General features: G+C 44.3%; 1 protein-coding gene and 1 long non-coding RNA gene across 4 annotated transcripts; one reads left to right on the top strand and one right to left on the bottom strand.

The window, feature by feature from the left end:
- Positions 1-34968: 34968 nt before the first annotated feature.
- IRX5 (iroquois homeobox 5) lies at positions 34969-38739 on the bottom strand. The gene is made up of 3 exons (XM_059857119.1): positions 38282-38739; positions 36646-37051; positions 34969-36402 (listed from the first exon to the last, which is right to left on the bottom strand). Exons 1-3 carry the CDS (start codon positions 38528-38530, stop codon positions 35636-35638), a joined length of 1422 nt encoding a protein of 473 aa, XP_059713102.1. The 5' UTR covers positions 38531-38739; the 3' UTR covers positions 34969-35635.
- A 788-nt stretch (positions 38740-39527) lies between these two features.
- Positions 39528-59530, top strand: LOC132332631 (uncharacterized). 3 transcript variants are annotated; one of them, XR_009487962.1, is made up of 7 exons: positions 39528-39870; positions 41202-41257; positions 41727-41870; positions 45467-45569; positions 46306-46470; positions 46677-46808; positions 54053-59530. It is a non-coding gene; the product is annotated as an uncharacterized LOC132332631 (long non-coding RNA). The 3 variants fall into 3 exon arrangements; XR_009487964.1 differs by lacking the exon at positions 39528-39870 and adding an exon at positions 40514-40599; XR_009487963.1 differs by lacking the exon at positions 39528-39870 and adding an exon at positions 40753-40960.
- The last annotated feature ends 11611 nt before the right edge of the window (positions 59531-71141 follow it).

Genomic DNA, 71141 nt, shown 5'->3' with positions numbered 1-71141 from the left:
CCAATCAAGGTAAATGTCCCACAACTTCTATTACAGCATGGAGACAAACTTAAATCAAACTTACTCTGTTGTAACACCTGTAGGACAGAAGAATTCTCACTCTTAACCACTGCTTATACCTTGGTCTGCCAACTGGACAAAAGAACAAAATGGCTTGGTTCATGCCATAGCTGTTGCTCATTGATTTCCATAAGTGCTTTGGGAAGACAAAAACCTCAAAGTCTCCAAAAGAGAAAAATTAACTTTTTACTTTTTTCATCTGTGCAACACCTTTATAGTAAATCACCTCTCTGCTTAGGATCGGGGCATTTCTGTTTCCTTACTGCTTCTGTGACTTACTGTGTTCACGCTCTGGTTTTGTGAGGTGCAATTGTGGTATTAAAAAGAGGGACCTTCTGTCAGGCACTTCTATTTAGGTGATGATAAACAGATTAAAGTCAAACTTGCAAAGGAAAGTAGACTAGCAATTAAACCATCAACAATCACGTACTGCAGATTTTGTTAAATCCCCTAGGTTTTAACCAGGTGGAGCCCAATCACTTTAAGAAAGCTGATGAGGTTGTGGTTTTACGGGTGCAGCAATGGCAATGTTCCACCCTCTGTGCAAAATGTTTACAGTCTCTATCTCTGGTTCTTCTCTAGTTTCAGCTGCTTATACTCATTGTGTGAGTTTATTAGTCACTTGTAATTTCTTCATTGATTTTTGTTAAACCGTTCCCTGGCTTATGATCTTGGCAACCTATTTCTGTTGGTTAAACAAGCTTGCTTGTCAAGCAGGTTTTCCCAATGTCACAGTTCCAGTATTAACTCTCCTTATTGAGTAATGCTACTTCTTATCCAGGATGAGATCAGACTTTGTAACAAGTGGATCAAAGCCATCCAGTTTAGATCCAAAACTGGAGCTGAATCCAAATTTTCTTGAAATTTGAGGATGTTTAATTTGAGTTCTTGTTTGACCCTGCAGTGGGGAAAGGTTCAAGCAGAAAAGTTCAATTAGATTTGTATTATCTCATTAATTAAAGGCATTTTTAGTCACGCATTTTGATGCTGGGTCCATCTTTTATAACCAATGGTCAAATATGATGAGCTGCTAAAGTGTCCAGTAAGGAAGTTTAACACCTGCTGAGATGGGCAGCACAAGACTTCCCCAAAAATAGTCTGTTGTACTTAAACAATGTAACTTGTGCTGGCAGCTGGAGAAACCTGGTCACTTAATAGATGGAAACCTAAGAAGCAGCAAAAGGCCAAACTGTTTTTTTATCAGAGTACTTTGATTCATATTAAATGCTACACATTTCTGAACACTCTGCTTGGATTTCTACCCAAATACCAAAGGGCTGTTACAGACGTATCCATAACAAAGGCAGAATTACTGAAACCTCATGTGAGAAATGCTGTTCTTAACGTATCCTTCAGCTGAGTTTTGCAAATGAACTGCTGCTGATTTGTTCAGATATGGCCCAAATGTTCATATTGATTTTGTGGGCTGTTCACCCAAACATCTCAACTGTGGCAAAGGTTTGACCCATCAGCCCCCCCCTTCGATGCTTAGACCTGGATGTTATGGTGTGCAGTGATGCTGATAATATTGCATTTCCCAGGAGCTTTTAATGCTACAGTGATGAAGATACAGCATGATACATGAGTTTCAAATCCAAAAATTTATATGTTCTACAGTATTTCAAAATAAATTCCTTAGAATGCTTTTGTAATAACATACTCAAAATCTTATCTTTCAGTTGTAAGCAAAGAATTGTACCATTATAAGTTGTTCTCTTTTCCCTTTTCCTTTTCCTTTTCCTTTTCCTTTTCCTTTTCCTTTTCCTTTTCCTTTTCCTTTTCCTTTTCCTTTTCCTTTTCCTTTTCCTTTTCCTTTTCCTTTTCCTTTTCCTTTTCCTTTTCCTTTTCCTTTCCTTTCCTTTCCTTTCCTTTCCTCCTTTCCTTTTCTATCCTTTTCTTTTCTTTGTAGCTGTTTCTCTAGATAAACACACATTTGCACCAGCAAATATTTAATATGTTTCAGCCAAAAAGAAACAAAATGTAATAACTGTGTAATAACTAGGATCATCTTGGAAAGAGCCATGAATTGTGTAATTGTGGCTTTGTAGTTTATGCAATCTGGGAAACCTGATACAAACCTTTCAAGTGTTCTGAAGTTAGTGCAATGCCAGTTTAAATGAACTTTGGTCCTGTTCTCCATGCTGATGAAAAAGGAAACATCAATAGTGTCTTCATGAAGTATTTTTAAAATATTTATCTGACATGAAAATTTTTGAATTAAAATGCTTTTGCAAACTAGTAATTTCCTTGTTTCTGTCTGTAAATCACATTAAAAGCAGCTATATACATGATTCCTCCTCTAATACAGAATTGTTGTAGGGATCTGTGATCCTTTATAGCCCATACTACATTACCATCATGAACCCATCACTACTTCTTTATTGCTTCTATATTATGAAGGGTTTTGTACTGAAAAACTTTGACAATGTTGGCCTAAATGAAAGGGGGTTAGGAAATAAATATGGCTTGCTAATAGTGCAGCCAGTGTTTTTAGAGGCTTCTAGGTTTCACATTGACACATCTGGTCATTATAGTTCGGCTTTTATATTTGAAGGGACATGAAAAGGAGAATCAATGCTATGTATTTGCCAATTATTTGACTTTTAGCCTTAAATGAAAAGGGAATTTTCTAGCATGTGCATTTAGTTACCTCTAGCATGTACCTCGTCCGTGTCACTTAAACTTTTTTCTCCTCTGTAACTAGATCCAATGACACTTTATCTATTGTAGAGAGATATCATGAAGATCCATTTCATGTTGTAAAGATGTTCCATCAAAAGGTAATTTCCAGGGCTCGATACCATCAATACCTCCTATTGATTTCAGTGGGCTATGCAGTGAAAGTAATCCAATAATAAAAGCATTCAATAGTAATGTGAGGTGCAAATGTCAAATTTACCAGAAATATTCCTGGGTTTCCATCTCCAGTGGTTTAGTTTCACCTTTATCAAGGTGTAAGGATGATTTGGCTTCATTCACAACGAGCTATGCCAAACACAAGTAAGGTGAGCATTAGGAGTAGGAATTTTCCACTCTTTTCTGTCTTTCTGGATACTTTTAAAATTATTTAACTGTGTTCACCATTGCTAGTGCCACTTAAATCAAAATGAAGAAAATTATGCACTGATGTGAAATATTTTGCTGATATAATACTGATGTGCAGTATTTAGCTAATTTGTCATCTCCAAGAAGGGCCATAAATTCCAGCAACTACAGCTACACATATGGGTGACTTGGGATCTGTCTGTGTTTTTCATGCTGAGATCATTGCAGAGGTATTAGAAGTAAATATAAATACAGTAAAATGGATAATCTTATTTTACTGTGTCTCTAAAAAAAATAAATTTGGGTTAACATAAAGAGCCCTTCATTCTGTGAGCATGTACCATGTGATTCCAGGACAGTTTATGGTCCAACCATTTTTTCTGCAGAATAATCTCTTGATCCCTGAACTTTCACACGATAGCTTTGCAGTGGCATGTCCAAAAGAACTGGGTGAGTCTCCCTGAAGGTGATGGAGATGTTGTCCTTGAAGCCTTTGTACAAAATACCTGACACCTTTCAGTGCCAATGAGAGAACCTGTCTTGGTTTTCCCAGCGTGTTGTAACAACTCTCACTCTGCTGAGCCCTGCTCTGGCTGCAGCAGGAAGCTCTAAACCAAACCTTCAAACGTGTGTTTATGCTCAGTGCCAGATTTCAAGCACAGGAGAGAATCCCAGTGCCAATGTATTACTAATTGTCCCTCCTGGCATTGTCTGTTCAACTTCTTGGAACTGCCAACCGTACCGATCACTGTAAATACTAATCTTCTTATACTTGAGGTATCAGGTTTTCTTTGATGTTACCAAACATGTTGACTCTTATCTTGGTTGAATGCACAATCCAGACACAGTTATCATTAATAATGTTGTGTCTGCTGCTTCATTATGGAGAAAATAGCAAGATGCTTCCTTTCAGAATGATAGCTTTTCAGCACTTCAATAACGATCAAGCCTATTTGATTTACACCTTATTTAATGTTCAAAACGAGACACATTTACATCTCTGAATTTAAAAAGGAAGCTAGGCCCTCATCCTGGTTATGTGTGTGTATGTTAGCTCAACATTCACAAGCCCCTTCCAGTAAACAATATACACAAATAAATATGTGCAGGACTGAGGTCCTGTGTTTCATTTGATTGCATGGCTGTCCTGAAGGCAAGGATTTTTCTAATATATATAGTCAGCTTTCAACTCACAAAGGGTCTGAATCTGTTAGCTTTAACTGGCACAGGCAGATCCATTTCATTCTCTATTCATGTGATATTTTGCCAAGTCATTAGCTTAAGTAGAACAATTCATCCAAGGAAAGGCTTTTAGGCAGAATCCGAAGAGTTAAAAAAATTACATGCACTAAATTTCATTATATAGAAGATTAAATGTCATTCACTAAATTCCACACTCTTGTAAACATAAGGCCTGATCTTCACCTGCAGTAAATTGGCATAGAGCTATTGACTTCACCAGTGCCACTGCAATTAATATCAGCTGAGCACAAGTCAGTTTTCTATACAGTGACATTTTAGTCTCTTCATGACTCATTAACTTGACCACATACTCCCTGTGAACCTGATCTAAAACCTGTATCTCAATTACTTGATCATCCTAAAGAATGGCTAATTAACAATGGCAGGCTTTAAAAAAAAGGGGAAAAAAAGAAGGGGAGATATATTTTTATGTTTTCCATTTGGCAGAGTATTATGCTATGAATAATATAATATGCATTTCAAGATCTTGTTAATTTTGATGTGATAATAAATGGGAATTCCTAGTGGAATTTTTTGTCCAGAAATATGAATGGTATTAGCTCAACAGTTATATGATTAAGCAATAAGACGTGCTGAGGCAGGCAGTACTCAGGGATGATTGACTGCTTTAATTGATTGACATCCAGAGGTAAAGCCAAGGGCACCAATTTACAGATCAGGTCAATTATCTCCTGGTAATGCCCACTTGGTATGTCTTATTGCTATGCTAATATTAACTGTTATTGAAACATTTTAATGAGTTTTTAATTTAAAAGTGGTAAATTTAAAAAGGGTGAGCATTAAATTATTCAACTTGAAATAATAGGAACAGAAATATTCTGCTTTGCTAATGATGATGTAAAAGTTTTGTTGTGCATACCAATACTCCTAGAGATCATTTTAGTTCATGTCCCAGGGAAGGCAAATTCTGTTCGGCATTTAATGAAATCCTTCAATGTGGCAGCACACAAAACACCCAGGAATCACCTGAGCAGCTCCCAGGGCCTGGGAAATAAACACGGACTTCCACATCTGCATATTAGTCAGAAAGTCATAGCAGGGAGAGGATGCCTCCTGTGACAATTGAAGGTCTTATGGAGGCAAGGGAAGGTACTCGGTGTGACCCCAAAATAGACACCTCTAAAAGGGAGGGAGCTGAGTACAGGACTGAGTAGGTGTCTCACAGAGGGGGGACGTGTCCCTGGCAAGGGACACACCCAGCTCTGACAGTCCCCACCCAGTGACCCCCTGCTTTCTCCACCTGCTTTAGAAGCACAGGCACAAAGCGCTGCAGGGGAACCCGGCTCTTGTCAAGGGTTCCCTCACTCCTGTAATTTAGCCCAAACTCTGTCAAGGAAGATTTAATTTCAAAGAGCTCTGTGTTTTTTACAGAGCAAGGGGTGTGAGTCCCCTGGCTCACTTCCCCACCTGCGAGCCCCCGTGGCCTGTGGCTGTTCCAGGTTCCCCAGAGAGCCAGCAAGGGGGAGCATGGGGAGATGGGATGTGTTGGTCTCAAGGATGTGCACAGCTGCTCTCAGGGCCGGGTTGGAGACAGCGAGAAACCTGTAAAAATTACCAGGGGGAAATAATCTGGATGCAGTTGCCATGTGAGCTTGCAATGGCAACCAGGATGGTCCAGGTTATAAGGTTCTACATGAACAACCAATTAACACCTCTAGAGCATAGCCTCTGTTAGAGAAGCAAGACACTTAGCCAGTCACTGGAAAATAAAGGAAGCAGATGGGTTAGGCTGGTACTGAAATATGCTATAAATTTTCTGTGTTTAAGACATGCAGTAGAACAGGTACATGGCCTGTAGCTGAAGGACAGGAATTGTCTTTCCTTCATGTAGCCTCAAAGTAAAGCTCCAGTGTGGTCATGAAATCTTGTCCAAGAAAAAAGTCAAACTGATCTAGGAGCTCCTTCAAGAACAGTATGAAGTGCACAAGTGCAGAGCTCCTGTGCAAACAAAAGGGAGGAAGGATAGTAAAAATACAGTTTAACAAATCACAAATGTGTCACTTCAGACACTGGGAAAAGGAGGGAAAATAGCCTTAAGATCAAAGATTTATGATTTGTAAGTGGATTGGGATGCAGTTAGACAGACCAATGCAGCAAATGCAATGCAGCTGGGACATCAGTGGCCTAACAAATTTCCTTGTAGCTCCTGTAAGAAGCTAGAGTAGTCACAGGGCTTCTGGGAATGAAGATCATGTCACTGGGCTACAGCAAGGCAAATATGGTGTCTTTCTCCAGAGGCCTAGGCATGGAGTGTTTTAGGAAGGCTTTTGACATCATCCCATGTGCTATTTGCATCTGAAATCTAGGGAATTGGTTGAAAAAATGTTGACAAGCTATAGTTGCTAGTAAAAAAGCATTAGGGGGCGTTTGTGGAAGCCTGTTGCATGCCCTGTACTTCTCAGTATTTTCATTAGCTGCATGGAGCATGTAGGCTGCATTATCTCCCACACTGGGGGTGTTTAAGACAATGTGAGACAAATCTGTCATGTGGGACACAACAGTTCATCCAGCCTACGGGCAGAAGCATGAACCAGGTGACCTCCACAGTCCTTCCAGTACCATCCTTCTTTGCCTTGCATCAAAATATTTTAACTAATATGACAGAATTTCAACCAGAATGGCCAAGACAGAGGAAAATATTATTTTCTGCCAATCCTGGTTTGTAGACTATAACCTTTAGCAGAGGTGGGGGGAGAGCAAAGGATGGAGTAACATCTTAAATCACCATTGTAAGACTCAACAGAGCTCATGTGTCAGCAAGCCTTGACAGGAGACTGCTGAAAAAAATCCCCAAACAGGACTATCAGGTCTGCAGACTAGGTGGGTTCTTTCTTGTCTTTTCCCCTCCCCCACTTCTCCCTCCATTTACTCTCTCTATCAGCCTCTATTTAAGGGAAGACAAACTCAGTTATGCTCTAGTTCAAAGGAAACTTTCCAACTTACAAAGTTTCATTGAGTACCAAATGATGCCAAGCAAGCTTTCCTGTCTCTGGCTGACATAACACCATACCACGGCAGTCCCTGGGAGCAGCACAAACACCAGTTATCAATCTCCCAGGCAAAGCAAATTTAAATGAAAGATTGAGGGGAACGTGCATGATGACAGACGAGCTTTGCACGCCCCTCTTGGGTGCTGCAGGTTGCTCAGTCATACTAAAAGTGTAGATGTAACATGAGATGTAAATAGCTTTTACATTATCAGTGTTTGGGGTCAGTACCTCAGACTGTCCATAAAAAGAATGGTTTTGTAGACGTGGTGTGGAAGGCAGGAGACTTGGTTTGACAATCACCTTTCTGCACTTTGGTTTCCCTGAGTGAGGTGGTGAACATTTCCCTGCCTTTGTGAGTACTCTGAACTGAACAGATGGAAATAATTGTTTGAGCGCTAAGGATTTAATGCTACAAGGGTTAAAAAATGCTACTGGTAGCCTTATCCAAGGCTTGACATATATATTTATACAATGTACAAAAAGGATCCATAGCTACCAAAGAGCTGAATTAAGCACCTAGCACTATGCTGAGTGTGGATTGTATGAATAAAAGCTCGAAATAGTTTCAATTCTTGATGTGTGTTTTCAAAATACCCTTCCTTAATGCTCTTGAGTTTGGAATAACTTTTATGGGCAAGAGACCAAGAGTGATGTGAAGATGAATTTTACGCCCCTCTTAATCCATGCCATGAAGTTATTCAAAAGTCAGTGAAAGATCAGTTCCAGTTCAAGCCACACTGATGCCCTAATCTGCATGCTGTCATCAGGCAATAGTGACTTTGGAACTTGCCATATGGGAGCCTGGCAGATGTTGCACAAATGGCCTTTTCCTTCCTGCTTCCTGGATTTGCATCAGTCATAGGCTCTGTCAAGGAAGCATGCAGGAGCAGGATCATATCAACCCTGCAGCAATTGCTCTGACATCGCTCCATTTTGCCCACTCGTGGGTCTCTGCCATGTTTGTTATTTTCCATAATTCAGCCACTTACCAGAAATTACATTGCACTGTTGCCCCCACTGTTTCTGTTTTTAGTGGCAAGAGTTCACTGACAACAACTATTGCCAGTGGCTTTGGGAACAGGTAATTTTTCACAACCAACAAAATCCCACCTGGTGGATAGTTAAGACAAGATTCATCAAACCATACAGTATTTTGCCTTTTCTCACTGCTCATTGAAGGGGAAATGACTGAATGGTTCCAGGATCCCATGATCAAGCCAGCCAGATGCCACAGCACTGTGCAGGAAGCCATGGTCAGCATAAAACTGAGCATGAGCTCATAAACCCTGCCTAGACTGTTCTGCATTAGCACAGCTACAGAGTGTTTGTATTAGATGGGGTGGCATGAGGATGAGCAGAGCAGATACACATCCACCTGGAGACAAACACACAGAGTTTGCTGAGATCCCTTTTTTTGGCTCTTTGTTTCTCTCATTGTCAAGGATGTTTCCTAGAGGTGCAGCACTTTTTTACAAAGTCAATCACTTTTGCTCACTAAACTTACAGCTTTTGTGTTTCATCTCCTGCATGGCAATAGACTTTCCATTTTGCCATGCTTCTAAGTTAGGGTGTCATCTTTGTTGCTGCTTTTTCTTTACATACAAACAGGCTTCAAATAGCATAAATTCAGCCACTAATGCTGTGTAACTGAGATCCCCGAAATGTCATTATGAGAACCAGGAAAGAGCTGCTGGAGTATTTAAAGGAACATACCATCTTCCCCAATCTCCACTTTCAAATTTGCAACTGCAGGAGGTGTTATTAGATGCAAATCTATACTGAAATGCATAAATATTCTGAACTAGGTATCGTCTTTTAATAATCATAAATAAAGTAATAAATGAAATAAATGCATGATGAAACAGAGCTTTAGTTAAACCCTTTAAATTTCTCTAACTTAAGTATTTTGGACTGTCTGGGGCCTTGATCCTGTGGTAATTGCTTCCCTGATGCCAATTGAACTCCTCTCTGGGTGGATTTTGTTACAATATCAGGTGCTTCTGCAGAACAAATAATGGTCTATTAGAGCAATAAACAGATCTGGGTGAAGTTACATTCCATTTCAAAGTATTTATTTTCCAGATATGAAGAAATGTAGAAATGCATCCTTGTGATGTGTATATTAGAAATGGAATAGTATAGTGCAGTATTCATGAAATACATATATATATATATATCAAAACCATATCAATCAGATAAATAGAGGGTCATGTCACTTCTTTTTAACGGGGAGAAGAACACTGTGTCCTACAAGAAAACATGCACTGATGATTTGTGCTAAATCTCGTCCTTTGGTAATGAACTGATATATTTAATTTTCCTTGATCACTGAGGAGTTTGCCTTTCAAATCACTAGAGCTGCAAGAAGAAGGAGAAAATACACATCATGCATGTATAGGCAATTTGTGCCAAACTATTCCAAGTCAATATAGGTTGTCAGCAAACAGGGCTATTTGCTGTGTGCTGGTATCTGCTGTATGTCGCATATTATCTGTAACAACTCTGCAATTCGTTCTTTCACTCGTGTTCTCTCTCTTTCATCACATTAGATTATGTAGAGCCACTTCAAGGTAAATTTTTAAAACTGCGTGGGAGATGCATGTTGGAGAAAAGCTAAGAAGCAAATATCTTGAATGTTTTTAAGCACAACTCCATCTGTCACCTATTTTGACAACTTACCTGCACATGTCAGCTCTGTCTCATGCTGCTGTGTTGAGTCATATTGTGCTGCCTCAGAATAAGATGCCAGGGCTGCCTTAAAAATGCCATATGCTTAGTAATTATAAAATAGGGTTTTGTGCTTAAAGAATTAAAGGAAATTTAAGGAGGGATTATTTCTGTTCAGCCCCATCCCATCCCTGCTGTGTGTGTGGTGTTACACTGTCATGAACCTGCTCAGTGGCACCACACACTTGGGGAAGCTCAAGGTCAAGAGACTCATTTGCATCGTGAGTGCAACACCTCTTGCTGAAGTGCTGTTCCACATTGTCCCCACTGATCTGTCTTATTGCCAAACTGCTCCTTCCAGATTGTGCAGGGTAACAAGTCAGCCAAGAATGCTCAGAGATGACAGTGGTATAAAATATTAATATGGCCTTATAGGAAACAATCTATAGGCTCTTACAGCACCTGTGATTTTGTTTTGCAGTTTACTGTATTAAAAGAGCAACTTGCGAGCCAGCCACTTACAAAAAGCATGTTACCTGTAGGCTTCCTGATCATTTACAGCCACAAATTATTCTTTAAGGCTTTTCTGTCACTGTGTATAGGGGAGGAGCAGAGGAGAGAGAAGTACTAGAACCAAAGTGAAGGCAGACTGAAAATACAAGAGTCAACCTGCCAGCTACACAAAATAACCCACCAGAAGGAAATCTTCCCTCCTGCTCTCTTTTCCTTTATGGCTACTACTCAGTGCTTCTATTTACACATAGAGGTGCATGCCTCTATGAGAAATGGAAAGCAGAGTGAGGTCCTTTAGAAAGTCAGTGGAGGAGGGAGAGCCTCCCTGTCCCAGCCACCAGGTAGCTCCAGCGGGTCTGGGGGAGTTTTGGAGTGGGAGTACAGGGGAACTTCAGTAATTTCCCAGGATGAGATGCACACTCAGTGGTGTTTTACAGAATATGTAATTAATTAGTCACTGAGGGTGGTGAGTGCTGATGCCAGCAGGGATGATCTCTGCAGGGATTGCATTCAATCTGTGCTGCACAGGCCCCCATTCTACAACTGGTTGTAATGAACAGAAGGAGTCTCTCTGACTCCACTCAGCTGTTGATCAGGCCATGCCCATGTCCAAATGCCAGAGCTGTCTGGCCAACTTGCCTGCTCACATTCTTGAGGGAAGTGTGATACGTGAGCCTTGTCGTGGAATTTGGAGCCTGAATGCTCGTTAAGAGCGGGAGCGCTGGCCCTGTGCACGGCTCCTGGTGTTCAGAGCACTGAGCACACTGACATGCAATGCTTGGAAGCTGTGCAGAGAGCAAGTGCAGATCCTGGAAAATGGTAGGAAAGGGGAAGCTTAGGAGTTTCGATTAGTATCATCCCTGTCATGAAATGCACAGACCTCCTAAGGGTTACTCACAGAGAAGATGAAACTGCTTTAATTAGCTCTGCAGTATGGATGGGCAAGGAGGAGGGAGTGCTGGAGCACTGAGCTTTCTATTTGGGCCTGTAACACAAAAGCCCAGGCACTCCTGGCATTTAGGGATTTCCCCATCCTCTGGAGGCCTGGTGGACCTGAGAACAGGCTGTACAGTGCACAGGCATTGTGTAACTCTTGCAGTTAGCAACCTCTGCAGGAGGTGTAGGCTAAGCCTGGCACACATTGTGAGATTAGCTGGTGTCAGCACAGTCTTTTGGCAAAACAAAATATAAGCATCAAATCACATGTATTCAGCCAGCTTGTACCTGTCCTGCCAAGCTTGTGTGAGCTGCTAATAGGTTTGGGGACACCAAGTGGCAATGGAAATAAACTGACTTCTTATCCAGTTATCTTTGCAGAGACAAAACAGGTTTGCTTTAAACCAGCTCTGTACTTCTGTAAGATCATTTTGGAAATCCAATGTATACACATTTCTGGGGTGGCTTCTGCTATGTTAGTTTGGGTGGATTTTTCTGGCCTACATCTTTCCTGAAAGCTGTCCAGACAGTCCATGGTGTAAGAGGCAGCTCCTGAGCTGAAGAGTATCAGGCATGTGAGACAGCACACAGGCCTTTGAATAATGAGCTAAGGAGACAATTATCTTTGGGAATGGTACATCTGATTGTATGGGGAAGATTCCTCCACTTCACAGCAAGAAATGAAATCCTTGAGAGAGGAGTTGCAAAAGGCAATTGAACATGTGGCTTCCACCCAATTTCCTTAGCATTTCCCCCTCTTTCTGAAGAACAGCACTGAAGAGATTTTGCATGGTGGAACTTGGGAGTTGGAACAGTGCTTGTGTAGCTCACTAGCAGATCATTGGCCTAGGAGGGTGAAGAGACAGCCTGAACCAGATAAGATTTAAAATTTATTCCTTTGTTTATTCTTTCATTTACTCCAAGATTTATTCATTAAGGCAGATTTCTTGTTTGTACATGGGCTTTGGATGGCAGAAAGTGACAAGGAAGCTGCTACTGTCAATCTTTTTCTCTTTAAATATTGTTCTAGCTCCAGTACACCTCAGCCATGGGTACAGAGTGCTCACCCAAGTTTTGGGTTTTTTCCCATAAGCTCTCTAGATTTTTCTACACAGCTAAAGTTTTTGTTTCCATGCCTAGGCCTTGTGAGCCATGGAGGATGGGGTCTGTAAGGTAGAGGCCCATGAAATATACTTCAGCTTCAGCCTAGAAGGAGACACTGTCATTTCTTTCCTGGAGTGAAACTGCACCAGGCCAGACATGGTTGGACTCATGGCCACACCCCAGAAGGGGACACCTCAGGTGCAGCAGCCATCCCAGCACAGTCCCAGCAGCTTTGGTTTGTGCATTCTGGCACAACCTGCTCAGCTGTTGAAGGTTTAGCACTGGGAGTATGGTGGGTGCAGGCCAGCCCTTCTCGCTGAGTGCACCTAGACCACCTGGCACTCCCACCTGATAAAACCCTCCCTGTCTTCTCCTGATAGCACTAGAAGAGTGGAAGGATCCCAAAGTTTATCTTGGGATCAAGCACCAGATATTATAAAGGTCATTAATGTTTTCCAAGTAACGTTCTGTTTGCTTCTCAAAGCCTCTGCCAAGTTTCTTAGAGGTGTGTTCACAAAATGCCCTGGATGTCTCATGCAATATAAAAGGTAGCAGGTTTCTAAAGCAGTTTGTGATACATCAGTAGCATCTCAGAAGAGGATGTTCTTATGACTTGGAGTTGTTCAGGTCAGCTTCCTCAGCAACTGAATGCTTACACTTGGAATAAAATAAAATTAAAAATAAAATCCATATTGTTTGCACTTTAGCAGTTTTTCGGATTTAAGAGTGTTACGTTAACCAAAGCAAAGCCCAGCTATAAATTTAAGTTTCACAATCTATCCCCACTGAATGTTATTTTTATGATATAGTGACCTTATGATGTGTAGCACTCTTGGCTGGTGTTCTGCTAGCATTCAGTTCAACCAGTTTAGAAATTCAGAGGAGGATGCAGGATTACTTGCAGAATGGATGCTCTGAAAGACATTGTTCCAGTAACAGCTCGTCAAGTAAGAAAAACAGGTCAGTTAGGGATGGCAAAGATACTGTTTTCTTTCATTTTAAGATAGGTACCCAGGCTTGATACATTTTCCAAATTACCATATGTAAACAGACTTATGAGTGTTCAGTGACCCATACATTCATTCTTTTTCATTTCTGCTCTAAGGACAATGAGAGATCTTTGTTTATCTACCCAAAGCTATATATCTCTTTGTTTCTAATCAGTGTGTGCACACATGGCCTTTAGCTGCTGTCCTGTGCATGCTCCCTCACCCCCTCCCAAAGTTCTTGTCACCTCTAGCATTTTGTCTTCTGCCTTGACCTCTTTCAGTTGGAGCAAGGCAGGTTATTTTAACAATGCCAGTACTAGATCCTTATTAATGTGGTTCCTTGTGCTTGAAATGAGGTGAGGAGCAATTATGTGAGCAGCTGAGCAAGCAGATGAGAAGGGATAGCAACTTGCAGCAGAGGGAAGTGGTGAGCAGATGGAGGATGGGGTGAGCAGCTTTTCAGGTCGGGTACCTGTAATCAGACAGGCTTGGTGAACACATCCTGATTGTTAGCTGCTTCCTGGCAACAAGGAAAAGAGAGAGGTGCATTAGGTCTTCAAGGCATGGCAGTTTTCTATCCACAAAGATCCTGGGAATTCACTTTTCAATTTAGTAATTTTGTTATTACTGCAATTGAATCTGCTTATGCTAAATATTTATTTATGTACAGCCTAGTTGCCTGAGACATTATTTTTTGAGCTCCTTTAAAATTATTCCTGCCTCTCTTATGCTGAGATTTCAGAAGTGAGTACTGTGTCCTTTGGGAACACTCCTGCCAGTGGAGCATGCAGGGAGGGTTTTGACGTGCTTGGTCACTAAGGGTGTTCTTTAAATAAAGCTCCAGGTTGCATTAGGCTTCCATCATTCTAGATGTTTTGCAAACCATTCTAATTAATTACTTACTACCATATTATCAGAAATAACCTACTGAATTTCAACTGCAAATTACCTCTTTCTGTGTATTTTGTAGAAAAGGAACCAAGGACCATGTTTTGTAGTAGCAGTCTTAGGGACTTTATTTGTCCATGTCAATCAACTCTGCAAGATGTATTTTTCAATAAGAGCATCTGTCTTTAGAGAAAAAAAACCAAAACCAGTAGGATCCAAGCCTAAATAATTAAGGCCAGAGCCCTAGCTGGTGTGAACAGGAATATAGAAATCATGGGATACAGAGCAGATGTTACCAGCTCAACATCAGCTTTTTTTATATTACAGCTGTGATGGAAACACTGACCGTATGTTACAAGTAACAATTAGACTTTTCATGTATTGTAGTTGGTTTACTCTTTCTTTTTTTTTTTTTCCCCTTTTCTACCCCCTTCCCCCCTTTTCTTTTCTTGCTCTGTTGAATTATTTTATTGGAGTTCAAGATCTGGACAAGTCAGGCATTCCTGATAAACCTCTGTTACCAGCACAGCACTTAGTCATAAAACTTCAGAACAAAGGGAATGAAAAACATATTTCACAATATTTATTTCCTTCAAGTCTTTGAATAGACCAATATTCTTCCTAAAGTTCTTTGCAAGCACTCAGGTATAATTTGGGTGAGTTAAGTATAGAGACAAAAGGGTAGGTTTCAGCTACATGAAAGAGGTTTATATTGTCATTTCAAAATGGAAAGTAGAGTATGCATAAAAAATATGTCTTGCAATTTAAAGACTGTGTTTTGGCTAAACCATTTCTGGACTGCTCAAAATATTGGCTGACAGCACAGAGAAGGAAGGAGGTGACTTCAGCAAATGCAAAGTCTCTCTTACATGATATCTAAAATGAAATATAATAGGTACTTTCAGTACATAATAAGTCTCTCAGGATAAGCTCCTGCTCAGTTGCCACTTAACCTTTCAACCCAATCAAGGAAAAGTTAGGTTAAAGTAGTAGATTCATTTGAGTGAGAAGTTTTAGCCTTAAACTGGGTGACTGAGTTTAGGGCAAAGCCCAGGAGACAAATCTGAGAATCAGTGGCACATTTTTGGGGGGTTGGCTCCCAGGATGTTGGCAGAGGGTGTTCTTACTGTGCCCACTTGCCCAAAGCTACAAAGGGAAGCCCACAGGAGGACAGCACACCCTCCATGGGCATATCTGAAGAGCAGAGCCTCCATGCCAGGGTATTTTCTGTATGCAGAGAGAAACAGGGATGACAGGCAAAACATGGGTTAAAGGGGAAACTAGACTGAATAAATGAGAGATGAGATTGAACTGGAGCAGTCATAGAAAAGAGCATCTTTTCCAGACACAGGGATGAATGCTTAAACTTTAAGATAGGATTCCTTGCAATTGGCTTGAGCTCAGCATGGAAAATAGATTTAGTAAGTTAAAGAGGAATAGAGACACGGTATGTTGAGAAGAAATAGATCCAATTTTTGACATAAGGCCATCTTTACCATTGATTCCCACTGCACAGAGGTGAGCTCCACAAGGTGCATAGGGTCCTGCTTGATCAGTTTAGCTGCTCTGCAGAGCAAAGCTACCAGAGAGATCTGAGCATGGCCATCTGTGCAAGGCACTGCTTTCAGCTTTTCTGGCTCTCTAAAAGTAGAGATGGGGAGACAAAGGTAGGGTAAAGAGACTTGCTCAGAACAGCAGGATGCTGTGCATGCATTCTGAGCATTAAATCAGAGGGGTTTGGTCTTCCTGTGACAGGACTTGTGGGGATGCTATACCAGGAATGTGGTGAGGAGTAGACTCTGTGACTGATTTTATGGTGTTGAATGACAATAAATTCACACACTATGGACTGAGCTGGAGTGCTCTGACCTGCAGTATTCAGTGGTGATTCTTGCAGCTGCAAGGTCGAGTGCCTCCTGAGCACTTGGGTTTTCTCTCATGGACACAACAACACAGCTACCTGATGGCCAAGTCTTGGCCCCAAAATCCCTGGCTGCTTCTCTTTGCTTTTGTGCAGACCAGTTCTAGGATGCAGCTGGGCATGTGTGGGAACGAGATTAAATTTTGCTGATAGTTTTATCCCACAAATTGTGTCTGTTTCCTACCTGATGCACTTTGAGACTAGGATAAACCATCTTAATAAAATCAGTTATGTAGATTCTCTGCACTTAGTTTGCTTCATGTGGGCTTTGGAAGTGGAGACTATTACATTAAGAGCAGTTTCCTTGATGCACAGTTAAAATCAGCCACTTTCATAGTTTGCTGTTGCCTGTGTGAATATGAGTTGGCATAATTAGCTGTAAGAGCCAGAAAAGAACTGCCTATGTGTGACAGATATTTTTTTCCCTTCTAACTCAACAGATAAGAGAGGCATAACTGTGGAGACTGTAGGAGGCTTCACATCCCTCCTGCTCCTCAGGACTTGGTCTGCAGTTGCCAGTAAGCACGAGTGAAAGTAGATTGCAACTGATTCATCACCTTCATGAGTGCTAGCAAACAAGTAGAAGTTGATAAAATAATGAATCTTCACTTGGCAAAAAGGAAAGGAAAAGATTAATGAAATTTGTTGGCTGGAATTGGAGACTCGCCTGCTCCTACTGACCTAAAGGTGACAGCCGTATGGTGGAAGGAGCATGAAGCTTTTAGGAAACAGAGTTCTTGGAGCAGAACTGTTTCTTCCAGGAGGGCAGTGGAGTATTTATATTTCAGAAAGGACTGAAGGTGATTGAGGAACTTTCTCAGCCCAGGCCACTCATCCTACTCTGGGTTGTATTGAAGCATCTTCTCCACAGGGCAGACCTTTACAAAAGTTTCAGAGTGTCAGGGAGATATCTCTGGTCCTTCAACCAGAGCTGCTTTTCCTTCACCCCTGAGAAGTGTAGGCAGCATTTGCTTCCTGCTGAGGTGTCCCCAAGGGCTGTATCCCTGTCCTGAGCTGGGGACAGCCATGCTGGGGATGAGGAGGCCTCCCACACCCCTGCCCTCCCTCCAGGCATGCAGGAATCTCTCTCTCATTCATTCATTCATTCATTCATTCATTCATTCATTCATTCATTCATTCATTCATTCAATCCACCTTATAAAAGTAGGTTGGTGTGGGAGGCTGGGATCACACCAAGCCTGACAGAATTATCAGGTTCTGAAGGAGAAGTGAAGTTCACAGAGTGATACCCTGCCACACTCACAGCACCCAGCAGTGCCCATCTCAAGATGTATCATTCTGCAGGAACATCCTAGCAACTGAGGCAAATAGAACATAAAACACGAGAACAAAGAGTGCATGTTAGAATTACCCTGAAGCATGCCTGAATTAATTATGCCTCTTAATTTTTTGGATAAAAATCAGGTGCTTATTTCATTATTTATAGCGCAAAATCAAAACATTACTCTTTTATTTATGATGATGATGATTCTGCCCAGATTGTGTTGGTTTTCCTGCTATCAACAGCAGCTCTGGAAAGCTTGACATCTTTTCATGCTTTTGGAGAGCCAGGAATGGAGTGAATTTTCCTTAGACTTAAACAAAAATTTAAAATAAAAATAAAAAAACCAACCAAAGAATTTGAGTTTTGTATGACTGGAGGAAAAGAGTATTTTAACCTTTAATCTAATGTGTGAAATAAGTTGTAATTACAATGTGGACTCCACACATACCAGAAGTGCAAACTATTTACACATTAATCTTGAAAACACTTCTGTGAGACAAATATGTTGGCTACTCTGCTAACCAGTTACAGGAAATTTAGATTTATCAAAATGAGTACTTACCCTACAACCAAAAGAGGAGGTATGGGCTGTCATTTGAATTTCCTGAGATGATAAATATACATTTAAAATACATGTTTTGCCATCCAAATATTATCTAGAGAATTAAAATTAGTATGGAAAGGTAGTGTATTCTCCAAGCACTTACCCAGGAGCTTGTGCACACTCTCAACTTCAGAACAGCTCATTTCATTTCACAGTTAGTTCCCTTCTGCAAATAAAATGCAGTCTGGCAAACTGTAACATGAAACATTTCTGTAATCTGCATGTAACATAGAACAAAGAAATTTTTTAAAATGAGAAATCTATCCCACAATTATATCCCTTTGGCTTTTCTATCAGTAGAACTGTCCTGAAATTAAATTGTGCTGCTTTAAATCTGAAATATTGTAGTGATGGATGAATCATGCCCCCAGTTTAATGATATGAGCCAATGAAAACTGAAAGGAGTTGCTCCTTTCCAAAGCTGGTTTAATGTTTCACAGCCTCCTCCTATTTAACCAGAATGTTTGCATTTTTTATTATTTTAACCCATCTCTGAGTCCTCAATAATAATAACAATCCTTGCATACACATTAAGATGAGCTGCAGGAAGTGTAGCATGGGGCTGCAGAGTAATTGTGTTTATTACTGTAAATACAATTGATTGCCATATGAGCATGAGCTTCACATATAGGGTCTGTTACACTGGGAAGAAATGTTTTAAGTGAATTCCAATGTCACCTAAGTTGATAGTTAAAGGTACGAAACTCAGCACAGATAAATGGAAATGCTTGTTTTACACAACACATGATTTAACTGTGGGCCTGTCTGCCACAGCAAATTGTTCAGACAGATTTAGGATTCAGATTTAGATGTTTATATTGAAATAAGAAGTACTTAATGTTATATATAATACAACACATAGTGAAAAGGATATTGAACCACGTGTTCTAGGATGTAAATCAGTCTCTAACTGCTGGGGAGCAGGATATGAAAGCAAGCTGCTTACATCTGCCCAGTAATGAGCTTTTGCATATCTCCTGATATTAAGTACTGATCAGCATCAGGCAAGAGCTGCTGCTTTGGTTCAGACACTGAACCAATTGTTTCCAAAGGTGCTTTCTTATACTCTTCCGAGCAGGAAGATGTTGCACCCCAATTCTTTAGTCCAGGCTCAGAAGAGCAAGGCAGAAAGATCTTCAAACATACAGCATCATACCATTTTTCCTCCAAAGGTCCCATTTAACTTTCCTTACAGACAGGCAGGATTCAAGAACAGTCTGACTACTTCTTTTGTGAATTTAAGATTTGAAACTGGTCTGCAGAGCATGTTTACATCACTCTGATTTATGGAGGCATGGAGTTGCAGGCCAACACCTTTGAGAGAGAGGGGGTAGGCTGGTGAAAAAGCTTTTGACCCAGTACTGTGTCATGCCTATGGAGCACAGATACTAAACAAAAAAATCCTATGATAGGTATGACAGAAAAAGTGTTTAATTTGAGCACCACTGAAGAAAATTCTTGATTATTACCAGTTGCTACTCAGTGGTTTATATCATGGAGAGCTCTGATGGCACACAAACTGCATGTGCTCCCTTTGTTTAAACCACAGGAGATAATGCTCCTCTGGGCTACACCTAGTAAATTAATTCAGCTCACAGGGCCAGAGTAGAGCTAATCAGAATAGATGCTCTGGTATTGTGCACTTCAAGTGTCTGTCATGCTGGCTGCACTGTCCTCTAAAAATGACTTGGCCTTCACAGACTTGCTGTTTTACACAGTGGTCATCACCACTCCACTGTCAATTGCCTGAGGCAGCTTTCCTTTTTTTCCCACATCTTTTAGCATTTTTCATTTTCAAGTGTTTTGCCTCCCTCTGCAAAGTCATTAAGACATTTTATGAATCTCTGGTACAATAACTAGCCTGAAAATGATATTTTGAGTGGATTTGATAATTCATATGGACTATGAAGTCATAGCTTAAAAGTGATGTTAGGTGGTAGAGCCAGGAAGTGATTGGAATTTCTCTTCCTGAAAAGATGCCTCATTTTGAAATAATGAGAAATGTAACTATCTTGTAATTATATTTACCATTATCCAAGTACTCTATAATATTAACTGGTGGCCCCAATGTGCTTGGGAGGTGTGACCTCTTTTTCTGTTTGATTAAGTCACATAGCAAACACTTAGAGCTGCTTTTCTTCTGCTACTACGAAATACCTCTAAGAGTGCCATGGAAGATGCCATGGCAGGTGTAAGCCAATCCCAGAAGTTCCAGAAGTCTTTACCCATATCCCACCAAGCAGGCAATTATTTCAAAGGGGTGGCTGAGCATCCCCATCCTCCTGGAGTCTATGTGGGAGGGGAAAATGCTGCTTTTACCCAGCTGACAATCAGCAGTGGTGCAGTATGAAACAGATACAGCCCCAGCACTCTCAAAGTCACCATCATTCCCACATCACAGTGTCTTTAAGAGTGCAGATGCTGCAAGTCCTAGGAGACAAGTATTCTGGGCTGCTGGTAAAATTGGAAGAAGTTAGGCAAAGCACAGACAGGACATTCCCAAACTGGAAATAAATAGTGCAGTGATTTGCAAAGCATTAGCAGCACTATCCCTGCAGTAGAGGGATAGAGGCTGAACACTCACAAACCCCAGATATATCCTATAATAACAAATACAGAGCTAAAGTAAAAGCAGAGGGAGCAATATGGTTACTATCTGATAATATATCTACCCTCTAGCCACTGCTGAAAGACATTCTAGCCCACACTAGATTTAAGATGGATGAGAGGTTTTCTGTCAAACAGGAAAGGCTTAAAAGAGTAGAGGAACTGAAGGTTTGATCTTTAACACCAGATGGAAAAGAGAAAGATGAAAGAAAAGTTAATCAGAGACTTTTCTTAAGCTCTACTGATTACTGGAAAGCTTTTGACATGGTCTGTAGTATGCAGAAGTGAGTGGTGAGCCTTGATATTAACCAGCTCACCTAACAGTTTTTTTCCCCCTGAGTTTAGCAACTCGGTCAGTAGCCTGCTGGTGACTTACTACAGTTTCCACTGCTAAAACAGACAACTTTCTTTTTTTTCTTCATGACCCTCCCAAATGGCACTGGCAAATTTTTCCTTTAAAAGTCAGTCTCATCCCTCATGAAACCAGCAATGGAAGAAGGTCAGGAAAAGAAGTGATGATCGTCTCCCAAGATGCAGAATCTGTTTTCTGAGCAGGTGCTTTAGGTCAGTTATTTAAAGACTGAGGACCCAAGTGGCTTTTGAGCAGATGATCTCTGTAAAGGTTTAGTGCTTTTGGTCCATTCCAAAGAACTAGTTCCACTCTTGTTCTCCAAGGACAATACTCAATGTACTGGACTGTACAGGAGGAGGCAGCTGCAGGGCTCTGCTCCTCCTGAAGTACTGAGCAGCCCTCAGGCGTGGGCCGTCCTTGGTTAAATTTCCCCCTTGCCTGGAGAAGCACATCAAGTATCTCAGTAGAAGTGGCCAGCACAGAAACTCAGTGCCCTGTGTGGTGGAGTCTGAGGTACCTTTTGAACCAGAATTACCCAGTCTGCTGTCAGGGAGCGATTGCACCCACCAGATCTGTAGCATTCATCCCAGTCTCTCTGCGACCTGAAGTGATAACCCAACAGATCATCTCTCCAGCCAGCCCTGTGACTTACAGCTCCACAGAGCTGCTGTTCATGCTCACAGCTTCCTGCCCAGGAGAAGATGAGAAAGATGTTATCAGCAGTTTGCATATGGGCACCGGATGCACGGAAGACTACGGAATTTGGTTCAAGGTCACACTGTCTGTGTCTCAGAACTGAACCCCTGAAACACAGACCTTTCTACCCCATTCTTATATCTAATGTCTGTGAGTGTGTTTTCCCCTTAGGGTTTAAGCTGGACCATTGGTTCCCAACTTTGAAGCAGTTTCCTGCCTTTCCATGGCATGAATTTTGAACTCGTCCATTGAAAGCATATGGGCTCTTCCTAGCAAGCAAGTGAATCTACAAACTTGGAAAGGCATGTGAACCAGAGTTTGAATCTCAGCCAAACAATTTGTTCTGGCTTTAATCAAGATGTCTTCTTTTAACTTCAAATATCGTTTTTTAAAATCCCATATCAAAACTTCTAGTGTCACACTATGAAATCAATAAATGCTACCAGTCATTCAACTCAGAAGTACTTCAAAGCAGTCTGAGTGATAACCATTATTTTATTTTTAAAAATATTCATCAAAGAGATGTATTTAATATGAAGGCAAAACAAAATTAACAGCAACAAAGAAATGTGTCAGTAACATTTTTAACTTGCAGAATACCACAAATCCTGCTACTAGTTTTGCTTTTAAAGTTTCTCTTTTTCTATTCCTACGTTGACACATTTTAATATTTCCCTTTTTCTCTTCTCATCTTATCCAGTAATTTAGTTGGGTAAAAACTAGTTTTGATGCAGTCATTTGATTAATCATATATTTGATGTTATTTCACACCTTAAAAAAACAGATTTTGAACCTGAATCTCCTACATAAAGTGCAGAGTGAGGAATCAGTCCAGGCTGAACTGTGCAGTTTAATTGTGTGTTGAAGTCTCATCAAGTTCAATGGCTCTGTGTTTAAAGCTAAGTATGTGGCTATGAGCATTCCTGAGTATGGGTCATGGGTTTTTATCTTATTCCATAAATATTTCAATGGAAAAGCAAGGGAAGTGTTCATGAGTAAAGAAGAATTAGTTTAAATGAAAAGTAATGGAAACATTAGTCTATCTTAGTACATTGTGCTAGGAAAATTTCCAAAATGGAGCATAAACAACTTTCTCAGCACCAAATTACCCTGCCTGGGGCTTCTCATGTTTAACAGTTGGTTTCTACTGCCACTAACAGTTTTCCATCCTCTTGTCCTCTTATCCTGTGATAATCACCACCTAGGTCAACTTGAGCCATTCAGAAATGGGACCAAAGGCTAGAGAGTTGCATGGGAAGCTGTTTGGAATGGATTACTGCCAAGGGAATGATACCATGAATAAGGAAATGGAAATTTGAGTGTAGAATTACCTATTTAGTCTTTATCCATGGCTGTGTCTTATGTCTTGGCTTTTTAATTGCAGCTAAGAGTGACTATGGTATACTGTCTTTAAGAGCAGCCTGAACAACTTTTGTCTGTAAGATTTCTTAAAAATGAAACATCTAAGTCTCTGTGAGGGTCATTAAGACCCTGGAAGAAACCCAAAAGGAATGTTGAAAATCTAGATATCTAGATGATTATGGTTTGGAATCATACACTTCATTCCTGGCATAGGACTGGCATAGAGTTAGGGGTGGGGAAGGGTGGACTTTCAGAGCAGTCCTGTTCATCCCTGTCTGTAACTGGTATCCAAGCATCATCTGTGGTTAGAAGGAAAAGGAATTCTACCAAGGATGCTTCAGCAGTGGCTGGTGAGCTCCAGGAGGGCCTGTCCTCTTAGGTCTGGCAAGCAGATTTACCTTCAGTTTTCCAACAAGCCAGCCCTTTGTCTGACTGAACTTTTTTCTAACCAGGAATTCCAACTGCTTTGTAGTTTAATTCATTGCTCAGTACGGCTGTTTTAGGAAATTTATGAACTCTTTGATGCTGTCTTCTCCTTACAGAAAGGATTTAAGAGTGGGACATTGTGTTACGGCGTGTGTGCTTGGCACAACAGCCAGTAAATAGGATGTTTCTTGCTAGCTACATGATTTGTGGTATGTTTTCATCTTCATCATAATTTTTAAGTGTCTCTGTCCTTCTAGTCCATTACACCGCCTTTGCCAGCAGTGTGGAAGCGAGTATGTTGTAGCTATGTTCCAGCTACTTTCCTCACCTAGGCTGGACTGGGAATGAAGGAGCTGGGGGAAGGGGGAGGCTGAGCACAGCATGGGAGGTTGGGGATGCCCCAGTTCTGGGTAAGGTGGAGGAGAACTGAAGTTTGAAGCCTGATCTGCACAGGCAACTGCAACTTTGCGCAGGATGCTGGAGCATTCTGGCCGTGGTGAGGGCAGCATGTTGATGCTGGAGTGTTAGTGCAGGAAGAGCAGATTGTATTGGGAAGGCTTGTCTCTGAGATGGAGTATGGAGACTAGACAGAACAGGAGCCAGCAGGGTGCCTACACGGCCAAGAAGGCCAATGGTTCCTGGCCTGTATCACAAATAGTGTGGCCAGCAGGATCAGGGCAGTGATTCCTCCCCGGTGCTTGGCACTGCTTAGGCTGTCCCTTGAGTGCTGTCCCCCATTCTGGGTTCCTCTTTTTAGGAGGGACATTGAGCTGCTCAAACACATGCAGAGAAGGGCAGCAAGGCTGGTGAGGGGTCTGGCACACAAGTGCTGTGAGGAATGACTGAGGGAGCTGGGGGTGTTCATCCTGGAGAAGAGGAGGCTCAGGGGAGACCTCATCACTCTCTACAGCTCCCTGACAGGAGGGTGCAGCCCGGTGGGGGGCAGCGTCTTCTCCCAGGAAAACAACGACAGAAAAAGAGAACACAGCCTTAAGCTGCTCCAGGGGAGGTTTAGGCTTTAGGACATTAGGAAGAAGTTCTTCATAAAATGAGAGATTGAGCATTGGAATGGGCTGCCCAGGGAATGGCGGAGTCACTGTGCCTGGAGGTGTTTAACAAAAGACTGGATGTGGCACTCAGTGCCATGGTCTGGTTGACAAGGTGATGTTTGGTCATAGGTTGGACTCTATGATCTCAAAGGTCTGTTCCAACCTAGTTGAGTCTGTGATTCTGTGAAGCCCTGGAACAGAACATATCTCAGTGCATTGGTATCTACTAATTTTGATCTAATTTGCAACTGTGTGCATTTAGGATGGCAATGCCAGCATGCAAGGAAGGTCCTCAGCTGTAACTAAGTTACTGTTCATTGGCTAATGTGTTTTCATGAACACTGTTGGTTTGCTTTTCGTACCTGCTAATGTGATATAGTGAAGGCTATTTGGTACTGTGCATGCAAAGCTAAATTAGGCCTGGCAGGCAGCCCAGGAAGCCGTGCCACGTGTCCCAGCTGCTCAGGGCAGTCACCGTGTGCTCCACTTCCCTAACTTTGCTGCTGCACATTTTTCTCCTGCTGCTTCCAAACAACAGAGATCTTGTGGTCAAGAACTTCCTCATGATTTGGCATAGAGTAAACAGATGAAGTTCATGAAGAGGATTTCTTGCAAAGGTGGACTGAGTTTGCAATTCAGTTTTTCCCTTTTTTTCCCTAGTTTCAAAGACAAATGTACCAGACTCCTCCCTCCACAGGTGAAGTCAGCAAATTGGTGGAGACATTACAGAGACTGACTTTCAGGAAAAGGGGGAAAAATTATTTTATTTTTTTCTAATTGTGAGCACCATTACCCCTCACCTCTGAACCAAGAAAGACTTTACGTGGTGTCATAATTTAGCAAATTACTTCCTCAGAGGAAGGTCAAACATTTTACCATTCGATCAATAGGAAGCGACTTACAAATCATGTGTATTGATCATTGTAATCATTCAGAGGAATGTAGGGCAGACACTAAAATCACATGCACTTAGTCTTAATTGCCCACATTAAAGCAATTATGTCCCAAAACTGTCATTGTCTAATGCTATGCACACTACCCAGCATGGTAACTTTTAGCCATACATATTTAATCATAAATCAGCCTCTTAGGTCTCTTGCACTAAAGACTTACAATATTGCTGTAATTATGCAAATATAACTACGTCTTTTTTCATCAATGTGTAAGATCATGTTGCTTTGGGGAGCCAAGTGGAGGAAAATAAACCAATATATTAATGCAGCTGGTATTTAATACGTATATATTTTACGGCTGTGCTATGTGTTCATGACACAAGTACTTAAAGTGACCTTAAATTGCTAATGAACAGAGAGCCTTTGTAAAAGCAGTCACAAGTCAAGGACTTGTAGATAAAACTTGTTGAGAGGCACATTGATGGTAGGCTTGTGTCAGGAGAGTGCTATTTGTTCAAGGATGTTTATAAACATTATTTTCCAGAGGATCATTTCAGCTAAAAGTGTCTCAGACAAATACCAATTGGTAGAATTAAAATAAATTTTCTGATCTTGTTAACATAAGGGGGGGTGCCTTTTTCCTTTTGTCAAGGAAGCCAGTGTGTTTTCTCAGAAAAGTTTTGTTTTGATGAACTAAAGATTGGTCAGGAGTATATTCCTTTTACCATTCCAGAAACTATTTTTAAACAGATCTGAAAAATGAACAATTCTTGGTATGTTACATACCTTGTATTTTGCAAACAAGAATGCTTGAAATCACAGTTCTTATCTAATATGGAACAGCCAAATTTAAGAATTTCTCAGAAAACATGAGCTAAAGTCCCTAAAATTAAGGAGAGCAATTTTCCAGCCTTCCTGGGCTGAGATCTAGACTTGCCTCAGTCAGTTCCCAAGCAGCTTTCCAGAAATTCAATATAATACAGCCCAGAAAAGAACAGGTCATGGAAAGAAAAAAAATACAGAAGAGACTGCATTGTAACACAAGAGAGCAAAAGGAAGGATCATCTACAGCCTGCTTTCACTTCTTGACTCGCCTCTGAAGGAGTGCAGAGCAGGCTGTGCTCTGGCTCTGCATGCAGAGGCACAAAGGAAAGGTGCAGAGAGGGAAGACAGGCTGCTGGGATTGCCAGGTACCTCCACGTTACCATTTCTTGCTCCTCTGAGCCTTATTGGAGCCTGAAACATCACATCATCTTGCAAGTGTTGATCACATCAGCAGTTCTGCAAAATGTTCTTGCACCTTCTCAGTCTTCAGCACGGTGGGCTGCTGACACACAGGCCTGAGGGTACTTCTGAGAAACCTCAAAAGGTAATGAGACATGTTGCCTTTTTGGCAACAGGCTCCAGATAAGGCATGTGCATTTTCACTGGGAGACGTGCAAGGTGCAGATCTCTTGACAAGCTTCAGAGCTGCAGGAATGGGGAACTTAGCATGGAAGCTAAGAGCTAAATTGATTCATTCCGGGGAAGATCTCAGACTCCAAATCTCAGGCAAACTTATTTTAACAAGTTTTTGAAAATGTCAGCAACATTTCTGGGGGTCTCAAGCTCAAAGCAGAAATGTGTAGAGCATAAGATACCCTGTAAGTCACATGTGTATCCAGGTGGGCACTGAATCACAAGCAATTTAGTATGGGCTTTTAAAAGGGAGAAAGTAAATAATTTCTCTCAGAAGCCCATAGCCCCAAAAGAGTGATTCGAGCATTAAACACCGAGCAGAGGAGAAAGCCATTTCAGTGGAGGGAAAAAGGACATAAAATGTATCAGCTCAAAATGGTTGCACCAAATCTGATCAGAGTACCAACCATGTTACATGCTGGCCCTGGATATGGCCAGTTTGGGGGCATCTTCCCTGTGTCTCCATGCTCAGCTGGGTGGTGCGGTGCTGCAGCATGCCTGATTGCTCGGGAATCCCAGCACTTCCCGCACTCGTTCCTTCTTTCAAGTACCAATGAAGTTGTTTGGCTGGATCCTTTATGAAAGTTAAAATTGGTTTATCATTTTCTTTTCGCTTCTCACACCTTATCTAGTTTCTACATTCTTCCCACTTCAGTAGTCAAAGTGATTGAAAGCTGAAAACTGAGCAGATCTGTCCCTGCAGCAACTTTCCTCGCGTTTCTCATTTACGTTTTATCAAACGGGCTCTTTGTCTTTGCAGTCCCCTGATGTTGCCTCTGTTACACGGTGATATTCTTCAGGTCATGGGGGTTAAAAGGGGGCTAAAAAGGAGATCATATTGGACTTGCTTTACACAGACATGTAGCATTAGACCCAACGCCCAATAGAGGAAAGATATACTACTCCTATTTGATGAGCAGCAGGCCAATAAATTCATTAATCATCATTTTATGCCTCATCAAACACTACCCAAGTTCCTCCATGGGAGTTATACAAATTAGCCACTGAAAAGGCAGTAATTTTAGTTTAGCTAGGTAAGTGCTTTTTGATTGCCTTCCTGAACAATGCTTCCCTTGACAAGCTAATAAATCAGCCCTTTCTGAATCAGAAGTGCAGCAAGTGCGAACAATAACTCCACATAGTTTCTCCGCTGATTTCAGCTGGAAGGCCTAAGAGGATGATCTGGGATCAAAGTCTCTTACTTTATTGCAGAGCAAAAGCTTTCTTTATGAAGAAGAGCTACAGAGAAATGAGGGAAGGGGGATTTTTTTAATCAATTAATGAGAGAAAGTCTTGAAACAAAAAGGAGGCCTAAGTCTCGGATTGCAGGGACGCTGGGAGGCCGGCAGGGCAGCCCGGGCAGGAGCCAGCCCTGCCGCAGGTGAGGCTGGAGGCATAAATCGAGGGGCTGCTCCTGTGGAGAGTTACAGATTACCAGGGCGAGTCAGAATACAGACTGTATTTAATCTGCGACCAATTGATTCCTTGAGTGTTTCAGGTATTTGTAGTGTAGGTTTGGATTTGTTGGGTGGCTTTACAGTGGGAAGCCTTGAGGCTGTACCGTCTTATCTTTTTTTCAAATTGCTGCCTTTGACGGTATCATTTTTTTTAACTTGGCCGTAAATCATTTCACTAATCAGCTGTCACCAGCCAACATGCATACATTGGCATTCAGCCGGAGAATTTGTTTTGGAAGGCCTTTAGCAACAAAAACTATGTTTGTATCAATAACCGTCTGTTAATGTCTCATGCATACGGATGTAGAACACGGGGAGGAACAAGGGGAGACGGCAGTAACGGAGAACAATTTTGGTGGAGGGAAGAGGGGAAGAGCATTAATTGCCACGCAGGGCACAGCCTCCCCCCGCCCGCCGAGGCTTGGGCGAGGAGCTACATGCGGTACCTGCGGCCCCGCCGAGCCGGGCTGCGCGGGGCCGGGGCGCGGAGCCCCCCGCCGGTCCGCCGCGGCGGAGTTCGATGCTTCCCTCTCCCCGAGTCTAGACCTGAGGTATTTTAAGTACAGTGTGTCTCTTCTCCTCTTCATTAACTTTCCCTCCACACATCACTGCATGCCTCTGAAAATAACTTGGCAAACTGGGAGCCGTTTATCTCTTTTATCTTGGGACCTGATCCAATTAAATAAGTGCACATTTACATTTGCATCCATCAGCCATGAGCGTGGAGAGGTCTGTGGTTAGCTTTAGGCAAATAAGAGCCAATTTCGGGGCAAAAGAGGTATCAGGACGATGCCGCTCCCTTCCCGTCGCGGACGCAGGGGCGAGCCGAGCCAGGACGGGCTCGGGGCAGGATGCGGCCCCAGCCGGCCCTTGCCGGGCTGCCCGCGCAGCACCGCCACGGCAAAAAGAGCTGGTTATTGCACAAGTGCCTGCATCAACCCGAGCCGGGCTCCCGGCACGCTGCGAGTTCACACATGCTCTAATTATAACAGATGAGTAACGCCGTGCGGAGGACATTTATTTTCTGGTAGTTGGAGGTGAAGGGATCCTCGGCTGAGGAGGCTGGAAGCGCCCGGCGGGGTGCGATCCTGGGGCGTCGCTGAGCACCCCCGCACCAGCCTCCCGTGTTCGGCCCCGCCGAGGTGAACCCGCAGAGATTTCCCTGACACAAAAGTGCAGGAGGAGGCGAGAGGGGCTCGGGCAGCCCCGCCCGCCACGGGCGCCCCTCGCCCGCAGACTGGCCATGAAAATAGCGCGGGTTGCTCTCGTTGAGTACCGGGTATTTAGCGAACGCGGCCGCCCCCCAAAAGAGGGGGGGGGTTGGCGGGATGCAGGTGACCCGGCGGGCCGCGGCCGCACCTCCTGCGCGGCTCTCCGCGCCTTTGCGACCCCTGTTGCCCCCTGCCCCTTGCGGGGCCCGGCGCAGTCCTCCCGGGGGACTCCGCGGCCGCGCAGGGAAACGCTTCTGCCTTCGGGAGAAAAGCAGAAGTGCCCATGTTGGGGGAGGTCCGTGTCCCTCGCGTCAGCGTTAGGTGGTCCCGTGGAGGTATCGCCGAGGGTACTGGGTGCACCGAGGGAAGCCTAGGAGGCCGGGGCTCCAGCCGCAGCCTCGGAGCAGGGGCAGGGACTGGGAACGGCGCTTTGGGACTGCCGGGGGCGGAGGAGGCGCCTGCGGAGCGCTCTCGGGCAAGAAAAGGCAGAGCCTGCGCAGGAGCCGCTGCCGCGGCCGCCCCGTCGGGCAGGGCCGGCACCTCGGCCAGGCGCGGCCCGTTCGTCCCTCCCGGTCCCGGACGAGCCCTTTCCCTGGCAGAGAAAGGTTCCCGGTTTGAGTCGGGCCGCGCCGCCGGGCGACCGCTTCCGCGCCCGCGGAGGCGCGGTGGAGGAATGCGGGGACAATGCGCCATCTGTCACCGCCGGGTCGCGCCGCGGCCGGGAGCGCCGCCGAGGGCGCTGATTTATGCTGAATGCGCCTTAGAAGATCTCGATGTAGACTTTGTCTTTCTCTGTCAGAGCCAAGTAAAAAGAAACAGCTGGCCTGAATTTTTAGCACCCATAATTAATTAAGAGCTTCATTCCTGGGATTTGATGATTCAATAAAGCAAGACCCTTATTCCCCTATGTGATTCCAGTGAATATCTACTCCACTCCAATCCTTTTGGGTCCCAAGATAGGGCAGATTAACACTCTTTTTCTGTGGGAGAGAAGGGAAAAAATGCCTCAAGATTGCATCTGAGGCGCACACAAAAGGTAAATTCAAAACTGCCACTTGTTCTCTGCAAAGGCTCCTTATTCTCCGCCATTGATGTATTTGTGCCAGGTTTTAAAGAAACCAGAGGGGGGATGAGGAATTAACATATTGCTCATTTGGAAAAACAGCCGGTTCTGGTTTTGGTAACACTTGTTCCCTTGCCAGCCACAGATGTCCTTACTAATAATCGTGGCAGGTCACAGAAAGAGGGGAGCGGGAGGGGGATGGTGGGGGGGGCGGGCGGACTCCCCGGCACTCCCGTGCGGCTCCAAGCCTGCCCCGAACCAGGCTGCTGCTGCTGGGGCGGGCGGAACACGGCAGCCGGGCGCACCGCACCTCGGCTGGGGAGTACCAGCGGCTGCGCACCGGCGCTGGGCGCCGGCCGGACCGGGCCGTGGGGACGAATTTTCCTTTGTTTTCTTTCGTTTTTGTTTTTGTTTTTTCCTAAACTCGTCTCAGTTTTGGGTTGAAATTCCTGTACTTTTCCCTTCTGTAAACTCCTGTGATATTTTTTATTCGTCTCTAAACTTGCTGACCGTATGGTTTCCCGTGTTTTCTTGGCGGAGGGGCTTTCACGTAGTTCCTAGGCACGGCAAGAGAAGATGCTGTTCAGAACCTCTTGCCGGGGCGGGGGAGGTGTGTGGGGGGAGGTCCAATAAGCCAATTAGGCGCGACCGCGCCGTCCCGGCCGCCGCGGAGGCTCCGCGCCGAGCGGGAGCCCCGTAGGTTAATCGTGACAATTGGAAAGGCAACACTCGCGGGGAGAGCAGCGGGGGGGATGTAAACACGGTCCGGGGTGTTGAGGGTCTAAATTAGGATTTGTTTTGTTTTTAAGCGTGAAGGAGGAAGCAGCAGGGCTGCGCCAGGCTCCCCGCCTCTCTCGCCCTCCGTCCTCGCGATTGAGAATCGGGGCTGGAGGTACAGGGGGCTCCCTGCCGGAGCTCGGGGGCTGCGCTGGACCGCACCCCCACCTCTGTCTCTTTGCTTCCAGGACTGAGAGAATTTTGCCGTGGATAGGATGGATGGGACCAATGGCTGCAGCCCTGGGCTCGCAATCCACCTGGGGTCGGTCCCGTCATCCCGGGCGCCCTGAGGTGTCGGTAGGCCCATCGGAACGAGCATGGCTGACCTCGGGACACTTGCCCGGGTTTCTCCGGGGAAGCCTCATCCTTCCCTGGGGTTAGGGCGCTTGGCTGGGACGGGCGAGAAGGGGAACGTCGCCCCGGCTCCCCGAGGCGAGCTGCCGCTTGCCGCCGGCAGCTCCCGCGTGTCTCCTCTAGGGTCCCGGATCCTCGGTCCGCGGACGGGACCTGGGGACTGAGCTGTTCCTGCGGCCCCACGCGTGGGCCCTGCCAGGCCAGCCACGCCAACACGCTTGTCGGCCGCGCTGGAGGGTTTTGGGGGGATGTTGGACTGTCACTTGCGGGAGAGGGCGGCCCCTCTGCCACCTGCGCCGCTCCACCCGCGCCGTCCAGGCGGGCGTAGGGGTCGCGGCGCCCCCGCCCCATCAAGGGCCGTGCCGTGGGGCCCGGGACGGAAAGGAGAGGGAGTGGGCACAGAAAGGGGCCAGCGGTTCCTTCCGGGAGCGGAGCTGCGCCCAGCGGAGCTTGGGCCGTTCCCACCTGCACCCCTGGGCAAGCACCTGCTGCCAGGCAAGCTGATGAAAGCCCAGGCTGGAGGAGCCCACCGCCAGCCCCGCTCTTCCCCCTCACCTGCCCAAAAAGCGCTTCGCAGCGGCAGCGAAGCCCTCGAGCCCCAAAGCCCCGCGGGGCAGCCCGCAGGCCGGGAGGGCTCCGCTCCTAGAGGGAGAGTTGCTCTCGGCTGCTCCCGAGTAACCGACGGCAGCTCTCACTGGCAGCAGGCGTTATTTTTATTTTAAGATATCCTCACGTCTTTTTTATTTTTTTAAACAAGAAATTAAGATGCCAGAGGTAAAAAAGGCGAACGCTGCCTCCTCCCCCCTTCTCTGTTACGGGAAGGAAACTGGTAAATTCGTGCTTATGCTTAAGAATGGCTCTACAGTATATCTCCCGTGGCAGGGGAAAAGGGTGATGAATAAAATTGTTATATGAAATCGTTTGGGTTGCAATAATAGTTATGGTTTAAAATAGGCGACAGGCTGCAACCTAAAGGAAACGGTTAATTCCCTTAGGAATTTATACATCAAACGAAAACCGTATTGGGATCGCTAATAGACCTATTCAGAATAGCCCTAAGTATAAGGAGAAAGGCTTTTGAACGAGCGAAGCTCCTAAGCTGCTTTGCAAAATAGCTTTTTCAAAGATCGGAAGATCAGCTGTGGAAAGGTAGCACGACAATTAAAAAAAAAATTCCATAGCTAGATGAATAATTGAAACCTATTTATTTGGAGGTTAGTCGTTCCTCTGCGGAACCTGTTGTCTCGGGAGCGCGGTCCTGAGGGGCTTTGTCGCTCCCTCTAGCACAGGGCGCCAGGGAGTTTCCCCGAGTTCCGCCGGAGGCGATCTCCGCCGGGGACGGGGCCGGCACAGCCCGGGCGAGAGGCGACCCGCGGCGCTTTGCCTCCAGCCCCACACATCGGGGCTGATTCTCCTCGGGCCAGGGCCACCCTGCCCCTCGCCGCCAGAACTTTATCCCGTTTTAAACAAGGCAGGTGAGTCCAGTAAAGCTCACTGCTGCGCGAAAAATACGCCTTCCTGCAGGTCTCACTGACTGGAAATTAAATATTCAACAGAGGAATTCGAGCGTTTTTTAAAAAAATCATTTATCATTAATAGAATGACAAAATAGTATACTATCGTCCCAGGAGTATTTGGTTCTTTTCACGTTCAGTTGAAACAATTTTGATTTTAAACCACATTATCTACAAAAAATCGTATAACCAATCGAACATAGACTGCATCTTTAAAACTCAAAATACAAACTACTATTTAAATTCCCGTAAAATGTAAATAAGCATGAATAAACCTGTTACAGCTAATAAATGGCTCTGACAAAATTGAGGAGATTACAAAATAATTATTTGGCTCGTAAGGAAAAAAAAATCCAAGCAAACGGAGGGGTGTCTCAGCACCAGCCCCAGAGGTCCCAGTCCTATTCCCATCACATCAGCAGTGTCGATGTCAGCGTACAGCTGACACCCCCAAATCCACACTGAACAAGGAGGGACCCGTGCCCGAAGCCGGGTGCTGGAGCAGTCCTCGCCGTTATTTCTTTGCTGGGGACCCGGGCTGCTCGGGCAGCCCCACGAGCGGGAGCTGACTTTTGGTTGGAGGTTCCCCTCCGGGGAACCCCTAATCAGTTCGGGGACCCCCTTCCCCCTGCCTCGGGCAGTGGAAAGGCAGAACGGCGCGGAGGGGGCTCGGGGCGCTCTCTGTCCCCTCACCCAAGGGACTTCTGGTGGCCGGGATCGCCCCGGCGGCGCGGCCCCTGTCCCACATCGGCCGCGGCTCTGCGGCCTTAGCGCGGAGCGGAGCGCGGCCCCGCGGGACTCCCGCACGGCCGAGCGGGAGCCAAAGCCGGGCCGAGTGTGACACCTACCTGCCAGCGCCGGGAGCACCGCGCCCGCGGCCGGCCCTGCGCGGGGCTGCGCGCCCGTGGGCCCCGCCGGGACCGCCCCAGACCGCGGGCCGGGCACAGCGGGGCTGCGCGCCGGGGCCGGGCAGCGGGGCAAGGGAAAGGGGCCGCGGGGGCCCCCGCCGCACCGAGCGCCTTCGCCCGGGCAGCCGGCGGCCCCGGCTGCCGCCGCAGCACCGCTGCTGCAGCGACGCGGGCTAAATCTGGCAGAAAATCGAACTCATTAGCAAAGTTCACCAGCTGATTGCTTTGCATAAAACACGACACTGATTGGAAGTAATTAGGTTAAAAGATGGGACTGCGTTTCGATTTGGTGTTTCTAACAAGTGCTTTTGTGCGTGGCCTGATTTAAGCCTTCACCTCTGGGAACAGTCCCTCCCGCACCCGGCCCCGTCCCGCTGCCGCCGCCGCTCGCCTCTCCCGGGCCCGCGGGCGGCTCTCGCCTCCGGAGCCCCCCGACCTCTTAAAAATTTCCTGCCACTTCCAAAAAGGCTTCAGGTACTACTGAGAGGTCCTAAATGGAGCCCCGCGTCTCTTTTAAGACATGCTTTTATTTTTCCGCAGCTATGCACATATCTGCCCGTTGCAAAAAGAGAGTGGTTTTGATTCTGTTAAAAATCTCTTTTAATTAAATATTTGCATTTTACAAAGGCGGCTGCAGGTTTGGGTTTTTTTTTTAATCTAATACGTATAACCTATTTCCTTGTTTTGTCTCGTTTTTGCATTATAGTTTAACTCACACCCAAGGAAAAAAAACAATAGGCATAAAAAATTAAATTAAACTTGTATATATATATTTTAAAACTATGAAACAATTCGGAAAAAGACACAGAAATGTATATATTTATATTACTAAAACAACATTAATGCCTGTACAGTTGTCTTGATTTCATAATTTACTTCAAAGATACTGTATTATCAATTTAAATACAAAAAAGCTACATTAAATATACAGAATAAGATTTAATACAAATCTTTCTTCTTTGTGTGTGTGAGAGAGAGCGTGTCACTCGTTTGCTTTTCACTTGCTTAAGACATTTCTGGGCGGTTTCCACCAGCCATTTCAAATAGACTCTATAAACTTTTGAAGAGGGGCTGGGAGGGAGGGGGGAGCTGGTCTTTTTCTGTTTGTTTTGTTTTTCTTTTGGTACTGGAAAAATAACTGCCAAAGCAATTTATTATTTCTCTCAAATAAATTAAAAAAAGGGGGGGGGGAAAAAGGAACAAAACCACAGTCCCAGGAGGGGATAGGGAGGAGAAGCCGATATTAAATGTTGGACATACCTTTCTTCAGTTCGTAAGGTGAGTCTTTGCAAAGGTCTACTTGGGACTGGCTCCTGATCATTTTAGTGTCTTTAGCCAGGCTCTCGGCTCTGCTGAGGACAGTCTGATTTAATCCATTGAAGTGGGCGCCGGGGGCGGCGGCGGCGGGGCCGCCGGCGGGGTGCCCGTGCAGGGCCCCGAAGGAGCCGTAGTTCGTGTAGCCGGGGTAGAAGGGCGCCGTGTAGTAGAGCGGCCGGGGCAGGACCGCCCCGTTGGGGAAGGGGCACTGCGCGGCGGGCGAGCGCGGCCGCGGCGGCGAGCGGGACGGGCCGCTGCCGCCCAGCACGGCGGGGCCGGGGGGCGCCGCCTCGCCGCCGGCCTCCTTCGCCTTGTCCGCCGAGGTGGCGATCTCGGCCAGCGACCAGAGCTTGGGCTTGGCGAGGGCCGCCTGCTGCGGCGAATGGATGACAGAGGCGCCGGTGGCTGCGGGCAGCAGCGGGTGCAGGTCGGCGGCGTGCGGGGGCCCGGCGGCGGCGGAGGGCGGGCGGTACGGCGGGGGCTCCTCGCCGCCCGCCGGCGGGGGCCCGCGGCCCGCCGGACACGGTCCCAGCGGGGAAGCGCCGGGCGCCTTGTGGGGGACGGGCGGCCCGTCGAGCCGCTCCTCCGCTAGCTCTTTGCAATCCGAGTCGCTGAGGCCGCTCTCGGCCTCCCGGGGGCCGGGGGACTCCTGGAGGCGCTCGCAGCCCGGCGCTGCCTTGGGGTCCACCGCTCCTGGTAGGGGGAGAAAGGACAGGGGTGGGGGGGGCAGCTCTCGGTCTCGCCCTGCGCCCCCAAACCCGCCCACCCACTTCGCCGCCCACCCTTCGGTCCCCGCCGTGGCCAGGCCCGCTCTGCTGCCCGCCGGCTTCCCCCGCCCCGGCTGCACGCTCGGGGGAACAGGCCGCCCCGCCACCGCCGCACCGGGGCAGCCCCGAGGGCGCGGCCGCGGTGACCCGGCCGAGCCAGCTGTCCTACCTGTGTCCGGAGTCCCGGGGTCCCCCTTTTCCTCCAGTTTCTGGGGCTCGTCCTCGTCGTTTTTCTCCAGGTCGATGTTCTCCTCTTCCTCCTCGTCCTCGCTGCGGTTTCGTGGGGTCCAGGTCATTTTGTTCTCCTTCTTGAGCCGTCTCCGCGCGTTGGCGAACCAGGTGGAGACCTGGGTGAGGGTCATTTTGGTGATGATGGCCAGCATGATCTTCTCGCCCTTGGTGGGGTAGGGGTTTTTCCGGTGCTCGTTGAGCCAGGCCTTGAGGGTGGCCGTGGCGTCCCGCGTCGCGTTCTTGCGGTACGCGGGGTCCCCGTAGGGGTAGGAGCCGAGCGGCGCCGCGTACGGGTGGTACCCCAGGGAACCGGCCATGCCCGGCGTGTGGTCGTAGGGCGAGCCCTGGGGAGAGAGGGGAGAGCGGCCCGGCGGGGCGAGGTCAGCGGCCGCGGGGCGGCAATGACAGGGCAAAGGCAACACCAGGGCCTGCCTGCAGCCCCTGCCCGCGCCCCACCGCCTCTCCCCCGGCGCCGGGCCCTGCCCGGCTTGTCCCCCGGTTCTTTCCCGGGAGGAAGGGCCCTGGGGGCTCTCCGGGGCCAGTAGTCTCCGACCCCAGGAGACCACCGGCTGCTTGCAGCAATCCAGCGGTTCTCCCCCAAATGCAGGAGCGGGAGAGCAAGTGGGCAGCGCGGCGTGGGGGCGGACAGCGGCAGGGGGACCGGAGCCTTCCCCCGCGCGCTGCGATCGCGGCAGACAACCTGCCGGGCCTAGGCGGCCGGGCGGGCTGGGCCGCTCCTCCCTGCTCAGGGACGGGAGGAGGAAAAAATAAAAGGAAGAAGAAAAGAGAGAAGAGAAGAACATAAAAGAGAAACAAAAAAAAAAAAAAAAAGGGGGGGGGGAAGGGGCAAAAATAAAAAAGCAAAATAAAAGAAAATTATGCAGAAAAAGGAAAGAAGGAACTGTAAAACTCTGCCTTAAACACAGAGGAGAAGCTGAGCAAAAGTCGCCGGTTTTTGGGGGAAACTGAGGGGCGTTGGCTTGGCCGCAGCTCTGCGGTGTGGATGTCCCGCACTCGGACTGGCCCCGCGGTGCCCCGCGGGCGCGCACGGCGGCGCAGTGCCCTACCTTCCCCTTCCCCGCGCAGCCCCGCGGAGCAGCTCGCGGCCATGGGATTAGAGCTCTGCAATATTTAAGCCTAATTATCGCCGGGCAGGGGAAAGTTGCCTGGATTTATCACCCGGATTTCTAGCATCGCCGACCCGTCCTGAATTAATTCTCTTTTCAATCACAACAAGGTAATTGTTGCAGAACTATGATAGGTGTTTTTTATACTTTTTTTTTTTCTTAAGGGAATGAAACCGGTCCCCGCCTGCCCTGGTCTTGCTCACCCGGGCCGTGCCGGCGGCTCCCCCCGCGCCCGGCCCTGCCCGCCGCTGCCGCCAGCAACAGTGTGAGGCAGGGCACGGCGGCGATGCGGGAAAGTTGGGCGGCGAGGCGGGAGACGCGCTCCCTTTTGTCCCTGAGATCTCAAAAATAAAATGGGAACAAAAAGCAGGCCCGGGAGGGGGGGACAGGCACCCACGGGATGCCGTCGTGCCCGGCGCGGTGTCGGCTGCCCGCGGCTGCTCTTACCACGTAGGAAGTGAAGGCGGCGGCGGCGGCGGCGGCCGGGTCGGTGCCGTACTGGAGGTGGGAGTTGTAACCCGGGGAAGGGGCGGTAAAGGCGGTAGATCCGGCATAAGGGGAAAAAGCGGAGCCCGAAGAAGATCTCCCAAGTTCATCGGTCCTGGGTCCGGAGATCACGCTGGTGCTGTACGCCGGGCAGGAATAGAGAGCCAAGGACGCTGACGGCTGGTACAAGTAACCCTGAGGATACGACATGGCCAGGCGCGCACATATACCCGGGAGCCCAAGGCGCCGGGAGGGAGCCGCCGCGCTGCCGGGTTGGGGCGGCTGCGGCCGGGGCTTCGCGGGCGCCTCTCCGCCCTCGCCAGCTGGGCAGAGGCGGCACCTTGCTCTGCGCTGGGGCTGCTGCTCCGCTTTCGCCTGCAGCCGGGCACCGCTTCCTCCTTTTTCTCCCCCCCTTGCTTTCCCTTCTTTCCCTCCCCCCCTCCTCTCTTTCTCTTTCTCTCCCCCTTGCACTGGGGGGCTTTTTTTTCCCCCTTCCTCCTCGCTCTCGCTTTCCGAAGGGTCCTGCCAAGATGCTAAGTTGGAAATTGCAGCTCCTGACGCCTTCAGCACGGCCCGGCGAGGCTCCTCCTTCGCGGGGTGTTGTCAGTGGAAGGACTGGCAGGACCCCGCTGGGCTGCCGCGGCCGGGCCCAACCAGCGGGAGGGCTCCGCGCTTCCCTGGCCCTCCCCAGCACTCAGAGGCTCAAGTGCGCCGGCTCCTGGATTGCAGTCACCTCCGAGCCATTTAAGATCAGCTCCAACTTTCTGCATGTGCTAAATACCGTGCGGAGCCGCGTTGCGCCGGAATGCAAGCCAATCAGTATATGAAAAAAAAAATAGATCTTTAATAAGATTTATTAGCCGCCCGGCTCCCCCTCTTCACAGCCACCCCTCCTCGTGCTCTCTGCCCCTGCCCCTCCCTCTGCTAAATCATTGGAGGTGGGATATACGGCGGTCTGCTGGTGTTGTTAGTTTTGATTTTCTTAACAAAAAAGGAGGTTTTCGTCGGGGAAGAGCCACAGCCCTGTGCCTGGGCTGCTCGGCAGGTCACTCCCGCGGGCAGGGGCCACTCCGCCACCGGACCTGTTGCGGCGGCTGTGCGGGCGGAGCGGCGGCGGGGTCCGGCCAGGAGAGGGGATCAGCTTCGCTGAGGGCTCGGATTTAGTCTTTCCCAGCGCCGGCCGTAGGAGAAGGGCGATCCGGAGGGGAGCGGAGGGGGCTGAGATGGGTCGGCAGACACCGCTGAGAGCGAGGGTTTGCCCGCGGATCTAAGGAACACACCGGGTATCCTCCCCCCGCCCTCGGCTCAGTGAAGGGTCGAGGCGAAAGCAGATTAAAACCATATGAACCGGGATAAATCCCTGCCGATCAGAAGATGTAATCTCCTGTGATTCCACCAGATATATTTCTCAATAGAAACATATCCCGATTTATTCCCTCCTCGCATATTTTTTCCCTTGCGGTTGAGGAAAGGAGCTGCTCCAGCGGCCGCGGACCCTTGGCCATCGGGATCCGCTGTGCCTTTCTCGGTCGAGGGAGGGGGAGAATAGCGTAAGATTTATATTTTCAGAATTTTTTTTTTTTTGTAATTTTTGCATTTCCCGACCCTAATGCTCTCGCCGCGCTCACCCGCGGGACGTACGCGGAGACGCGAGGAGCAGGGGTGTGCTTTAAAACGGGCAGGCCGGGGCAGGAGCTCCCCTTGTCGCCGTGGAGGCGACACCGACGCCGCCCCGCTTTCTCCGTCCCTCCCTCCCTCTCCGGGGCTCCGTCCCGGCGGCAGCATCCACAGCCCCCCGCCGGGCGCAGGCTGGGACTTGCCGAGCGGCTGCGCTGCAGGGCTGGGGCTGGGCGGGAAGGGCGCGCTGTCCCCGCTGCCTTCGGGGGGACGCGGCAGGACCGAGGCCGGTGGGGCGGCCGCTGCTCGCCGTACAGCAGAGTCACCCCCGTACCCTGCCCTGCACTACAGTACCCATCAGGCCGCGGCCCCGCCAGGCCCGCCCCCGGCCGTCCCGGCGCATGACTGGCTGTTCCCCCGCCGGCGGCGGGCGCTCCTCTGCTTCCACGGGCCCGCGGAGCTGTCCCTCAGCGCGGGGTGTGGAGGGGCGGTGGCAGCACGGGCGCGGTTGCGGCGGAGTCCGGAGGCGGCGCTGACAGAACGGCGCGCGGAGGCGCTGCGGGCCGCGGCTGCCGCCCCAGGCCCGGAGCAGCCCGGCTGCCCGAGCCCGGCCCGGCCCGGAGCAGCCCGGCCGTGCTGAGCGCGGCCCGGCCCGGCCCGAGGTGAGGGAGCGGGGCCCGCGGGGCCGCTCTGGCGCTCGGTGGCGGCGCTGCCCCGCCGCGGGGCGCCCCCTGACGGGCGGCGCGGTTCGGCCCCGGCCCCGCGCTGGTCCCGGCAGCGCCGGGCGGGACTGGCGGGGCCGCACCGGCCTCGGCTCCTCCTCGGCTGCTGCCGAGCCGCGCTCGGTCTGGCCGTTCCCACCTCTGTCCTCTTGCGTTTCCCTCGCCCCCCGCTTTGTTTTCTAAATTTAATTTTTTTCATGTGCCGAATTTCGTCTCTTTAAACTCCGTGTGGTTCTGCCCCGGTAAACGGGACGGGTCCGTCCCCGGCTCGCACGCTCCCTTACATGCTCAATCCACACAGGTGTGCACTTTCATCAGTTTTCGACTGCACGGTGTCACCGGTATTTGTCCCCGGCTTCATTATAGCGATCGCTTGGAGCATTGCATTTCTTTCTCCACTCGAAAGCTCTTCTGTCATAATCCTCTGACAATCCCCCTTGTTCGGGGAGTGAGATATCATCTGGTCAAGTTTTATACATTTAACATTCATTTTATATGTGAGTAGAATAACTAACTGCTTTTCCGTGCTCCTTTCTTTGTAGGAAGCAACAGAAGTTTTAACCATCTTCCCATGGCATCTGACTTTTTTGAAGAGGAGGTAAGGTTAACGTCATGTAAAATTACCCTCTTTATTTCTGATGTTCCACTAATCTTTCTTCTGTAGGCATACATTTTGGAAACTGTGGTGAGTTCATGCATACTTTCATGCCTTGCAAACATAATACCAGAGCTGATTAATAAACGGTAGTGATAGGACTCTTATGCCGTCAGGATTGTAAGTGCCTATCAAGCTGACATTCTCACTACATTATGCCACTATTATATTCTTTGCAGTTTTAAAAGAACTGTAGATAATTATTCAAGATATTGAAACATTTAGTTTATAGTTCTATTGCTGTGGTTGTCACCTTCACTTTATATCAAATTTGAGACTCATTTCTTAAGGATGTCTCTATTTTCTGCTTTATTTGCACATTGATAGCTTTACTGAATGACTAGTCACAGCAACTTTTTCCTCTGATAGCAGCATATTAAAATGTGAAAGCTAAGACTAATCTGCTTTGCAGGACTTTTCAACCACTTGATGGAAGGGAAATAAGAAGTTTGTTTCAAGACTCTTATGTTGTTCATCAGTGCTGTTAACAAACGTGGGGCTTGAGGATACATTTGCTGCTTCTCTGCATTTTTGCTGAAGATATGTGCATTTGAAGGTATGGATGAGTTCTTGGTATTAGAAATTTGTGTATTTTGCAGCTGCCAATGAAACTCTAACAGTGCAGGTTGATATTAAAATTCTGCACTTCATATATTTTTCTCATAATTTTTTGGAAGATAAATTGTTAATGCAATAGAAAAAATGCTTGCCCTTAAAATCTTATTTAACAGTGGGAAAGATTTACAGTCTGGTTGTGCACTGTTCAGGCTATTTAAATTTAGGCATGTGAATTTAGATTCAGCTTCTATAAATAAATAAATAATTTAAATCTCTATTTTTATAGCCTTCAGTCTGTTCGATTGGTCCTGCAAAGCTATTAAAAGGGTCATTGGTTAGTTTAGTAGTTGGACTCCAGTAGGGTTTTTGGTGTGAGAGGAACTTGGATTTGAGATGACTGCACAAAATGTGACCCAAAATATAGCAACATTTGGATTTGCATATTTGTTTTTTCTACACTGGTTTCTTTTGCGTGATTTCATTTAGATTGTGCAAAGGGGGTACAGCATAAAATGGCTTAATAAATCAGGGCATGAATGTACAGTAAGGATCAGCTGAGAATATTTTCTTTCTGGGAGAAACAAATGGAAAGAGGCAGAATTATCCTAAAAGTAACAGTATAGTTTAAAAGTACAGCTCTTGGTAGGCTCTAACTGTAAGTGGTTTGATTCCAGGTGGCTTATAGTGAATGGAGTTAAACTTGGCTTTCTTGGATATGATACACCTAAATTTAATTAATTTAATAGCTACTTTCTGTTGAAACTTTAAAATCTAACGATCCTGTTTTTATTGCAGTCTTTAAAGATCTAATCGTTCTTCTGTGTGTCTGAGATGTAAAACTTAGTGCAAGGAGAGGCAACAGATTGGTTCCGTCATACGATTCTGTTGGGTTTTTTTGAGAGTACTTAAAAGATTATGATGGATAATGCTGTCTTGCCAAAGAATGCCGACACAGGTGTTCATCATTATCTTAATTAAGATCCTGAGAAAATGTCATCTTTCGGCATGAATTATGAAGGGAGATGCATTAGGAGATCATTTCAACTTTTTTTTTCTTTTTTTTTTTTTTTCTTTTTACAGGGGTAGATGAGAAGGAGGCTGTTTTCTCAAAACCTTTTTGATATTTCTTTATCAGAATTCCTGACCTTAGACGCTGAATTTGTTTCTCCAGTTCAGTTTGGGACAGTATTACCAAGAGATCTGTATGTGGTGCTAAAGGGAATCTTCCTAAAGAAAAAGAAAAAAAAAAAAAAAAAAAAAAAAAAAAAAAAGTAATTCCCCTACAAGATACCCTGTTTCATTTAAAGCTGTTCTATGAAAAAAACCCCTGTGAAACTCAGATGGTAGTGGAAATTGCTGCTGGAAACATCTGATAAGAGATGTTTCATACCGTATATTTTAAAGTATTAACAACTCATAAGAGAAAAATAAATACATGTGAATATTCATTCTTTTAATTAGGCATGAAGAGAAAATTTTCTTTCCCATCTTTGCACAACCATAGAAGTAAAACTAATTAATGTGCAAAGAGGAGGGAGGAGCCTGTGTCTTTCTATGTTAAATCAATACATAATTAGCTGGGCAAGAGGTAAAAAAATGCATGTAAAATATTGGCTGTAAAACTTAGGGGTCCTTTCCTGCAGACACTGCTGCTGCTTCCTTCAGGTGCAGTGCTGGGAGTTCCAGGTCAGGCAGTGCAGTGGAAGTGCTGCTGTTTTGTGGCTCTTAGCCTGGGTAAAGGAGGAGCTCTCTGAGCAAGACACCCTCAGCTGCTCTGTTGTTTTTTCCTGCACTTCCTTTGCCTGAGATGCTCCTTGTTCACACTCTCTGTGGTCTGAAAGCAAGCTGTAAACTTGTGAACACCTAGAATTACTCTTCTGTGCCTAGCATTTGGGTATTATTTAGCTTAGAGTTTTGTTTTTCTCTCCAAGTCTTTCTATTTTAAATCACTTCTTGTCTGCTAAAAGAAGTGTGATTATCAGTTCTAGTCTTATTTATTTTTAAAAATTGCTACAGCAGTCTTTTTAGTGTGCGGAGTAAAATACAGAAGTGCAGCTGACAAGTCTTTCAAGCACCTAGTTATTGTACTGAGCATCTAACTCCACAGATCTTGACAGTATCATGGGAGAACCTGAAACTGCTTTTCAGTTTCCTTGAAGTTTCCTGTAATTAACTTAAATGGCATTATTTGCTTGAATTTGTTGGCACAGTATGGACTAAGTTAAGAATGTCTTTAGGGTTTATTTTACTTACAGTTCCATGGACATATGCAGAAAATAGACTCTGAGAGAAGAATGGAAAACTGCTTTCTTTCTTGTCTAAATCAAGTTTTTCACTTAAAGCAAGCCACATCTACTGTTAGTTGGCTCTTATAGAAGATGAGGAGCAGCTCAGTAGAAAGGATGGCTGTGGCTCCCTGTGCTGTTTTATGGGATGTACACGAGCCCATAGCTTCCCTCTTGATGGCAAATTCCCTTTTGCCTGCAGGTGCTGCAGCGTGGTGGGAGCTCCTGCAGCTGGAAACTGGCCTTCAGTGTGGGTGTTAGAGATGAGTGTCTTAATAGCAGTGTTGTGTTCCAAAGATTTTGTGCTTTATCTGCTTTACTTACATATATTTGCAGTCCTTATGACTGGTGTTTGCAAGAGCTCAGCAGTACCTCTCTGAGGAGAAACATAAAGCCAGGTAGCCTTTCTGGCCTTACACCCAAGGAATTGTTTTTAACAGTTCATAATTTCTGGGATTTTATTAGAGCTTTTTGGTCTGTATTTCTTAATGTGGGTAGTGCAGCTATAGATGATTCTTAAAGCTGTTTTTTTGCAGATTAAAGTGAATGTATTTGTAGAACCAGCATATTTTTTTTCTTTTTTATTATTAAATCATTGCTTGAGGAGAAAAACAAACCAGTTGGACCTTTCAAGGTGAATATGGATCCCCATAACAGAGTTTACTGTACTAATAAACATGTGACTGATTACTCTCTTACTCTTCCTGAAGGAGAGGCACCATTCTAAGCAATTTCTTTTTTCCCAACAGAGCAAAACCAAGCTTTTTCTTCTTGTAAGCACATATTTTTCATAGTATTTTTTAGCATTTCTAGTGCAGATGAAGAACACAGCATTTACCTCTGAAATATTCTCTGCTGACATCTACAGAAATTTTCATGCCCTTCAGATTTAATTTTGTGTAAAATAATGCATGGTATAATATGTAGGTCCTGTGTTTTCAATTAAGCTGTATTAGGTAACTGTGCTCTTCTTTCATATCCCATAGCAAAGTATCAATATCCAGATGGCAGTGTGCTGGGATAAAAGATAGCTACAGGCTTGGCTGCTACTGTAAAGCCAAGAACAAACATTTTAGCCTGTGTGATAAATAAAACCCAGGTTGAGACTCTCAGTGTATTGGAGTTGCACTAAATAATTCTACAGTGCTGTTTATTACTGGTTTCATTGGATAATATGCAGCTGTAAAACCTGCTTGAAGCTTTTATTAAGAATACTCTGTCATTATAAAAAGCTGCCTACGACTTCTTTATGATATTGGCAGTGTGAGAATTGCTTTGTTTGTGCTGACTTTTTCTGGCTTTTATCTAGGAAGGACCTTGCTGTCTCCCAGCTCCTGTGGGCATTAGGTTTCATGAATGTCTTGGGATGAGGACAGCTCTGTAGAGCCTGAGTTTCAAAAGTAATTTTAAAGGTATTTTTTTCTTTATGCTTTTTCTTAAGTTTATTTCAGTATTTCATTTATTGCTTCAGTTAAAGTTCAGCTGATATTCCTTGTAATGTACACTGTGCTGCTGTGTCCCTAAGTAAAACTTAAGCTGAGGTCATCCAGGTAATCCATTCTTTGGGAGGAGGCTGCAGAAGGGTGGAGAGACTTTTAGGTTGGCTGAGAAGGGATTGGAAAACTTAATAGCAGGCAAGGGGCTAGGCCTGGGTTTGTTTTCTCCTTGCATTCCTGACACATCCTATGATTTGTTCATGTAACCTTGGCCTCAGTTTACCTAACAGGAGCTCTGCTTGTCTCAGAAATGTTCAGATGTAAATTGGTGTCCATGCTCATGTAATTGTTAGACTGTTGTGCTTTTGAGCAAGTGATTAATGCTGTCACTGTTTCATTAGCAAAATGCCATTAAACTGCCCTGTTCCTCAGCTCTTGGACTTCCATAGGCACCTGTTTGTGGTGCACCTCTTGGAACATGCAGGATTGAACACCATCCAGTGGGATGTGCACTAACATAGTGTCTGTGGGATTTAACAAACCTACAGGATCAAGGATTTAACAAACCTACAGGTGGAGAAACCCTTGCATTGCTCAGTCTGTAATCCTTGTTTGTCAGAGAAACATGCTGTCTGAATTAGTGACAAATACTGTATTTTTGTTCTAGCCCCCATTCTCCATATATCCCCTTTTTTGTTTTTTCCCTTTCTAGATTGCACCCAAGAGAGAAGCAGTGAGATGCACAGTGGGGAGAATGAACCCAGCAGTCCATCCTGTCCTGTACCTCCCTGAATATGGGAAGAGACCTAGTACAAAGCCAGAATGCAGCTGGGCTTGCACTCTTTTTAACCATATTAAGTCCTGTTGAGAGTTAATGGTAAGTAATCTGCTATGAGTAAGATATGATTCATTAAGCAAAGCATTAGAGCAGGGGCACTTCCCTTTGTGGTGCTGGGTTCAGTCACTTAAAAAATGCAGAATTAATGTTTCCAGATACATCAACTTTATTCCCATTTCTCTTGAGAGAATTGCACGGTCCATGTAATAAGTTTGTTGTTTTCTTTCTGCTTTTGTTCTCTCCAGATGAGCTCAGTTAGATGGTGTCAGCAGTGCTGAAGAAGGGAAGGACAGAATTGGAAGACAGGAGCTATTTCAAAGCAGGATTCTTCATCTTTCTGTAATTCCCAAACATGAAGACTTTATAAACTTCATTAGGTAGAGTATTGCTAATACTGTCATGTCAGTAATGTTGTATGATGTAATATGGCATTGCTATATTGTTTAGTGATCATGTGGAGCTGCATTAAATAAATGAACAAATGCCAGTGGCTTAAATGAACATTATGAGTGAGAGCAGTAAATGGAGAAGGTGGGTGCTAGAGGAAATGCTTGCAGCTTCTTTAAAGCCAGCTTCTTTCTTTTTTCAGCTCTTTCCATAACCAGTAGTGCTTTTGTTTCTTGATGAAGATGGAAAAAAACCACTCCATCTTTTCATTCAAGAGATTGAATCTAGTTCAACTTCTTAACCAGAAAGACTTCACAGTCCTACTAGCTTTTAAAGCATCTTAATGCTTTGTCCAGCAGGAAATTGCACTCACAGTGCTGACCTATTAACATCTGTAGTGCAGCAGCATGTGCTGCTCTTGCTCCTCAGGGCTTGTGAAATGTCTGCTGTGGCACAGCCCTCTGTGACCTCTTGCATTGAAGGATGGAATTTGTGAGTCCTCTTCTGTCTGGAGCTTGTGGGAGCTCCCTCCTGAGCTAAATAGTTCTGAAATACTGCAAAAAAAGATCTGACAGTGTTGTCTGGGAGATGTGACTGACTTAATTATTATTAACATTTATTAAGTGCCTTACAATGGAGTGGAAGAGCCATTGCCTTCTTTTTCACAAATAGGAGAACTGGCATGTAAGGAAGAATGAATCTCTTCTATCTTCTGCAGTTCTTGACCCACCTAATTAGGTGATTGTCACAAGAAATGAGAAGCTGGCTCAGGGGAATGGCACTGGGGGAAGCTGCCGACACGTTCTGCGCGCGCCGCGCTTCCCCTCGCACAATGGCTTAGCCTGGGGAGCAGGGCTTCTCTCCCTCTGTGTCCCTGGGCCAGGGAGGAGATCTGAGGGGGCTGAGGAGCCTGGGGCTGTCTGTTGGATAGCTTCATTATAGATCTCATCCAGGGAAAAAGTGGGGAACTGCAACTCATTTCTAGGAGCTACTCTGGTTTTTAGCAATTGCTCACCCACTGCCTCCTCCCGCTTCCTTTCACTGTGGAGTGGCCTTTCCCCACAATAAGCTGATTTTCTTCATGGCTGATATTTACACCTAGTTAGCTCTAAGGCACTAACTGCGTCTTCTGGTCTTAAGACTTCAGTTTCTTTTTTTTTTTTTTTTTTTTAATAATTTATTTTGCTGAGAAAGGGAATCTGTCCAGCTGCTGCAAACAATAGTGGTTTTGATGTATATCAATAAAGAGTTAGAGATGTATGTTTTCCAAGTAGAAGATAAAGAGACTTAAAGCCTGCTTTAAAGGAAGGCAAACCTTGGAGAGGTTTACTTAGATGTACAATATGCCCTATTCTTTGATTTTTAAAAACAGTATTAAGGGATTTTTTTCAAGAAAAGAGAAAATGATTTCATCTTTTTGGTTGCATTTTTTTCTTAGTCTCACAGTTGTAAGATAAATATTCAGAATTAGGAGTTGCTAAGGTTAATGTGATTAAAATGAGTATGTGATAACGGGCTCTGCACATTAAAGATTAAGAGCTCAAATTATAGACTCCAGAGGGAAACACTCCATGAGCATTTGTAAATTTTGTTTGTGCAAAAAATGCAGGCTTAGGCCTGTGGTTGCAGTTGCACAACAGTTTTATCCTGTTTTATCTGCAGAGAATTCTGTTAAACACTGTAGTATTGGGGTGAAAATGTAGTGTGGTGGAGGGACAAATTAGGAAATAATTTTGGTCTAAGCATTAGTGTTACTCTATAAAAATAGATTAGTTTTACGCAATTTATTCACATTTACAAAGGTCAGTTTATAGCATTCTGAGTGCAGTAGTTAATTCTTTATGTATAAATTGATCCTTTATGCAGATGTAATTCCACATACAACATCTTTGAATGCAAGTTAAAAATGTATTAGCAATTAATTTATGTAGGTTATGACTTACTTTTGCATATACTTTGCAGTGGTTCCTACCCAAAAGTTGAGTCAGTGTGTGCTTAATGAAAATTAGATGTGAAATGTAATATGTAGAGGACAAAGAAGCATTGAAATCCTTATTGCTCTTAAAAAGACAAAGGTACCTCAGATAATTCTCCCTTCTTAATCTCTTAAGAATTTGATGCATAATTCTGTTATGAGCAATTTGAAGTGAATAAAATATTTTGAGAAGTAGTATTAGTACCAGGTATTATTTCTCACCTTTAATGAAGCATAGTTTGGTTTTAAAATTTAAAATGCTTTGCATTTTGAGAGGCTCATTTATAGGCAGCCTTCCACTGAGAAGGAAAAGCACCTTGAACATTTGTGGAGGGGCAAGCCGTGTTGTTATATCTTTGAAATTTGCTAATGTTGCAACCATTGAAATAAAGTGTTTGTTTACATAACAACAGTGGCATTTCTCCTCCTCTTCCTTGTGGTTTTGTCCAACTAGATGTTATGAGTGGCAGTTGCAGTGACTGCTAAGTGTTTAAATGATGACACCATTATGTGAGGTGATTTTGAAATGAGAGATTCCAGCCAAGAATTACATCTGCTCTCATCTCCTTCAAATCATACTCTCTGGCTGTGCGGATTATGATTGATTTGTTTGTGACAGATTGCAGGAAACAGTCATTGATTTTTCAATATTTTACCTTAAAATTATTTACAGTTGTAACCAAGGGGAGGTATTTCCATGGGCTGTCAGCCCCTGAAAGACTGGGATAATATTCCCTGCTCCCTGACAAGACAAATTACCCGTAATGAGTGCAGTAGCTGAAGGGTATACTTTTATTTTAAAATATGTCAATAACCCAGTGACTAAACGAATATTGATTCAGCATAATGAAGCCTGAGTAATGTGAAAATGAGCTCTTCAAGGAGCATGGTAAAGACTTTCTTTTTAGCTTGTAGCAAGAAGCTTTTCATTCTTTACTGTTAGGTAGTTGAAATGTGCAGTCTTAAACAAGTCATCCTTAAACACTGGTAGTATGTGAAGTAATGTAACAAAAGAACTTCAGGGTTTTTTCTGTTTATTTCTTCTTTCTTTTTCTCCGAGTTCTTTTTTCTTCAATATGTTTCAGTAGATCAAATGCATAATGAGGAAAATACAAGTTATCCAGGGCAGAGATAGAATTACTATAGGTGTAAATATCTTTTGCAGTAATATTCTTCAGCTAGCCTAATGGCATTTTTAATGTGGAATCTCAATATGGGCATGGGAATATATCTAAATAAACTGTAGATTTAATTTCATATTATTGACTTCTTGACATACTGATGTGTGTTCTGTGTGATCAGTCTAATATTCTTGTCTTTCAGCAGTTTAGAATGGCTGGTTTATGAGCACCTAGATATACTGTGGTATAAAACTTAGTTACCATAATGCACATTTTTCTTTCCATAACGTATAACACTGCATGTTTCTTACCACATGAGAATTCTCAAGCAGTAATTCATTTAAATTACAGTAATTTATGCAGTGCCATAGGTGTGGTGTGGAAAAGCATCTAATAGATTAATATGAATGTACTCAGTTGTTCAGGGTAAGGATTAAAGAGCAGGTTGAGGTACAATTTTTTTAAACATTAGAAGTATTGAACACTAAAAAGATCCCCACCCTATCATGTGAAAGGATCAATTGGTCATTTGTATTCAAGAGCATCGTGCAACATGGGGAAGGCTCTGCAGAAGCACTGGGTATAAATAGCCGTGTAATCCAGACATAGACAAAAAGATATTTTCTTAGGCTGTTTGTGTGTAATGTGTCAATTATGAAATAATGTCATAGCCAGAAGCATTTAGTGAGCATGTTTGGGCATGAAGACGACTTTTCTTATTTTCTGAGGACTAACTTCAATTGCATCCAACTAGCTTGTGAAAATCTTCAGTAGGATGTTTTCCTATCAGCACACAGGTGATTTTTTTCCAAATGTCATTCCTTTAGCACAGCTAGAAACTATTTCAGGAGGCACTTGAGAACCTGTGGCATTGAGAGTTAAATGGCAACCCTGGAATGTGAGATACGTTCCTGTTTTTAATTTGCTAGTTTTCAGAAAAAAAGTATGATGTACGTTTGAGTGGGTTACAACTAAATAATTGCAGTTTTGAGAGGATTTGTGCATAGCACCTGGTATTTCCAAAATATTGGAGAATATTATTAATAAACTGAAATATATAGCTGTGACAACAGGAGAATTTGGAGCTCTTGTAAATGTTACAAGAGATCTACAAATGTTACAGTTTTGAACCTTAACTTCCTGCTCATATCATTTTACACACCTCAGGTTCTCTGCCTGTTCTTTGTTTCTGTGCCTTTTTGTTTCTTTGGCCAACAGCAGGAGATGGAAGGGGAGGATTCTTGTTCAGTAGCTTTCCCACAGTAGCGAGGAAGAGGGAGGCTGTTCAGGGCTGGGTGCCAGCTCTGCTGTAGACTGAAGGGCAAATAAATGTTTGTTTTAACAACATCTCCTTTTCCTGGATAACACTGCATGAGCTCATGGTACCAAACTGAGTAACAGCAGATCTCTGCTTGCAAGCCATTGGCATTTTTCACTTGTGAGACAGGCAACACCTCTGGCTTTGCTGCCTTTCCCAAAGATGAGTTTATTTATTGAATATCTGACATTCCAGCTCAGGCCTGAACCCTGTGCTTGGCACTAAAAGCAAATGGTGCATTTTTGGCTTTTTGTTTTAATTTGTGGGTGATACTGGAGATGTCTGATGATGGTGCCTTGGAAGCTCTGCAGTTTATTCATACATCTTTCTATGTTAGAACTGTGACAATTGTTAGTCCACTTTCAGGTGGACTATGGAGGAGAAAATAAAAACCTCAGACAAAAAAAAATCCTAAATAATTAATTGGTTAAAAGTTCTTGTGGCATTTGGGATCTCCCAGGAACAGAACATAAGCCCAATTGCTGTTCAATCAAGTAAAAGTAGAAAACACTATGAAATTAGGATCATGGGTAGAGAACAGAGTAATTTCATTTGTGTCAGAGATGAGGCTATTGGTCAGTCATGAAGGGCTCCTGTTTAGGGGCTGTATGTCCCTCAGCACTCAGCAACTTGCAAATTTTGACCCATTTCAGTTAATTTCACAGGGAACACAATGCATCAGTAGGTTCTTGTAGTGGCTGGTTTTGTGTAACAATTCAGATCTTGATTCCGTTATGAATAAAGTAGCAACCAAAACCAATGGTGGATTTATAAAGTTCTTTTCCTGTTTACTCAGCCTCTGTGTTATCTACCTGCTCTATAGATCAACCAACTAAAACAAGTTTAGTTTAAAGTGAGAGAGGAGAGCATGTTGATGTAGGTGATGGAAATTGTGCTTGCTGGCTAAGCCTTCTCTATGCTGCCTCCTTCCCATTGCCAAATTAATTATTTGAAATCTAAGAACTAAGATGTGATGGAATCCAAATCAGAGCAGTCTACGAGTAGGCAGACAGCACTATGCAGAATTTGCTCATCTAAACGTCATGATTACTTGAAACCAATTCTTTGTGCCTTGCACTTTGAAGGCGTTTTTGTTTAAATTTGCAGACAAATTACTGCTTTCCCAAAAGCAATTCCTTATATGCAAATATTCTGTTCTTTTGGAATGATCATTTTATGTACTAAAAGCTGTCAGTGGTGCAGATAGTATCACAGTCTTTGGTGTGTTGGCATATGGTTTATGGTGAACTGTAAGACTGAGATAACCCTATAAAAATATGTGAGGGATCCAAGATGCTGTGAGAGTCTTGCTTAACTGCAATGGTTAAAAAGGCATGGCTGACTTAATGCATGAGTGTTGAAATCTGTGTCTGGAATTATGGAGACAAGTTGAGAAGCATGAACAGAATTGATTGTTGATTATTTTCCTTTATAAGAGCTGGGAAAAGATGGATTGTGCTTTTCTGTGGTCTTTAAAAGCCCACGTAGTCCTTTTTTTTTTTTTTTTTTTTTGTTTTTTTGTTTTCTTTTGTTAACTTATCTTTTAATATGAAGTGTCATTCCCAAAATGAAGTAGTGTCCTTGGGCTGGTGGCAACAGCTGGAGTTGGAGAATTCATAAATAATTCAGAGAGGGATAAAGGGTAGGGGAATTTTTTTGTCATTTGAATCTTTATTATGTGCACACATTTCATTTTAGATACGGCATCATTTGAATTCATTCAGTATGATGATTGCACTGACCTGTCATATTTATTTTGATGTCCCTTCGAAGGACCATATGCTCTGTCCTCAGCATGAAAATGATGCAAGTTGCAAACTGAAAGGCAGCTCTGTTCCTGTAGGGATGAAGCCCTCACTTCCCGTTGTCACGTCAGTGGATGTACAGCTGCACTGCAGCAGAGAAGGTGGAGTTGTTATGTCAGTGCAGTGACTAAGTGGCAGTGTAGCCTAGCAAAAGGTGGAAAAAAGGGCAAAACCCATTTGCATCAAGGTACTGTGTGGCATTGAAAACTCAGCTGTCACTGAGGGCCAGTTGGTGTGAGGAACCTGGCATGTGGAAGGTGGAAAGGATTAAAGCCAGCTAGAAATCTGCCAAGGTGGAGGTGTGCCATGGTAGCTTTAATGTGGGAATACAATTAATTACTCTGTATGTTGGAAGTGGGGTTGCCATGCACACAACCTCCTGGGGTTGCACGGGACTCAGTCTGGGTATGCAAGGCTCAGAGCTTTCTTCTTTGCCCAGTCCATGTCTTCCTTTCCTAATCCATGTCCTCCTTTCCTCTTGACGCTGCTTGCTTAGTCAGAAAAAATCTTGGGTAATGTTTTTTGGGAGGGAACAGGGGAAGAAAATATGCAGTTTTAATTTGCCTACTTACTAATTCTGCTGTAACCATTGCATCTGGTCCTTCATTTATTTTGTTGGTGTGTTCCTGTGGATGAGTGGTGCATTTTCCAGAAGTTACAGGCTCAAGTTCCACCATGTCCCATAAGTAATGAGCTGCATGATAATGAGTAATGTCTGGTCCCTATTGGCTAAAGCACTGGCTGGTATTAGCAATTCAGACTTGGCGGATAACAGGGCTCTGTTACCAGGACTTTGTTACTGTTACCTTTGTATGTGATATTAACTGCAGGATTGCAACCACCTCGATATTTTCATGGTGTAAGGTGTAACAGGGAGCAGTGATTTGTATGAAGTACATGGTCCACTGTGCCCATGCCAGGGGCAGAAGGAAGCCAATTAAGTGCAGGTTAGTGAAATACAGTAACTGGAACCTGGGAATGAAAATAACTGTATGCAAAATTGTTTCTTTTCTAGATCCTGCTATCAATGACTGAGCCTCCCTGAAATCTTCTTATCAGTTACTGCCAAGATGAGAAGGATAACAGGAAGGAGGAGTGCTTAAGTGGATTAATGACAGTTAATTTCTTCTATTTATCAAATGACAGGTTGTTTTTTCCTCAAAACTTGATTGTCATGACAAGATGCTTTTGGAAGTCATTTTTGTAAAATAAAACTGACAATTTTTAGGCTACAAGGAGCTATTGTATCTTTCTATTGGATGTTGTTATTATGGAAAAATGCTGGAAAGTCTTTATTTTTGATGTGATTTAACTTGCATACTTCATTCATTTATTTTAGTATCTGTTGAATGCCATGTGAAAAGTTTCTTGCCAGAATTCTTTTATTCAATTGAATAGTTATTGTTATAATGCTCAATTTATTAATGCCTAAATTACTGTTGCCCTAGCCTCCTACAAAAATGTTTCTTTTTAGTAATTCTTAAACAAATAAGGAATGAATGAGGTTTTGTCCCCTTTGTGTTTTGATCAGCATATTTTCCCTTTCAGTGAAAGTGTCTTCATTTTTTGGAATGTCTGAACGCAAAAAAAGGTGTTTTGGTTTTGGGGGTTTTTCTCCCAACAGCACATGTCTTTTGTGCAATGATTTTTTAATATGTACACTGCCAAGATACAATTACTGGAAGGAGAGAGAGAAGCTGTTGGGAATGTCATGTTATGCCAAATTAAGAATTATTAGCTCTTACTTTCTGTGCAGTCTCTTCGACTAGAACTCGACCTATTGCGTCTGGCGTATACTTTGACTCTAGTGGAACTAATGTGTCCTTGGAGTAGCATTTCAGAGTAACTTCAGATTCATGCTTTTTTCACAAGTCTGCTTTAAACTGCTGGGATTAACTTCAGAGAAGGCGAGAGATACAAGCTCCTTTGTCAGCAGCTGTGCTGGTTGAAGAAGGAGGCTTCATGCACACTTGCTTGCTCATTCTCTCCCTGCTAGGGAAGCAGACTGAACTGTTTCCCTGAGCACATGCAGGCTGACTTCAGCCAAAGTGAATCGTGTTATCAGGTATTAGTTATCAGTGCCCTGGGTCACTCTGATGAAAGGACAGGGCATGCACAGACCAGCTGTGCAGACGTCATGTCTGGGAAGGGTGCTGTGTTGACAAGAGTTGCTGAGGGCTGGCCCTGCTGTGTCGCCTTTTCAGCAGGTGCAGTTACATCTCTCAGATGTGGTAAAAATTGGATGTGTTAGAAAGCTATGCAGATCTGTCATGCATAATATTCACATTCCATGGGCATCCTGGATAATGCAGAATAAACCTGAGCTCTTTGACTTACTCCTTGTGTGTGCCAGTATGAGGGGAGAGAACCAGTGTGTGTGTACATGCCAGACACTTATTTCAGGAAAATGTATCTGGTCAAGGTGTGGGAATGGTACAAGGGTTTGCATTATCTAGAGAGCACACTTTTTACTTTACTCATCAAAGAGACTGCCTCAGCCAGCACATGCCTGAGGAGAGCTGCTTTTGACACATCAGCTGCCTTGAGAAGAGGAGGGAGAACAGCTCCAGCAGGAGTGGCTGCTGTTCAGAAGATGCTGGAGTCTGGTGAGGCATCCAAGCTCTTGCTATTGCTTGGGCCAAAATTAGAATAGTATGGATAATCTTTAGTACTCAAAGACAGAGTGAGTAAAAGCAGTGCTCTGAACAGCACCTTCCACACTGACCCTTCTTGTGCAAAGGCTGTGGAGTTTAGGTGCCTTCCTAGAGCCAGCCTGGGCGTACAAAGAAGAGAAACCTGAGAGCAGCAGCACTGCTTGTATCTCCTCTTGGGGCACTGCCAGCTGAAAAGAACACAGCCACAGAAAGGACTGAGTCTCCAGCTCAGGTTGTGTGTTGTCCCTTATCTTTTATTTGTCCTTAAGGTAAAAGATGAGGAATATGCAGTGGCCATACTGTACATATGGAAGGGAAGAAAATAAAGTGCCAGGTGTGTGAGGAAGGGGCAGGTGTGGGTCCAGGTGTGAGAGCTGTGCCGTGTTCCAGCAGCCCAGAGCTGAGCCATGGCTGAGCTCTCAGTGCTGGGTTCAGGAGTGATGTCACATGTCTCACCTGACCATGAGCTAAGTGCAAATAACCTCCACAGCTCTCCGAGACAGCCCATAATCCATATCACTCTTTTTATCTTAAAATGGATTGTTGCAGTACCGAGATTGAAATGTTTAATGAAATGCTTGTGATTGCTTAGGTATCTATTTATCTGCCTAAGTGGAAATACACAGGTAAACCAGTACTGCAAAATAACGTCTTACATTTAACACTGACATGGATATAAAGCTGATGAGTAAAATTTTACATCCAAGCACTTAAAACCATCAAATACTATAGCTAAATTGCCATACTGCTTATGTAGTGCTAAAAAGACAACAAAATCAAACTTCAGGGAAGGCAGATTTTCTTATAAATATTCCAAATAATAGGTTGGTTTCAAGTAGACTTCCTGGCTCTTTGGTGATTGCTGAATTTGGTCTGAATCTATCAGGAACCCCAATCATAATGGTGTGTTTATTATTATAAACACATGACTTCTATTTAAGTTATCCACAAATATGTTGGACAAAACATAGTTTACCTTCTTAACTGGTACTATATGGTTACTTTCTAACTCCTTTAATTTCAGTTCTAACTTGATTGAATTAAAGGTGCATTCCTGACAATAATCTTTACATCTGTAATGGAACACTTGATTTTGTATGACTGTTTGCATACTCCAGACATAACACAACATTTTTATAGCAATATGTGTTGACAATACACAGAGATAAAAATCAGTTTATGACAAACTAAGGAGCAAACTTTCAATAAGACCAATGAATCAGTAGAAATTATTAGAAAGGGAATATTAGATTTTCTGTCTTTTGAATGAGGATGAAATATTTTTATAGAGGTATATGCTTGAACAAGTGGCTGGGAGTGGTCAAGGAATTCCTCACAGGCTTCTGTGGCTTTTGCAACACCTGAGGTCAGACTGGGTCATCTTAGACATCCTTCTGGCTTGGAAGGGAGTGAGAAGTCTCAGTGTAGCAAATATCCTCATAGAATAGCAGCTTCCACTGAAAAGTTACTCAAAGGTAATTAAGCTTATCTTCAAAAAAGGATTGGGAGGGGCATTGGGAATGTTCCTGTCTCCTAGTGCCATGCCTTTTTCAAAGATCCTCTTTCACCTGACAGCTTGCTCCTGTGGGGTGTTTCATTGGCTGAGGTGGGTTTCTCTGGTTCATCCATCCTTGTCCCACCTACATTAATAACAGCACATGAACATCTTTTTCAGGTCAAGTGTCTTCTACAGTGTCTACTTCTACAAAGTGTAATGTTGCCTTTCTGCTAGAAATAATTATTCAGTTGAAAATAATCTGACAACATCCTGCTGTGGATAAATTAGGTTAGCTCTCTACTAAGATTAGTTAGCTGGCATCCATTCACTAACATATTACAAGAAAATGATTGCAAGTTGATTGTGTCCAGTTATCTGCCTTTTTTTCTGTTTAATAGGCTTTTTGTTGCCATGCTGTCACCAAACGTGTGCAAGTCATACTATTCCCAGTGCCCTGCAGCCTGGGGAGATGGTGTTTGCTGTCCCGTACCATGGAAAGACTTTTGGGCAGAAGTGTTTGGAGAAGGGGAGAGGTTGTGACCTTGTAGATTTCTGAATCTTGTGCACCTTTGGTTTTGGCCCACAGGGATGTGTTCTGCTCTATGGCAATCAATACATTACCACCAAAGTTGAAATTCCAGGTATAATTAGCTCATGTGTTTAAATAGGTGTTGTTATTTTTCAGCTTGTATATACAAGCCTGTTTTCATGCAGAAGTCCATATTTTACTTGGGAAGAATGCTGTGCAAATCAGAAAAAGCAGAAAAAGTATTTTAAGTTATGTGCTAGTGTTTAAGAATTTAGAAATAACTGTGAGATCTTGTAGGTACCCAGTTTGTGGTGACTGGGATGGGGCTGGCCCAGCCTCATCCCCAACGAGCTACAGCTGTGAGGAGCAGGTGAGCAGCATTGTCACAATGAGCCATGGAGTGCCCAGGGGCACTGACCAACCACCAAAGGGAACACAGGGCACACAGGTGCAGTGCATTAGCAGTGAGGGGCACACAGGTGCAGTGCATTAGCAGTGAGGGGCACACAGGTGCAGTGCATCAACACTGAGGGGCACACAGGTGCAGTGAATTAACACTGAGGGTGTAAAAAGTTGGGCTAAAGAGCAAGAAGGACAAAAGTTTGCAGCCTGCTGAAGTGGCTTGGTATTACTCTGTATGGGCAGATACCTGAAGCCTTCTGATGTGGTAAAGTGTTACTGTGTTTGGGGGAGTGCTTAAAGCCTTATGTAATTGTATGGTGATGCTCTGTGCATTGTGGCTGTCTCGACTGTGCCCTGTATTGTGACAAGATCTTTATTTCTTTGTTTACAATTGATTAGGGCTAGAGTTTTAAAAGCTTAGTGCTGACTCAAAGTGCTTTGCAGTCAGTCACTAAGAAATATGGGCTTGGCCCAATTCACGTTTATATCCTTCAGTATATCCATTATTGTTAGATGCTGAGTGGTTATTGTACATAGATGACTGGTTTTTTTAGGTATTTTACATTTTTATGTGTTCAGAAAAATACTTTGTTTAAGTAGCTGCTGGGTGAATGGAGTAATTAAAGAATTGTACTGATTTTATTGAAGCTGACATATGCTGCACGTTCCTTAAAACTCAGTATGTGAGCAGAATGTTTCCAGGATTTATTGAAGGCAGGCATCTAGAGATAGTGGGGAGCTTTTAATAGTTGTAAAGATAACTTCCAAGTTTTATGCTGTTATATAAACCTGTCTTTAAGAAGAGAGCTGTTATTGCAATACATTGCTCATGTTCTTTGTATTTTGTCTGTGTGTATGTTTTCTGTATGTACTTGTACACCTACAAACAAATGCTTGACCTGGACACTTTAATTTGACAGTGATTTTATATTCTATTTACTATTTATTTTGGGGAAAAAAAGTGTTTTAATGCTGACTGAGAATCTCATTTTCTTGGTAAGAAAAGTAATTTTCAGTATATTGTGGGGAGTTTTAATTAATTTTTTTTTAAAACTGGAATATATCCCTGCTTAGTTTGAGTTACAGTTCTTACTGTGAGAGTGTTGTGGTAGCAAGCAAGAAATCTTACTCAGCATAAACTGAGGCTGGGTTTCATTTTGACTAGTTTGATGAGTGCGATGTTCCACGTGTGATACTTTTGCAAGTTGTGAAAAAATAGACTTGTTTATCTATCATCTGTATTTCATATGATTTCAGAGTAGCATGTTGTCATTACTATTGAATTACTTGGCTAAAACTAGCAAACTTTTGCCTGTATATTTTGTAATGTTTAGACCTTAAGCATTTTTCAAGCAATATGTTTGACTTACTATTGTTGCCCACTGTAAAATAAAATACAATATTAAAATACATGCTGAAAGAACATTCTTCATCAGCTATGAATAAACATGTGGAAAAGATATTTTCAAAATTTCAGAGTTTTTTGCTAAGCTGTTCCCAGTTGAGTCCCCATCTTTAGTGTGGGACTTGGGTGAGAGGTTTCCCTTACCAGGATACATGAGGTGCTGCTGAGTGTCACTGTTCCAAACTTCTAGGGCTGTGTAAATGGAAAATACACTTCATAATTTTAGCATTAGTTAGTTTTAAGCCTGCTTGTTTGCATGAGCAGGCTAGGTATTTTTAAGTGTCTTTTTAGTCCAGAAAACTCTTTTTATGGACAAGTCTTTTTATACTGGGTGCTGGAAATTGAAGACAAAAACATTTCTAAACTACTCGTGCGTTTTAAGACTGTGAGTCAATTCCCATGTGTTAAAGTGTAAACTACTAACTAATCCGTGGGAGTTTATGCAGCAGAAAGTCATTTAATTAACACTTTTAATTTCAGCTATGAAAGAAGGTGAAAATGAGGTCTGGAGAATGGAGAGAGGCTTTGTTTTTCATTGCTGAAGTCTCCCTGCACTGTAAGTCTACTGATGCCCGTGGTGCGTAGACCATCTCCTGCCTGCTAATTAGGCCTCTCCAGTGTGCTCTCTAGAAATGTGCTGGAGAAGTTTTTTTCAAAAAACCCCCACGCCATCATAAATAAGGGAACGGTACAGTATGTAACTATTATACCCCACTCATTTGGCAGGCTATAATTTAATAGAACAACAATGATCAGACCAGTATATCAGTTAATTTTCAAAACATTTTATTCCACGCAAATTAGCTCAGGTCCTGGAGGGCAAAATGACAAGAGGTTACTCGTACACTATGTATTTAATTAATTGAAAAATGCTCAAACTGCTTTTACAGTTGTTATTAAAAAGTAGAATCAGTGTTGCCAGTGCTCAACCATAATTAGAACCCCGGGGAATTAAATATTTAGCATTAGTAATGTAACAGCACTTAGGACACAAATTTCTATTTTTGTAATGAAAGCAATACAGTGTAAGTGCAAATGGCTGAAACGACAGCTGTGACAAGCAAACCAGCCTGGGATATTTCAATAAGACACCTCGTTGGACAGCAAGTCTTACTGCATTACTCGTTTGTAAGAGTCTAAATCCCAACAGCCAGGCATTACACCCAGTATTTAGGTTTCTAATTGCTCTCAGGATGAATGGTGGGGCAAATGTCAGCCTGTGGGGTGGGAAGCACAGAGTGTTTTCCCAAATTCCACGGCAGAGGTGGGTGCCTGTGGCCGTGCGGGCAGGGCCGGGGCACGTCCCAGGGCAGCCGAGGGGGGAAACCAGCCCTTGTTTGTTTTAAGTTTAATTACATTTTAAGCATAAGTGCTTTCAGTGATACAACATGAAAAGTCAGATATTGGGCTCTAATGAGCTGTAGTGGTAGATGGCTGGAGACCCTGAGGGATTCATTCACTAAATTAACTGAATAACAGTACTTGGTTTGGGCACGGTAGGATGGCTGAGCTGTGCTTAAAATCTCCCTTTCAGAGCTGTCTCTCATTCCTGTTTTTGTTCTAAACACTGTAGTGACTTCCACAGCCGCCTGCTACAACTGCTCAGCTTGTCACAAGTATTATGTTACCAACTAATAAGTAATAAAGCACATTCAGCTTCATTTATCTTCTTTTTTGCTGGGCCTTTTTCCCCTGCAATGGCAGGGAAGGAGGAAAGCTTGAAGGCACTTGTGTATCTTCTAAATAAGAAAAAAAAGCTGTACTTGGGCACAGCATGCTTTGGCCTCCTTAAAGCACTGATTTGTTTCTCAGAAATAGGACAATTGGGCAGAGGAATGGACTATTTGTTTTTGAAGGTGTTTTTGTTCCAGTTGGCACCTGCTGGCCGGACAGAGCTGGTGTTGGAGCTGAGCATGCAACAGGGACGTGCTGTGTGGATGGCACTGGCCCAGGACAGCCTGTTTCTTGGGAGCAGCAAGCAGGGACTGCTCAGTGCCACTTCCAGCACCAGCAGCAATGCCCCAGCTGCTGCGTTCCTGCTTTGCAAGCGCTTTTTCCTACTGCAGGTCATTCTGTAGAGAATCGGGAGCTTCAGTGTTGTTTGTTTCCTGAGTAAATGAAAGATTCCAGGAAAATCAGCTTTTTTTCTAACAGGTTTCTGAATTTGGGGCCCAGAATATAGGAAGGAGCATTTTTTGAGTACACTGAAACCTTGTGGAGCATCTCTGAGCTTCCCTGGGTGCTTCCATCCCACCTACTTTGATCCAGCTCCCTGAGCTTCTTCCCAGAGACTTGCAATTAGAAACCCTTCCTGCTCTGTAATTTGTGTGATGCGCAGAATTAAGGTACCCAAGGGTTTGATGTAATTGTGAATTAACTGCTGTGTGTAAATAATCCTCACCAGCTCTTACTTTCAGAAATAAAATTGTGGCATTTTCCCACTCTCCTTCCCTTTGATGCAATTAGGAGGCCTGGGAATAGAGCTGGGGTCTTGCCAGCAGGACGAGCTGCACCTGGACTGAGCTTTGTCCTGGCATCTGAAAGCTGTGCTGAGCCTCTCCTGTGGATGAGCCAACAGCTGCACTGACATGACAGTAGCACCACTGCTGGCTGTCTTGTCAGTGATCTGGGGTCTAAGAAGTCTCTATTCTGGCCTGGGATGAGATTTTTATTTATTTAAAGTGTGTGTCTACAGAGCTGTTCTTTCCTAAGGTTTTTGAGGCTTGGGTCGTGTCTGTCATTGGCAGGATCAGTTCCTGTAAGTCCTGCAGCAGTTGGTCTGTCTCTCCCTGAGGATGGGGAGGGAGGGGGGCTGTGGGCTTCAGTTGCCTGGAGATTGGCAGCTGGAAAGGCGTGTCTCCCTTCTGCTTCATTTTTGTTCTTCAGAATCTCTTCTTCCAGTCTCTGTACCCCCTGTGCCCAGTGCTGTAAAACACACAGAGGCAGACTCAGACTTTTGCTGGTTTCTCATCCTTTGAGGATAAAATTTCCTATTTGGCTCCAAAGTGCACCAGCATTGCCTCTTCAGAGGCATGTTACAAGTTACTCCATCACCAGCTTCTACCTTAAAAAATAGACTAAAACTACAAACTTTAGAGAAGGTTTGTTCTGCCAAAGGCCATTAAAATTACCTCTAAGGCTCTCCATAGCCTTGGCTGCTGCCTGGTGAGTATGACTGTGCTCTGAGCTCTCTGGCAGGCAGGAAGATAGATCACAGGCAGAGACAAAACAAAACTTTTCCTTGGGACCTGCTTCCAGTCCAGCCTTGGTTGTTCTGACAGCCCCTGATGCCTAAGGCAGGGTTTAGTTTTAGCACATTTCATTACATTTCACCAATTAAGATAATTTTTTCAGGAAATAAGTGTTCAAAGAATGTTTTTTGATATGAACTCAGGCTAATGCCTTCTTTAAAGCAGCTGCAGTGGTGTTGGTAGTGGTAAGTGTGATGTGGGTCATAGCCATGTTTTTTGGAAACACCTAACTGACCAAACATCCAGCATTGTACTGATGGAGGTTTCTGTTGTTTAAACAAGTGAACCTCGTGTAAAAAAATCAGATTTACCTGCAAAAGTATCTGGGCACTGCTGGAAGTTTTCCTGCAGCCCTGACTGAATGACTCTCCAGTGGCTTGTTGGTTTTACCCAGGTAATGGATTAGCTCTCTGTTGATGTTATGCTAGGAGGAAGCAAATGAGCTGAAAGTAGAGTACAGCTGTGTACAGGAGTCCTGCTCCTTACATTGCTACTTCTGCTCTTCTTTCAGCTATTGTCTAACATGAAAATGAAGTAGCTGGATAAGAGAGTTTTTCTCTTTCTAACTGTATTTTGAGGCAGGGTTAACTTCTTTTCTCTGTCCCTTTTAGATATTGCCTCTTATTTAATGGCTTAAACTTCTAAAACTACTCTTAGAAAAAAAAATCTGCTTTGCCTTTTGTGACTTGTTGCTCATATCCCCTGTTGTATTTGTATTACTGAAATTATATTTTGTAAACATATCCCTGCAGTATTTTAGCTCTCTGATTCTCTCTTAAGGCTTTCATTGTGTGTCTGTTGTTGTTGACTTTGTTTTTTTTTTTTGGGGGGGGGTGGGAAGGTTTCTTGTTGCTGTTGTTTGGGTGGTTTTGTTTGGTAGTTTTTTTTCTGTTGCTCCTTTTCTTTTTAATAATCCCATCCTCAGGTAGTTGCTAGAGGTATTAGAGCCACCCTGCCACTGTAATGTGATGCTTCAAGTCATCCTCAAGCTTTGTGCAGTGTTTAGGACCCAGTCCTGAGGCTGCTGCTGGGTCTCCTGCTAAAACCCATGAGCCTGCCAGTACTGCAGGGTTGGGAGCTGCCAGCAGTGACCCTACCAGTGCTGTGGCAGTGGCAGCTCATCTAACAGTGCTTGCAGGCTGGGATCTGAGGGCTTTGCTACTGTTTTGTCAAAATATAGAAACTAGTCCCTGAAATAATCCAAAAACTTACAGGCAACTGCTCCCAAAGCTCTGAAATTGGGTTCCTGCTGCGTTGTGCTGCTGACCGGCGTGTTCCCAGATGGCTGGAAAAGTTAAACTCCTGTTCCTGACCTGGGCCGTGTTAAATGAGCACGGGGCAGGTTTTGGGTCTCCCTTGTGGGGGTGGAAGCAGAGTTCTGAGGCTCTCAGTGTTACACTCCCATTTGTGTGCGTGACGGTGAAATGAATTGGTTAATGAGTGCCTAAGCATCTGTTCAGCCTCTGGTAGATGCTTTGCCAAGGTTCAAGTTCCCTGAGGAGGATTAGCCACCTGGTCTGGTTTTCCTGATATAGTGACAAAGGGGACACCCACCTTTCATTTTACTGCTGAGGATGGCCAAATGCACAGGGTCCCCGGGAGGTCTGAGAGTTTGATGTCTTTTTGTAATTTAACAATTACTTTTATAATTGTTACAATTTAGGTTACAGCAGAGCCTGCAATCACTGTGTGCTTTTGTAGGAAGAGTGACATGTACTCACCCAGTGTGTCTCAGTCTTGCCAAATAGACTTATTTATTTCCCTTTTTCTCAAATGGCACACAGCTCTTTTCACACAATTATCTCTTGCTGTATAATATATATAATCAATATACACCACAGGGCAACAAGAAGTGGTGATAAAAAGCTGTTTAAATAGGAAAATGAGCATTTCATAGCCTGAACTTACAATTAAGCTTTCCAAAGTGTCTAGATTTTGCTGCATGGACAGCATTATGACTTGATGAAAGGCCTGCACTAAAAAGCTTAAATTTATGTGTGCTAGTATTGCTTTACGATGAGCTTGATTTAGTGGGGGTTTGACCCATCAGACACAATACAGCAGAGGAACTCAGTATTCTTGACAGACAGAAACGTTACACATTTGTTGCTGAACTTTGAAAAAGCTGAAATCATGTAACCAGCCTGGATTAAGGCAGTGAAATGGGTGAAATCTTGGCAAACTTCAAGGTGTTCTTGGCTGGATGTTTGCATCTGGGTTACCTGCTGAAGCCATGCAGAATCACTCTCTGATGCTGGTTTCTTTTGGGGAGGGGGGGCAAAGGAAGGAGGTGTAGGGTTTTGTTAACCTGTGGTTTGGGTAGGTATAAACCCTGCAGTGAGCTCCATGGCAAGGAGAGGCTGGAGCAGTTGGGTACGTGTGCTGAGCTCTCTGGAGGAGAAGAGTCTGAATTTTGACGAGGTACCTCCAGTTGAGCTGCATTTATGACTGTGCTGCTGCAGGACCCTGTGCCCCAGGCACAGCCTGTGGGCAGGCAGATCTGCCCCATGCTGGGGATGGTGCAGGTGCCACCATGGGGAGGAATGGCTCAGGCAGGACAGTGCTGCAAGAGGAGCTGCACCTCCTTGCCCTGGGCCTCTGTGCAGACACCATGGATGCAGCCTGTTGTCAGGAAGGTGAGAAAGAATGGGGAGGAGCTTCAGAGCTCTGTCTGCTGGATTTGGCAGTGGTTTAGGTGCCTGTGGGGGAAAGGAGACAATACGACCACTTGGGCTGATCATCCAGCCAAGTGTTCAGCTTTAAGCAGTTCACGAGTAATCCTGGAATGGTTTGGGTTGGAAGAAATCTCAAAGACCATCCTGTTCTGCCATGGGCAGGGACTCCTTCCACTAGGTCAGGTTGCTGAAAGACCCATCCAACCTGGCCTGGAACACTTCCAGGGATGGGGCAGCCACAGCTTCTCTGGGCAATCTGTGCCAGGGCCTCACCACCCCCATGGTAATTTTTCCTAATATCTAATCTCAACATTTTCTTCATATCTGATTAACCCTGCCCTCTGTCAGTTTGAAGCCATTCCTTCTTGTCCCATCACTCCATGCCCTTGAAGTCCCTCTCCACCTTTCTTGGAGCCCCTTTAGGTGTTGGAAGGTGCTGTAAGGTTTTCCCCATATCTGTCTCTGCTCCAGTCTGAGAAGCCACAGCTCTCTCACAGGTGTGCTCCAGCCCTCTGATCATCCTCAGGGCCTTCATCTGGACTCACTCCAACAAGTCCATGTCCTTCCTATGCTGTGGGTCTCAAAGCTGGGCACAGTGCTTCAGGCGGGGTCTCAGGAGAACATGTAGTGGGGAAGAGTCACCTCCCTTGGGAATTTGCTGCACTTAGGTGTCCCCAGTGCCACTAAGAGTGCTGCTGCAACCTGCTGGCTTTGGACAGCCTGTGTGTGAAGGACATATTTACAGCCTGTGTTTGCCAAGCCTGATGGTTTCCCTTCCCAGACTGACTGAAGTTATTTGTAGTCACAGGTTCTGGTCCCACATTTTATTTGGCTTTTTGTAGTCAGTATTGTTTAGCCAGAAAAAAAGGAGATATTTTTCTAGCAGCACAAGGGAGATCTACCAGCTGGGCTGGACACCAACAGCACGGGATGCTCTACAATTCTTAGCTTGAGTTTCTGAACTTATTTGTCATTTAACAATTTTTTTAATGTAAAATAATGATTGAATAGGTAATCTGTGGAATATGACCAAGAACAACATGGCAGAAACTCATTCTAAGTCTCACAGCTGGTCTTTTTGCACTGTTTGCTTACAGTCCCCAAACAAGACTTACCTCTGCAGGAGCTTGCCCATGGGAGTGCAGGCAATCCATGCTTCTCCAGCAAAGGCTTGCCTTGGTCCTTGTGGCCTGGGAATAAAAGATGGAGGAAAACAATGCACAGGGACTGTTTTTAAATTCAAACTAACAACCACGTAGCATCATGTCAACTGCTTTGCCTTCTTTTCCTTTCCAGGGAAAACTTTTGTTGGAAAAAGAATCTGAGAAATTCTTTCAGGTTTCTAAAACCCTGTAAAAGACCAAACATCTGAAGCCCCAACCTTTCAGCTGGGTGTAACAGGACCCACACTGCCTGGTGGGGTTTAGTGCTGCAGCTGGGTCACTGACATTCTGGAGATCAGTTTACCAAGGCTGGTTTTGGCAGATCATACCAATCTCCCAGTATGTCTTTTACATATTGCAAAACCATTCATTTGATATTCACCAGCATCAGCTCAAGCCCACTTTGTGAGTAGTTCTGAATTTCTGCATGTGTTTTAAATATATTGGGTTTGCCAGCAGTGAGAATAAGCAGCACTGGGGTTTTATTCCTTCTGATTTTGAGACTTTGCATGCTGGTTTGCTTGCTCTAGCAGATCACAAGTAGATTTCTGAGTTTGCAAACTGAAATGTAAGTCTAAACTGGCCTTTCTGAGGTAATGGATAATTTAATGAAACTGGATGAACGAAAGCATTTTTAATTAAATATGGCAAGAATAGTAAATAAAACTTATGTAAAATAATCTCACTTGGCTGTGTGCATGCAGTCACAGAGGCAGTTAACAGATGATCTTTTTCACTTGAAAAAGATTATGTGGATTTCTTGTACTTCTTTAGTCAGTTCTGTTACTGACCAATTTGTCCCACCTCTGGTGTGTGAGCCCCACCTGCTCCTGGTAGGGGCTGGGGGGGGTGTGCTGGGCAAGCTCACAGGATCCTTCTTAGCTGCTCTGTCTCCCATCCACTGGCTGTGCCTTTTCATCTTTGTGAGTGTACAAAAGGAAAAAAATCCTATTTTGTTAAAGGCTGAGCTTGTCTGCTGGAAAAATGCCCATTTGCAGGTGAGAAATTGTCTGTCTCAGGACAAGGGAACTGATTGTTTGGCCCTGTCTGACTCTAAGCACTCTGAGCAATCTGGGCTCTGCCACTTCCTCTGGGAGATTACCTTGCTTAATACATCAGAGTACCAGGAAGTTGGTTTCTTGCCCTGGGTATTCAATTTAAAATTTTCTTTAATTTAATCTCATTACTGAAACTGGCGAGAAAAACAAAATATTTTTCAGAGCAGGAGTTTGCTGGTTTCTCAGAATGCTCTCAGCAACCTGAAACCCTTCGTGTCTCCAAGGGAATTGTTTGCAGGTGACAGCCAGGCTGGAAAGGTTCTGATGGACCCTCTTCCCTTTCCCTACAGGCTCCTCATCCGTTTGGCCTTCAGGAGTCCTGTCTGGTTTCTGCAGGGTGTTATAACACGTATGACACATTTACATGTAATTACTTTGACCTTTCTAAGCCTGGTAAAACTTTGTCATGGAAGAAAGCAGTAGAAATGTGAATATTTCTAAAATATCAGTAATTAGGGGGAGATGGGAAATGTATGTGTGAGAGGTTCTGTCTCCAACACCTGGTGACTCGAGCACCAGCCCCTGTGTGACTGGGGTGGAGATGAGGAATGGCCTCACCCCCAGGCTGGTGACTTGGAGACAGAATACATGAGTTCTGCTGTGCCTTACACAGATTTATTTGGTGACCCTGTACAAATCACTTAACCTCCTTCTGCCCACAGTCCCTACAAGAAGGATGGTGTTTCCCTATCTCACACAAGCACTGGACACTTAATTCATTAGTGCTTATAAAGCGTTCTCAGCCCTTTAGAGGGAAATGCTGTGTGCCCATGAAGGCTTAATGTTGATTCATGTGCAGATTCTGAGGTCAGGCCTTGGCTCCCCAGCCCCAGGATAAAGACTGTGGCTGATGAGTTCATTTTTAGCATGAACCTAAATCTTCTCTGTGCAATTCCAGGACTTGCATAAAAGAAATTCCCAAAGAATATTGAAAAAAAATATTGAAATGTTTCTATTTTATGATTAATTTTGTATGTTTACTTTAAAAATATCTCTAAAGGCTTTTCAATGCTTTTTGAAAGTGCCTTGACCCCTCTGCTGAGCCCTGTGCTGATTTTGAAGAGAGTCAAGTGAGATGCTGAGAAAAGAAGTATTTTTTTCAATCCGTGCTTTTTCTTTTGTTTTCTTGCTAAATTTAGAATTGTTCAGAGATTAAAAAAAAGCATCATAGCTATTCAGATAAATGTTATCATATTCAGCATTGTGGGACATGTCATTTTCCATTGGCATCATGTCATAGGCCAGTGTAATATGTCAGAAGTATTTTATTGCACTGGCTTCACCATGTAAATGAGACGAGACGGGCTGCAAATCAAATTTACTATACCTGCCTTTAACATATACAAAACAAGCTAACAGCATGGATCTGGCTAGTACACAGTGTGGCTGCAGCAGCAGAGATCTGGGCTCAAGTGTTGCTACAGGTTGTGAGGGACAGGCAGTGTGTTAGCTCTTCCTGTGAGCCTTGCAATATCATTTATTATCTACAATTAGAATTGTGTTTCAGTTCAAAGATAGGTGCTGAAACAGGCAGCATGATGCAGATTTGGACAAGACAGGGCAGAGGTAGAAGTGCATTTGATAACAGTCCCTTGCTGCCTTTTGCTTTTTTAGGGCAGTGACTTCTCCCCATCAGCCACACCAAGTGTGGCAGACCTGCTCACTTCCCATCTCTTGGCTTCAGTCCATGTTTCTAGGAGGAACTCCTCGTGTCTACCAGTAATGCCTTGGAAGAGAATAGGCTTCAGCCATTATCAGATTAATTTGAAACCTTGAAAGTAAAAATGAAGAGCTGTTAGCTTCCAGTGGAAATCAATATCTGTTCACTGGAAGTCGAGGTACACAGGGAAAAGTGCCCTCTGCTTCAGACACTGAATTGCTGCTCCTTCCTGTGGTGGGCTTGGGTAGCTCCATGTAAAGACATCATTCAGTCATACTTATTTGGAAGACTTGCTGTTGAGGAATAGCAATGAAGCCAAAATAATTACCACAATTAAATATATTAGCATTTATTTCAACAACCCAGTTTAATCTTAATTTACAGTAAAGCTTGGTATCTAATTATGTAATTAAGTAATTTGGTAATTGTAGGTTGAAATAAGTTTGTAATGGAAATGCTACAACCTTCTTTGGGTGGTTGAGGTTGCTATTACATTTCTTTTGGGGTGGAAAAGGAGAGGCACGTTACTTGTGCAAGGGTGAAATACACAGATTATTCTCTATAGAAATGCAATACACAGATTATTCTCTATAGAAATCAGAGCTTAAGCCAGAGAGAACTGTAGAAAAAATATTATCTATACCTTTAAAACATTAATTTCTAAACATTGAGGTATGATTCTTTAAAATAAGAAAAATCTGTCCTGAAATATAAGATAATTTGGGACTCTTGTGTTTGCAGCATTCAGATGAGGAAAAATTCCACAGAACAACACTGAGGAAGCTTAGATTGGCTGGAAAGGGAAAAGGTGGAGGAGGGAGAGAGGGAAGGGGTCAAGAGGAAGGTGATTACATGGTCACCAGGAAAATATGCTCTCAGGGTACAGATTTTGCTGTCCTGGCACAACTGCAGAAGAAGGGGAGGATGTTCTTGCAGGAGGTGACTGCACAGCCTTCCTTAAACTTGGCCTTGGGCTCCCATTGGAATGCAATCCCATGGGTATGGAAATCTCACAGTGGTGCTCCTGTCTTCAACCCAAAATCTAAGGCAGTGATGCTATGAGCATGTGGATGAAAGAGACACATGATTTATTTGCTGCTTGCTTCAAGAGGGACTATTTCAGCCTCCAGTTAACAAGGACTGCTGGTGGCTGCCTGGCTGCAGTGAGCTCCCCTCCATCTCCCACAGTTAATGTTTGTGGCTGATGATCTTAGCAGTTTGTCATTGCAGGAAAGCTTTGAAAAGTCCTTTTTCCCCCCTTAAAACAATAGATAGTATCAGACTTTTGTTGTAGTGCCATTCTACCTTTGCTATATTTTCACAAGCATGTGTCCATGCAAACTGTAAGTTGGTAAAGTTCTCTCAGCATTTCAGCAGGTTGTTGTTTCTGTAGTCAATTACATGGGAATTGTCCACCTTCCCTTTGTGATGCTCCTCGGTAAAGAAACTCACAGTTATGTGTTTCTAAAGGGTTTCCTTTTGTTTAAAACCACTTTTTTATTCTTTTAAATTATCAGAATACATTCTCTCTTTCTCTGAGTTTCTTATACCATAATTTGAATAATTGGCAATATCTTCTGAGTACCTTGTTACTAATTTTGCACTGCTGCTCTAATCCAAATATAAAGGATAATTTTAAACTGGGATATAATTCACAAGATATTACCTACAAGTGGGGAAGGGACCTTCATTAAAAGAACATTATTCTTATCATTCCCAACCATAACCTGAAGATCAACCACATTTGTTTGCTAGGCAGAAAAACACCTATTTTTTTTTGTCAGGAAACAACATAGTGAGCACTGTGTT

Source organism: Haemorhous mexicanus, chromosome 12 (genome assembly GCF_027477595.1).
Source record: "Haemorhous mexicanus isolate bHaeMex1 chromosome 12, bHaeMex1.pri, whole genome shotgun sequence".
NCBI classification, from domain to species: domain Eukaryota; kingdom Metazoa; phylum Chordata; class Aves; order Passeriformes; family Fringillidae; genus Haemorhous; species Haemorhous mexicanus.
Note: the sequence above shows the minus strand (reverse complement) of the source record. Positions and strands in the feature narration are given on the sequence as shown.

What these genes read in the sequence shown, in the direction of transcription:
- IRX5 (XM_059857119.1), bottom strand. Translation starts at nt 38,530, where the DNA reads ATGTCGTATCCTCAGGGTTACTTGTACCAGCCGTCAGCGTCCTTGGCT. An exon ending in CCGCCTTCACTTCCTACGTG is followed by an intron (nt 37,052 to 38,281) that starts GTAAGAGCAGCC and finishes CTCTCTCCCCAG; the next exon opens with GGCTCGCCCTACGACCACAC. An exon ending in CCCCGGGACTCCGGACACAG is followed by an intron (nt 36,403 to 36,645) that starts GTAGGACAGCTG and finishes TCCCCCTACCAG; the next exon opens with GAGCGGTGGACCCCAAGGCA.